At 33.0% G+C, this 72,089-nt stretch overlaps 6 protein-coding genes, 1 long non-coding RNA gene, 1 other non-coding gene and 1 pseudogene across 8 annotated transcripts; 5 read left to right on the top strand and 4 right to left on the bottom strand.

Moving 5' to 3' along the window:
* The window catches only part of LOC131851690 (venom serine carboxypeptidase-like), a 5,100-nt pseudogene extending 2,007 nt beyond the window's left edge, over positions 1-3,093 (bottom strand).
* A 4,088-nt stretch (positions 3,094-7,181) lies between these two features.
* Positions 7,182-10,128, top strand: LOC131851696 (venom serine carboxypeptidase-like). Its single transcript, XM_059202218.1, has 8 exons — positions 7,182-7,189; positions 7,331-7,620; positions 7,706-7,824; positions 7,921-8,088; positions 8,304-8,471; positions 8,580-8,839; positions 9,510-9,644; positions 10,002-10,128. The coding sequence occupies exons 1-8, from the start codon at positions 7,182-7,184 to the stop codon at positions 10,126-10,128; spliced, it is 1,275 nt and encodes a 424-aa protein (XP_059058201.1).
* Positions 10,129-10,809: 681 nt separating this feature from the next.
* Positions 10,810-20,544, bottom strand: LOC131851689 (venom serine carboxypeptidase-like). Its single transcript, XM_059202212.1, has 8 exons — positions 20,280-20,544; positions 15,793-16,118; positions 15,182-15,294; positions 14,856-15,029; positions 13,881-14,048; positions 13,176-13,435; positions 12,692-12,823; positions 10,810-11,676 (listed from the first exon to the last, which is right to left on the bottom strand). Exons 1-8 carry the CDS (start codon positions 20,315-20,317, stop codon positions 11,277-11,279), a joined length of 1,611 nt encoding a protein of 536 aa, XP_059058195.1. The 5' UTR covers positions 20,318-20,544; the 3' UTR covers positions 10,810-11,276.
* Positions 20,545-22,005: 1,461 nt separating this feature from the next.
* Positions 22,006-29,527, bottom strand: LOC131851695 (venom serine carboxypeptidase-like). The gene is made up of 8 exons (XM_059202216.1): positions 29,487-29,527; positions 28,652-29,151; positions 27,742-27,854; positions 26,216-26,386; positions 24,972-25,139; positions 24,214-24,473; positions 23,505-23,633; positions 22,006-23,054 (listed from the first exon to the last, which is right to left on the bottom strand). Exons 1-8 carry the CDS (start codon positions 29,525-29,527, stop codon positions 22,856-22,858), a joined length of 1,581 nt encoding a protein of 526 aa, XP_059058199.1. The 3' UTR covers positions 22,006-22,855.
* A 1,007-nt stretch (positions 29,528-30,534) lies between these two features.
* On the top strand, positions 30,535-30,606 carry Trnad-guc (transfer RNA aspartic acid (anticodon GUC)). The gene has a single exon. It is a non-coding gene; the product is annotated as a tRNA-Asp (tRNA).
* A 73-nt stretch (positions 30,607-30,679) lies between these two features.
* Positions 30,680-37,379, bottom strand: LOC131851691 (uncharacterized). The gene is made up of 6 exons (XM_059202213.1): positions 37,333-37,379; positions 36,108-36,307; positions 32,126-32,308; positions 31,725-31,791; positions 31,269-31,412; positions 30,680-30,846 (listed from the first exon to the last, which is right to left on the bottom strand). The coding sequence occupies exons 1-6, from the start codon at positions 37,343-37,345 to the stop codon at positions 30,680-30,682; spliced, it is 774 nt and encodes a 257-aa protein (XP_059058196.1). The 5' UTR covers positions 37,346-37,379.
* Positions 37,380-40,520: 3,141 nt separating this feature from the next.
* On the top strand, positions 40,521-55,133 carry LOC131851694 (cyclic nucleotide-gated cation channel beta-3-like). Its single transcript, XM_059202215.1, has 13 exons — positions 40,521-40,596; positions 45,577-45,683; positions 45,894-45,968; positions 46,253-46,393; positions 46,601-46,746; positions 48,210-48,469; positions 49,375-49,524; positions 50,602-50,907; positions 51,524-51,647; positions 52,419-52,501; positions 53,083-53,229; positions 54,729-54,841; positions 55,076-55,133. Exons 1-13 carry the CDS (start codon positions 40,570-40,572, stop codon positions 55,131-55,133), a joined length of 1,737 nt encoding a protein of 578 aa, XP_059058198.1. The 5' UTR covers positions 40,521-40,569.
* Positions 55,134-55,630: 497 nt separating this feature from the next.
* On the top strand, positions 55,631-56,806 carry LOC131851697 (uncharacterized). Its single transcript, XR_009357897.1, has 3 exons — positions 55,631-55,715; positions 56,348-56,375; positions 56,656-56,806. It is a non-coding gene; the product is annotated as an uncharacterized LOC131851697 (long non-coding RNA).
* A 7,505-nt stretch (positions 56,807-64,311) lies between these two features.
* LOC131851693 (uncharacterized) lies at positions 64,312-67,095 on the top strand. Its single transcript, XM_059202214.1, has 5 exons — positions 64,312-64,460; positions 64,782-64,920; positions 65,629-66,114; positions 66,192-66,452; positions 66,841-67,095. The coding sequence occupies exons 1-5, from the start codon at positions 64,312-64,314 to the stop codon at positions 67,093-67,095; spliced, it is 1,290 nt and encodes a 429-aa protein (XP_059058197.1).
* Positions 67,096-72,089: the final 4,994 nt, after the last annotated feature.

The raw sequence follows: 72,089 nt of genomic DNA, 5'->3' as shown, positions 1-72,089 counted from the left end.
ACAAAGATTTCTACCTACATAGACTACTTAACACAGAGATTCTCTATATATTTTGTATCTACCTATCTATTATACGAACCTGAAGATTTATGGGCTCATCTTCGTCCCTATGCCATAATATTTGTACTCCCAATGAGGGTATGTGTTTCCCTGCATAAGATTCGCCGGCTATTATCAGTGGCACTTTACGCAATTCCGGAAATATCGTCATGAACTGCTGCAATCCTGCGTAGAGGTTCTCGCCGACCTGATAATGAAATAATATTCGTTACAAAAAATTAAATTAAAATAATGTTGTAAAGATCTTGATAGTTTAACATGTAACTTCTAATGGTGACCTTGTTATTAAAAATATTTTATTGTACTAAATTTATCTAAAGTTTCATTGCAGGGTAGATGTTTTTGTAATATAATTAATATTAAATAGTGTCCTAAAAATGTAACGGTTTACTCTGGCGGGCTAAAAGTGGAGGATAATACGTATCATTTACTTATTATCCTTATATCATGTTACTTTGGTTTTCAAAGTAAACCGCATGCAGACCTGATATGAGTCAGTACATGCTGGTTAGACTGGAACTCGACATTTGGAGTCAAGAGTCTCTTTGTATTATGCGTATTTACTAACTTACTACTACTTTAGCGAAGATGAAATTTGCAACGCTTAAACTTTACGTAGGTATATATATTAAATTAACCCTTACCTATGTAATATAAAAGAATTGGACATTAGTAATTACCGTAGTTTGATTAGTGGCGTATCCGCGGTCGTCGTCTGTAAAACTAAATCCGGTACCCACCGGGTTGTCAATAAACAAAAGCGAATGGTTCTTGCCCCAGGAATATTTGATTTCTGAAAACAAAACAAATTCATATATTTCACAACAATTTCAGAATTATTTTTCCCGACACGTAAACCTCACGTGGTCCCATATCTAAGAACTGATTTTCTAAGGTAGTGATCGTTAATACTTTCTATTATAGATGTATCGTAAGCTTGTTTCTCGTACAATTACATTAAAAAAATATAAAAACAATATATTCTTGCTACCTTCTAAATTGTGATCATCAGTCACTACAAAAGGTCCTATTTCTGTGAATAGTCCGTATAATGAGGACGCGCCAGGACCACCCTGTAGCCATAGGATCAGCGGAGTTTCTTCTACTGGATTGTCCGACACTGGGAAGTACCAGAACCAGAGGTTTGCATTGTACTCCTTATTGACCTGTAATTTTATCCATCGTTAATTGCACCCCTTGTGTACTTACATATTCGAATCCTATTTCTATTTACAGATATCATTGTACTGAACTGTAAGCTTCCTATTTCTATTAAAAATACTGAAGAATGTTTGTTTGTCCGTTGACCGTTGTAAACATTGACTTACTATCTATTTGCAATTGTCAAATCATTGAAATATAAATTTCAATCTGTTTAAATTACAAAAATACCTGTGATCTCATTTCGGAATTAAGCCCCTATTTCAGTGTAGCGGAACGGAAATTGTATTACTATTGTATTGTACATTTGTCTGTTGAAGTCACATAATAGTGAAGGTATAATTTTTGTAAACAGAAATAAATTACTGTGAAATAAAATATTAATTTTATTGGTTATTAATAAACCAGTTTATTTTGGTCAACTTGTTTATCGTTCAAAGTTTCATAAAAAGTAATTTAAATTAATAGCGGCCTCGGTGATCTCACGGTTTAGCACACAGTTTACTTACCAATGGTCGCAGGTTTTATTGCTCGCACGGTGCAAATTTTGGTATTCTTGACTATGATTGTTTGTATCGGTCTGGATGTTATCAATGTATATTATGTATTTACAAAAAAATATCTAAGTATTTACATCAGCTGTTGAGTACCCATAACACATGCTCTGCTTATTGTGGGACTACGTGGCTTTGTGTTAATTGTCCAGAGTTCGAAAAAACATAATAGCTTACCGTCAAGTATCCAGCATAGCTGTCCATATCAGGGAGTAAGTAGTCGGGATCAACATAAGCTGCTTCTCTGGCTTCTTTCAGTTTCTTCTCCTCAATGAAGGGCGTGAGAAGTAATGGCGACCCGGCTTCGAAGGCAGCTCTAGCTCTACCAGTCGTGTATGTCCGTTCCATAAAAGAAAGAACTGGGTCTGGAGCCTCATCATATGGCAGCTCTGGTGGGGCACTTTTGCCAGTTCCCGACACTAAATGGACGCATCTGTTTGAAGCAAAATATTATATCATTCATCAGATTTAAAGATTAACGCCACTAAAGAAATTATTTTATTTAAAGATTAAATTAAAACTAGTTACTGCATCAATTTAATCAAGCACAATCTCATTTAAAATTAAAATCCAGCGCCTTATCAATTAAGAAAAGTTATTCTAAATGTATTAATGTTATTATACATATAATCTGATTTGTAATAACATAATTAACAGATTCACACCATTTACAGAACTGTTTATGTTTTACTCAACATTATAATATAGTAAAAGATTGTTTTCATCACGATGGGTGATAATATTTTTGATATCGAATGACAAGGATTGTTCAAAATAATGCTTTTAAGGTAAGTTAAAACTATTTTTCTTTTATATTTAATAAAACTAATGGAAGTCGAATGGTCGCAATTAGATCACACCTAATTCATTTAAATTAAATAGGAAAATAAATTTAAATGAATTATTTGTGTGTCAAACGTGTGGTAGTGTGTATATTATTTTTTTATACAGTATTAATTTTCTGCACTCCTTCTGTATATAAACTTTAACTGTTTAAATAAGCGGAAATAATATAAAATAATCGGAGCAATATGTTATAATTCGCTGTCATATCGCTTATTTTTTAAATAATATAGATAGATTTTTTTTGTAAACTTATTAATAAACAGATAATTTTCCTTATAGGTATTATTACATTTGAATAAATATATAGTTACAAATGAAAAACAACTTACATGAGCAGCATCCACCACAGTAACATCTTGTGACGCGACTTGCGAAACTAGTTGGCCAACCTGTTCTCCTGGACCCCTAAGACGGAATGATGCCGAGGTCCTAGCCAGGAACCTTCTATACTACGTCGGCTCTCGTTTGCACTTGCGCCTTGAACTTGAATTTATCTCGATCTTATATACAGGCTGTTCTTAAAACTTCACTGCTTTCTGTTTTGATATTATGTAAATATCCCATATATATAATCCCGTATATGTTTGTCAAGTTAGATGTGATATAAAGCCGCCAAAATGACATGCTGTTGATAACAATTAAGCAAAGTCTAGCATTTTTGTCGTATTATCAACTCGATGATTTTTGTTGAAAAAATAAAATAACCGGTACATAAAATATTACATAGTAGATAATAAATAAAATATTACTTCTGCATTCAGTAACTGCTATGGACTAAAATTACGTGTCATACATTGAACATATTATAATTACATAATATACAACAATGGAGCGATTTTTACGGTGTCATAAGCATAGTTCCGTCGTTTAATAGCAAGTTGCAATAGTTGAGATATTATAGAAATAAACTGCATTAGAGATCAGCCTGTATATACGCAGCGAACAGGTATGGGGTACCAATGACCTGTTTAACATAATCCTGCTCCCACGCTCCGACATTCACGATAGATTCTTGCACGCTCTCAAATGTGATTTGCTCTATATTTAGGATATTTGTTGTAGGTAAACATCAATGCGATACAGTTGGTACGTGAAAGAGTTAACCAAGCAGCTATCGAAGGACTCACGTGAATCAAATGACATCAAAATTTCCCACGGTTCAATTCGGATGGGTTTATCCCGTGATCTTATATTTTTAATACCTCCTAGAAAAAAATAATTTAATTCAGCAAATTACTAACGAGCTATTTTGACATCACGTAAAAATACCTATTCAGCAAATTTTACTAAAAAGCTACAGGCTAAGTTATGAAACTGAAATATTTTCTCCAAAAGTTAAATATTTCGAAAAAATAGAAAGGTTTTGGAACAATATTTATTAATTTAATCACGTACTGTAGATAATAGTGACTATAGAGTCAATGGGTCGTAGAGTCCTCGTACCTACCATGAACAACGATTTCAGTAGCACCTAGCTGATTTTTTAAGATTGACTTTATATGTCATATTCTAATAATATTATTATTGGTATTTCCACTGGAGAGTTAACTATAGAAATATTCTATTTTTTTTTGTTTTGGTTTTGGGCATATTTACCTGTCTGTCTCCACTATTTCAGCCGCCAAACAGATTTCATTATAAATTGTGAGATGTTATAAAAGTAAAATTATACTCTAAAGATATTTCCTTATATACGACACGTCAGTACTCCGGAATGGCAACTCACGATGTTTGACTACTAGGCCATGATGCTATCTTGGGGGCTTGTTTACAAAAAAAGAATATATTGTGTTTCGTGCAAAGCGGCAATTTGCTATATATTTGATCAATTGAAAAATATATGACCATTTGCCAAATTCGGTGGCAGTTGATAAGTGTGACTTAGGTATTCCACAGCAGAGTTCAACACCCTTGGATTAATTAAATACATTTTCTATAATATCTATTTAAATTGAACGAGTTCCATGACATTTGCATATTAATAAGTATTTTATTATTTTTTGTACTTTAAAATTACTTTATATCCTATATTTGATGATCAGATTAATTTATGGCCTGTTGTAACGAGTGCATCTAAACAGGTGTCCACGTGAAGTATTTCAATAACGGGTTTACCGTTTTATGTTGGAAATGTTAGAAAGTTTCCGGAAACCGACAAATAATTATGGAAACGTTTCACAAATACACTTTTAATTTATTTCTGAATTGTATAGTGTCAACACAATAATATTATATTTATGAGTACTATTGTCTATCCTCTTCTGCTGGCAAAATTCTTGCTTTGTAAGATACGTTTCAGTTGAAGGTTGATGTTCAGCATTCAAATTACAGGTTACGGAGGCATGATCGATATGGCAACGCATGAGAAATGTATGAGGGTCACATGCTCATACATGTTCATGTATGCATTATACCACCATGAAATAAAAAAAGAAAACAGGCTCAAGTTGTTTATCACAGTTAGACTGTAAACCTACCTCAATCTTGCCTATTTCAGAAGCGAAGTAACTTACTTTCTAACGTGTACATCGGTTCACAATTCAAGCTCAAACTTAGAATTATGTCTCTGGAATGGTAACGCGTGGCTGGTATCACGGTTGTCATATGCTAACATGTTGTAATTTATTATCTTTAAAAAACACATAATACTACAATGACCATATGTATATACTATGAAGTTTACGTGAAATGATATTCTCTGTATATCAGTGAATCTTTCCGCTCTAATTTAAATTTGACGCGGTGGATTTTGTTTTAAAAACTAGTTTAGTGTGTATTGCGCATACGACAACATAGAATTCCGTCTCTCAATTTCTCCTTTTTTTTAACAAACATAAAGAAAATTGCTACTGACGTTTTAGTTTTTTTTATATATATAACACGAGACAAGAGAAACAAGCATGCGGCTCACCTGATGGTAACTGATTACCGCCGCCCATGAGCAACACCAGGGGAATTGCAAGTACGTTGACGGCCTTTTTAAAAGCAATAAGCTCTTTTCTTGAAGGGTTCCATATCGTATCGGTTCGGATATACCATTGCTGGAAGGTTATTCCACAATGTGGTTGTGCATGGCAAAAAGTTTCTAGAAAACCGCACTGTGAAGGACCGTCATTCATCCAGATGATCAGGATGGTATTTTAGTTTCTGGCGGGTGGTACGATGGTGAAACTCAGCAGCTGGTTTTAATCCGAACAATTCCTCAGAACACTCCCCGTGATATAGGTACCCCTACCGTATGGTAGGAAATGTACAGAGATGCAATATCTCGCCGCAAAGCCGAGTCGAGTCTGTCACATGACGTTGATTACCAATGATTTTGGCTGCTCGGTTCTGCCAGTCGGTTGTCAGGTCGACTTCTAAGCATTAACACAGCCTTCCGTCTTGTAAAACTATTTTGCTTATTACGTTTAATTAGGTATATGATTCTACTTACTAATAAAATAATATACTCCACCTTTATTTGAATTGTATTTCTCGATGGAACTTGTATATTTAAGTTCAATAAGGATATTTTCCCAATCCTGTTCTTAGTCAATAAATTATAATAATATTAACTATTTAGGATTATTTGCTTTAAACTATAATAAACTGCAAGTATACGCAGATCACTATCGAAATTATTATTGTAATTTGTTATTATAGTTATAGTTCAGAACAAATTATGACAATGTTTCAAATAGATTGACACATTGTTTAACTAGGATTTCCTATTTAACAATGTACATTTAAGATGACCTTGTATATATACATATGTACTTACATAGATATATAATATATATACAGAAATGCGGGATATAATTTGAGTCAGATTTCAAAATTACCTATCGCATAAAGTTAAAAAGGTTTTCAAAATTACGTAACGCCAGAATTATGTAGTGTTAAATGATTTACCTATTCGAACACCAATTAGGTTACGCGTTATAAATGCATTTGTACTTACTGTTCTGTTGTACATTTGTTAACACTTTTGTATAGATACATATAGTGTATCTGCTAACTTAGGAAACCATGTTGAAACTGTTCGAACTCATATTTTTTTATTTATGGTCAGTGTTTTTATCTACAGAGTAAATATGAATGTATAAAAGACTCCTATTTCCGCATTTAGACCGTTATGCGTATAGAACGGAGACTAATGTAGCTCCTCTCAGAAGTGCGGAAGCTTGCTGGTTTTCGCAGATTTCTCGAAGTATAATCATGTGCGACCAGTGAATTTGTATACGTTCGGAGACCAGACTACTATGTGCTTCAAGATTGGGAAGTGGATAATAAAACGGCTTCGAAGCTGACTGAAAAATCGAGACTGAATGATGCTCCAGTAATACAAGACTCAGCGGCATACGTCGTTGCCACGTTTTTAAGATTCTGTCACGTTATATTTAAACTCAACGCAATGTGGATAGACTCATGGATTGTTAGTAATGTGGACTTATATAACCCCATTGCTAGCGATTTACCATGTCAGGTTGATCTCCACGCCAATGCCCCCTGGTAACCATCATAATACGATAAATTCACCTTTTCATCCTCCACTGGTGCCCCGCCATAACATCCCATATGGGGAAGTCAGTAGACTTGCCCCAAATGGGGATACCGATCGTGGGGGTCTATTATTACATTTTTTACGAATAATCTTTAAAATATATATTTTAAATTATTAATTTTTACAGTTTATCCCAATACAATATTATTGTAAATGCTGAAAGCACATGTGATAATTGTCTCATATTAACGGCTCTAATAAAGAACGGCAGTGTCGAGCTGGCTAGAAATTTATCGCAAGTGAACTCTGACAATTTTAAAGGAGTCGTAAGTTATTCAGGATTCATTACCGTAAAAGAACAGTACAATTCGAACATGTTTTTCTGGTATTTTCCTCATCCTGAACAATCGAAAGAAACACCATGGATCATTTGGCTACAAGGAGGTCCTGGTTACTCATCTTTATTCGGACTTTTTATTCTTATTGGTCCTATACACTTAAAACATGACAAAGGTACTCCACTTGTAAAGTTTGATTGAATGAAACATCAATATCCAACAAAATTATATTAATTTAAAGAATTTCATAAACATTGCAGTTCAGTTGAGAAATATAACTTGGGCAAATGACTACTCTTTATTATTTATCGATAACCCAGTTGGAGCCGGCTTCAGTTTTACTACTGACTATCGTGGTTATATCTCCGATGAAGATGCTGTGAGTACTTTACATTTTACACTACTTAACTGAATTTTTCTATAAATGTTTAATAATATATAATAATTTAATATTAAAATTATATAATAATTTTAGATTGGGGAGCAACTTTACGAGTTTCTCCAACAGTTTGTCCAAGTATTCCCTGAGCTTCACGATGCACCACTGTTTATTGCGGGAGAATCGTATGCAGGAAAGTACATTCCAGCATTAGGAATACAAATTCACAGACACCGTGAAAAAAACCATCACATTAATTTAAGGGTAATTATAAGTATTTTTTTTTATTAAGTACCAATCATTTGTATACTAAAATAAGTAAATTTCAACTATATGGATAGTTGTTATTTTCTAACGCACGCAGACCGCATTACCTCTCCGAATTGCTATATATACTTATAATGTATTTATGCTATGCATATAGAAATCTATTTCTTTTGTGAATTATGCTTCTAGTAACTAACGCAACTATATTTTAGGGTATGGCTGTTGGTAATGGTTTAATAGATCCACGGAGTATGATGCATTACAGTGACTTATGCAAAGCATTAGGTATCCTAGATACAGTACAACTCAATAAAGTAAAAGAATTGGAAACAAGTATAGTAAAGTTGATAGATGAAAATAAAATTGTTAATGCTTCTAATGTAAGTATGTAAACTTTATTATGTCTTTATATGGCAAAACTTTTTTAACTACTAATCTATCTAATTCATAGTCGAAATGACTATTCATAACTTTTCCATACTTTACAGAAATTTAACGAAACTATAGAATACATCAAGAAACAGAGTGCTGTAAATATATACAACTTTCATAAAGAGCCTGATGTAAACACTACACAATTTGAGAGATTCGTTAATAGGGCTGACGTTAGGAATTGGATTCATGTTGGAAACGCCACGTATAATCTAAATAATGAAATAGTCTACCAAAAGATGTTACCTGATATTATGAATAGCACTAAACCATTCGTGGAAGAATTGTTGGAACACTATGGATTCCTGTGTTACAGGTGAAACTTGTTATATTTTTCTTGTATTGAAGTACTGTCAACAGTTTATTGAATCTAAGTTTTTTAACGCATTAACATGCATCTGTAGCGAAGCGGAATGACAAACCACGCTGTATATCTTCAGACCATTATAGCAAAAGTTACGTTTTTGTTTATAAGACTATGTAATATTATGTCACATGTGATAATATTAATTAACGTGCTTATATAAATTTATTCTTAGGAAACTAACTCAATTGGACATTGAGTGAGTTAGAGTTAGTTAGATATACAGCGTGGTTTGTCATTCCGCTTCGCTGTGCTGTGGATTAAGTACTAATTTTGGGTACATGAATTACATGAATACGAAATGGTGCACCCAATGGTGATAATGTGATGGCTTCCAGGGTTGACCGCGTGGAGGTCCTGTCATGATGCATGGTACAAGCCGCCACTATTTTCCATTACTAATTCATTCCCACCTGTTGAGAAGTATTAAAGTTTGTACCAAGAGTGTACGTAAACTGTTAATTAACGATATACGCTCTACCTTCTACTGCGAAGGCAAGGCGAATTGTCTCGTTTGTAGAACATTTAGATTTGATGTTCCCAGATAAAATTTATTTAAACAGATATACCTAGAGTTATATATATATAAAGTTTTATTGTACAGAATACTTTTCTTTAACAGTGGTCAGCTCGACTTGCTTTTGCCGTACAGCTTGTCTAAATATACGTATCAAGAGCTGAGCTGGTCTCGCCAAAAAGAATACAGGAGTGCACCAAGGAAGCGACTTCGCCAATACCCGAGTCAAGCACTCGTGGGGTAAATATGATAGGAAAACTGTTTAACTCATTTTTACTAACTTTGAATAATAACAAAATACAGTTTTGAGGAATCTTTCCCTAAACTTCGTCAGATCTACCGTATTTTGTTATTACTATTTTTTAATTACTTTACATGAAGATACCACTTCGCCAATTCTGAAATGCTTTTTTATTAATAGAGAATATTTCTATTTATATTATTCTATACTCTGTTGGAACTGCATATTAATTTAACATTATGATTTATTATATCATTAAAATTCTGATTATTGAAGTTGTTTTTTGCAGTTGGGGAAACAATATTATGAATGTAATTTTACAACTACATTTATTTCAAATTGATACATTGTTTTAGGTTTAAAAAGTACGGTGGAAATTTTATGGAAATACTAATACGGGGAGCCGGCCACATGGTGCCTCTTGAACAACCGGATGTTCTGAAATTCATCATGGACAGTTTCATTAGTCAATTCACATCTTAATTGTTGCATTTTAATTGAATGAAAATTTTACATTAAAATAAAATTTTACATTAAATAAAATTTTTATCATATTTTTCTACGTTATACAAATATAGAGAATAACGGTGGAGGTATTGCTTTTTTTATGAAACTTGAATAGCTATCATACTGATATCCCACCTGATGGAAAGTGGTAACCTTATAAAGCACACTGTAATATGAACGTCACAAAAAAAATTGTGACGCCCGAAGTACCGTTTGCATTGCCATTCTCAGAGATTAAAGTGTTCTATCTGCGAAATCTGATATTTCACTGTCATATCCTTAAACCAGAACAAGCTGATTGGGAGTGTTAATAGATAGGTCAGCTCTTCTGTATGCAAACAATGAAAAAAAAAACAAAATACCTAATTATTTTTTTTTATTAAAAAACATTTATGATTTACAAAGACACCTGTATTTTTGTTATACACTTAGTTTCTATTGTAAGCCTCGAATTTTTATATAGTTATAAAAAATACAAGCTAATTTTATCACAATTTATATCATCAATTTTTATTTAATTATTATGAGATTTGCGTTTAATTTAGAATACGTTGATTTTCAGCAACCCAAACTTCGAAAATCTTCATTGACATCTTTAGAAGTCATACAACAATTTAATATTTCAAATATTTTTTGTTCGGAGCTAGAGAGATTCAATTCAATTACAAAAAAAAATATTTATAAAAATTACTTACTTCTTACTTTATTTTTGATTTAAATTAGGAAGTAATGGATTTTGATGTCCAATGACTAGTTTGTGCAGTAACTCTATTATGGTTTGTACTTACATACCATCTAATGGTTGTTGCCTATAATATTGATTTATTCCAAATTCTTCAGTTTCAAAACTAGTTAAAAAGCAGAGCACGAAACACGTTACACACAATATTATATTTCGAAAATACTATATTTCTGATATCTACTATATTTCAGAGTGACTATAAGTTCTACTTAATTTGGAAATAGACGGCGCTATGTGATATGTCCACAGTTATGTATTATTATCTCTCTTTCTATCCTTAAAACACTAACTGGGATTGTACTTATTAAAAGATTATTTGGTATATGCACCTATTTAAATTAGTCTACCAATATTTTTCTCCATGTATGATTCGTAGTAAATACTATGTCATTGTTAGTACGCCATCAGAAATAGAGGAATTATCATCTACAACCTCATAAAAATATGATGTACTTCGTCTTTTGAATCGCAAAATGTATATCACACCACCAGCAATTATCAACATTAATATGGCATTAATTATAACACTGACTATCAAGGCCGCGTTTCCATATGTAACTGTTTCATTTGTTTTTATGTCTGATACGTTACTTATTACTTCACCAGATTGTAATTTTGTAGATGTACTATTATAAACATTGTAATTTTGTGGTATAGGCAAATTGAAATTTCTAACAAAGTAGGAAATCAATTTCTGGGTTTGTTCAGGTTTATCAATTGGTACAAGGTGTCCTGCGCCGCGCACCAACACTTCAGTTAAGCCTCCACCACTCTTGACGTAACTATAAAAACAAAATAAGTTGTAAATTATTATACATACATTTTCGATTATATCTATCTATCAAAATAAATAGCACAACATAATATAAAAGAATTTTTCTAAAGTAGGGCGATTAAGCATGCAGTCCTGATTGTAAATGTTTGTCACAATAAGTTACGGCACCTGCTACAACCAAAATATTGCAGGTATTGTCTATATTTTAGGAACATTTGAGCTCTCTTCTTGAAGGTTTCAATAATATTGTAATATCGCATTTTATTCTATGAGCCCAATAGACTTAAAAACAATGTAATAAAAGAAATATACATTTATATATCCCAATCAATTGTATATATTTTAATTATAAATTATAGAAGGGATAACAGTTATTATCTTACATTGTTACTCTGTTCCCTTATTATTAAGTAGCGTGATAGGTCCCTCACCGCTATAGCGTAAACAATATTACAAGTTCATGTAGGCACAACTATTATAGCAGCGAAATTCTACCTTCATTACTGTCTTGGAATATGTTTAAAAGTATTATATTATATAAGTAGAATTTACCTCTATTATTGTTAAGCTATACTCTACTCTAAAGCTCTGTAAGATCATTATTAGATAAATACAACAACCCACTGTCGTCCCGCTACTGGGCACGTTCACTTGGCACTATTTCGCGTTTTTGATGCTAAGTGCGTTTCTGGTCTCTTACAACAAGTAGATGGAAAAGAATTGGAGATGAAAAGGACTGTGTGTCATTTGAAGTGATATTTGATATATTGGTTTGTTCGGAAAATAACACATTTTTATTTCGGAAATGAATGTCAAAATATTTATTATAAATGAATAAACCAGGCCTTTCAAGTGATCATAAACAATTGAATTCGATAAATTTAACCTCTTACCGATCTTACATGTTGTAATTCGGCGATTTGCTTTAACTATTGCCTTTATCCTGTCTTTTTCTTATATTACGATGGTACTTTATATGCTTCTAGCATACGATTAAAGATCGTGAATGTCATATATCTTACCCAGCCACACTGTCGTTATACAACACCGGCGTTCTCGGTGCATTCATGAATTTGTCGCGCTGACTCCAAGCCCATGAGCGACGGCGTCCTTCAGCATTCAGAACACAAGGGGCAACAGCATCCAACTGACCACTGCAATTATGTATGTGGGTTTGTGTTATACTCGTAATATAGCGTGACTGCTCATATTAGACTATTTTATATAAGTATATTTATTTCAGTTGTTTAGTCCCTACTCCTCTGTTTGATACTGACTCTATATTTGTATGTGATATATTTATGACTGTTCATTCAAAAAGTAATATTTCATGTTATTACCCCATAAATAAATTGCAAAGGGCTTAAAATACTTTGACTTAAATACTTTATTTATTGCACGTCCGCTGCTACTTCAGACCCGTCACTCTTCAGGTTATATCGGTCGCTTTCAGATTCTACCCAGGCCTCCTATTACTAGTTTATATTATTAAAAACTTCAACATACCAGTATATTAAAATCCTGTAATTCTCCAATAGAGTTTCCATTTCTAACGTATTATTGCTTAGGAAATCGGATATTAATTTTTCAAACACAGTTTCATTTGAAAATGCAAATTTAATGGCGCCGACATGTATGGCTTGTTTTATTTCGTTTCGGTCGACAAAAGATATAAATTGATCCACATTTATTGCATCTTTCAAAATATTGTAACTTTGTTTTTGCAAAGTTATATTTTCCAATTCGTTCAACAACTGCTCACGTAACTGAAATTAATACATAGATAGTAAATATATATATTACATACATAAATTAAAATATTTTCTTATATGTTATCAAAGTTACTTCATTATAATAATTAAACTTCGTTAATAATAATAGTATAAACACTGAAGTAAACTAGTGCCAACAGCCACATATTTTTCTTATGTACATAAACCTTGTAGACATTTTGCTACCATATCGGACTGGAGTACAAAAAAAACTCGATTAGTGACTTTTTTGCACTCCTCATACGCTAACTTCTCCTTCAGACGCTAACAACTATGTATTACTTTTGTAATAATTTGTCACATTAATTTAAAGGTATTGTAGTCTATTGTGTTGTGTGTTGAGTTCTATTTCCACATAGACTATAGTCTATGAGTACATTATTTCGTAAATTTACCCTTCATAAGATTGTATGACTAAAAATAATACTATAATACTTACACTGCTTGCTAATTTATAATTGTTGTCTGTTATAGCTTTCAAATAAGCATCTTGTAAAGGTTTAACAATTTGAACACCGTTTGAATCAATCAAACCCCATTCATAATATACTTTGGTGTAATCGGCTATGTCTTTATGATTGAACACTGGGTTCCCCAACATCAGACCCTGAAATTTATAAAATTTATATCAACCACCTTGCCATATTCAACATTGCAGTCGTCGCAGATATAGGTGCATATCAATACAAGCATATCTTAACTGTGATACTGGTAAGTCAATTTGAAATAATACTTATATAAGTATTTTTATATCATGTGTAATAAATATGAATAAAATATTGGTATGACTTATGGATACTGTATCTCTCTTAAATAAATCACTACTTACATACGTTTTAATGAATAAATACAATTATAATGTAATAATTTCAGTATACCCTTTTTTTTTTATAAAATATCTGTATTATATCGATCAGTCGATCGAAACATTATTTTTGAGGTGAAGTGGTTTGTAGTAAGTAGTAAGAGTAAGTAAGAGTAACTTCTCTAATGACCCAAATCTACTTGAGATTTATTTTATATATATTAGGTTTCTTATCAAGACCTGGATCGGAGTATAGATGTGAACCTGTAAGACGTGGACATTGACTCAAAAGGAAACGGGCAAACTGGAATTTTAAATGTAGTATTAGAGAAGGATGGTAAGAATTTCTTGGATATTAAAATTATTGATAATAGGCGGAGAAAAATGTTGGAGCACTCGTTACCGCATGACGAACTTATGAATAGTAGAAGGAAAGAGAGGAAGGGGAAAATCAAGACACAGCATCAAGCAGATCAAGGAAAAGTTGGAGTCGTGTAATTTCGACTACTAAAGAGATTGATGGAAAATCGTGTCTCTTAAATTATGAATGAAAGTTCTTTCCCTACTTAAATCTCATTGTATACGAGTATATACTTTTTTCATAGATACCTGTAAATTAACAGGTTCGTCCCGCTGCAAGTTGTTAGTCTGTAATATTTTGTAGGCGAACGCGGGCGCATATCGGCCGGCGTAAGATTCTCCTGCAATATATAGTGGCGCCTTGCGTAACTCCGGAAATACAGTCAAAAATTGTTGTAAAAGACTGTACAAATCCTCTGCGCACTGCAAGAAAAAGTATAAAATAATAAGTCAAAACTTTACTTTAAAATTATTCGTGTTACGACTGATAAATCATATTTAGAATTAATGTTTTGAGTTGCTGTTTTTTATATATGAAAAAAATATATTAATTAAATTAAAAGCCATTTGTTTACCTTATTCATATCTCTGATGAAACCGTCATCACTATTGGTAAAACTGAACCCAGTTCCAACCGGATTATCGATGAATAGAAGAGAATTGCCTTTCCCCCACGACGCGTCACGCACTGAAATTATATACCTGTATGGATATTCGATTATATTTTTATTTTATTGTTTTTCTACTGCCTTAAAAAAGGAGACAGTCTCTCAATGAAGTCCCTAAGTCCGAAACAAATAATACACAACATCGTAGTTTCACATATTTTTTTATTAAAAGAAAATAAGGTTGTGCACTATAAGTATACTATATAGGTATGCATATAAACTTTATTATGCATATGAATGCATACATGCATATAAATTTTATTAATATTAAAGAACCGTGGATAAAATAATATACTTACTCTGAGAGTATACAGATATCGTCATGGCATTTGTATTATAAGTAGCCATTTATTAGTCATACTATTTCCATAATCATAGTCTATATATTTTTGGATACTTACATAGAACATACTTAATCATATAAGTAAGTTCGGAACAACCAAGAAAGCTGGAGCCGATCATTAATTTAATAATCAACAAAAATATATAATTAATTTCTAATAAAATATGGTACTTACATTTCAATTCTTTATTGTATTCAAACGGCCCGATCTCGTCAAATACACCAGCCAGGCTGGTGGCCCCAGGTCCACCTTGAAGCCATATTATCCAAGGACTTTCAGTTACATTTCCTTCTGCTACAGGAAAGTACCAGAAAAACATGTTGGAGTTATACCGCTCGTCTACCGTTACAAAGCCTGAATAACTGGACACGTTCAGAAATAGACTCTTATCAACTTCTGACAAATTTCTAGCTTTTTCTGTTTCGTTTCTCTTGATGTAAGGAGTAAGTATTAATGCAGGAGATTCAGCGGCGATTACAATCACTGTATTTACTGCTACGCTGAAAGTACAAATTTAATATTGTATAATAATATGAATTGATATTATTAAAGTGAATCTTACAATGTTTCCTGCTTAATATTTGTTATTTTTTCAATAATTTATGCGTTTTAACCGTTTATGATTAACTAGCTGTGCTCTCAATTTCACCAACATGAAATATGTAGCCTATGTGTTATATATATATATATAAACTATATTACTGTAAAGTTTTATCAAAATCTATAGTGTAAAAACTATAGTATCTTGAGTATATCTACTCTATAAAAAAAAATATCTACATTTTCTAGGTAGATAGATAATCTTTTTATTACAGACAACATTAATGGTACAACCAATTATTTATAAAAATGTTATAAAATTTATCCACGTAAAATGAAAACAATAAATATAAAAAAATATTATTTTATATTTATTTTCTGACAGGAGTAGGTAAACTTGAATATTGATTGCATTGAATGATCCAGAATTGACAAGGAAATCACGTTACTCATGTATTTAATAAAATAATACATAGACACAGTCGTAATGAGAACTATACCGTGTTTATTGATATTCCACAAGTTTATCAACTAGAATGCAATAAGTAGGTACCTATCCCATTATAATGCATAAACCATCTCGAAATAGAATAATGCCAGATTGATAAGGCCGTAAGTTTACTCATGTAAACTTGCGGCCGTATCAATCTGGCGTTACTGATAACCTATACACAAGTAAATGGCGAATTTCCTCATTATTATACAGTTCATATCTCATTATTTCGCTAAGAATTCAGAACAGTTTGCATTCTAGTAATTTTAATTATATAATTATTTTTGTGGTGTAGATTTAATGGTTTGTCTAGTCTTTCTATAATCACGGGTTCAATCCCCGCACAACAAGTACAAAGATTAGTGTTCATCAGCAATTCATTTAGTGAAATTACGAGACTGGTCATCATCCTGTAACAACAATCTAATCCAACAACAACAAAGTCCAACATCTATCCTGTATAAATTATATCTATCCTATATTATTCTCAAATTTTAATAATGATTAATATTCCTTATTTTTTATTATAATTTCATATCCGTTGACAAAGCTGAGAATTACATCCAGGTACTTTTATTTTACACAAAACGAAAAAAAATAATTGACATTATTGGCCATATTGAATATTTGCAATTAATTTGGATAAACAGCTGATCTTATTCATCATCTGATTTGTTTCTGCTTTTCTTAAATTTTTTTAGTCTTATGTTGTATTATCATAAAAGTTGAAAGTTAATATGAGTCCTAACTATCAATGTGTGTGTGTGTGTAAAGTTGTATTATATATTCTATTCTTTTACGAAACTAAAAGGCAAAGTAACTGGTAAGCGTCGCCTATATTCATGGACAATACCACGGACATCATGTTATGATATAATTCCCGATGCTTGGTTTCAGAAATAAGAAAGACAGAAGTACCTATGCTTTTTATAAAGTCGATCTCGCTTTAAAGAAGTCGTCAGTACCTACTCTATTGCTCAAACTTGTGTGCATTAGCGACGGGAAAGGGAGAATTTGAGCCACTGAAAATCTTTACGGCCATTTCAGGTAAAAAAATACAATATGTTTTTCGTTCTTCAGCGAAACTTAATCAAATTTAAAAAATATGAGCTGCTTGTACAATTTTTATTGCTTTAATAGTTATCTAAGTTACACAGCGTCACGTGCATTTTAAGGTATTATATACAAAAATAGGCATATAACTAGGTACTTAGCATTCGTTAGATAAAGATTTAAATGTGTAATATTCCCTTATCTGTAAATTAAGGATATCGTTACATCAACGGAGCCATTGTGAATTTATAGGCATGGTGTCAGATTCTACATAATGATTAGATAACAAACTCCTGAGTACATAATTTTGCTCCTTTAGAGCACCGTAAGCGTTTTTTTTTAATATTGAACTGATGCCCGCTATTTCGTGTGCTTAGGATTAGTAATTGCAGTAGTCATTTTAATTTTTACGTGACTTTTATATCATTACTTTGATAATTAATTGATTCCTCTTTCCTTAACTTTGAATTCACCCTTTCCAGATCCTCGTTATACAATATCTCTTCAAATCCATTAAGACGTTCAGCTATTTAGTCGTGATAAGGTAACAGACAGGGGCATTTTGTCACTTTTAATATTAACCGTTACCATCGACTTCATCTTACTTTATTCAGATAAAAGATAGGCTATGTTCGTCCTCATAATATAATTTACCTTTAGCTCTTTAATTAGGTTTTATCTATTCAGCGGTTTAGTCAAGAATTAGAATTAAAATAAACATAAGAAACACAGTAGAACTATAGTATATATTAGCACAGACGTATAATATTAGCACAGATAACATAATATTAGATTTGTGATTCGCAACGTGCCATGAAATATTTATTTCACAGCCAAATATAATTCAATGATTTTCAGAGATGCATAATACTTAATTAGTGCAAAGACAACTAGTTAACGTGCCGTTCATATATCTGCAAATATTCATGAGGTTCCTGTTTACATCAGTTTCTATTTGTGCATATCGAAGCATTATGAGAATTATAAGCGACAGCGAATTACAAGCGGAGGGCGGGAGGAGTGTGATTGTGAAATTTGCATGCATCAAATTGTCCATTGTACTCATTATATTAATTAATTTTCAGATTAAATATTGAAATGATAACTCAAGTACTTTTAAGTGGATCATTGGCTTGTGTAATAGAACACACAAGTATATATAAAATATTGGCTGCCCCGCGAACTTCGTTCCGCCTCAGAATTGAATAATATTCTTTGACTAAATGGCATGGCAAAATAAAATAATTCTTTTTACTACTTTCCATACAATTTCTTAATATTTTCTCACCACGTAAACCTTCGTTGGAGTTCTACAAATATTTCAAATCCAAAATTAACCAGTACGGACCGGCCGTTCTCGAGTTTTAGCAAGATTAACAAACGTCATTTAATTTTTATAAAAAAGAGAAGACTATCTAGCGTGATCGACTGATGTGATTATAGCATCTATTGATATATTAGTATTGTATTAAATTCCTTTTACTATACACCATGTATTAGTAGTGTGGAAGGTATTATTTGTATTAGGAAATTTGACCCAATTGCTACTCCAGGATTTCCCCTCAAATTGCCTTACCGTGATAAGGAAACTTTGGGTGAACAAAGGTGTGCGGGGCTGTGTAAAAAACATTAGGCAGTTAAAGGTAGTGTAAGGTACTTTTACAAACTCTAAAAATATGAACGTAAAAGCCTTTTCTTGGTTAAAACACCATTTTTCTCAAACTCCTATAAATTAAATAGAACTGCTGCAAATTAAGCGGCCTAAAAAGTGGGTCGTCAAAGTATAGATATCTTAAAAAAGAAATATTCCAATAAGAATGAATTTTCCACAAAACCTGAAGTTTTAGGGGTATTTTGGCAGATATATATATTTGGACAATACCAGGCAGTTATCTGGTAACACAACCATATTAGGTCGATCTCCACATGGTTCTAAAAGTGCTCATATCTAGTTTATTTGAATTATTATTAATTTTATTGTATCCTTTTTTACTTAAAGGCCTATACCTAAAGAAAAACAGTAACGTGTTAAACCGCTATAAAACCAAGGTCGCTAAACAGGTAAATAAGTTTGAATCTAGTACTTTTTATAGCGTAACTATTGAACATATTTTGATTTTCTCTATTTTCTTAAGTATAGATAAGTATGAATATTATTTTGTACCTACATCTTAATACATAACAATATTTGTACTACTAATATACGATTCAAACTAGGTATACTTACCGAGCGAACATATGTTGTGTTCAATATAACTTTAACAATTGACAATGCCTCTGATTATTCCATCTCGAATAACAGTCGTGACGTTATGTTATGTTGTTATACTTATTAGCGAGATATAGGAAAATAAGAATTTTCCTATTTCTATATAGCTATATTATAATAGTATGTGTTGGTAAGTAAGTGTTATGCTTTATCGTTTTAGGTATAGTTGTTACATGTAGGTAGGTATTTTTTATATGCAATATTGCACATAAAAAAATAACCTATGATATTTTCATATCAGCAAAAATCTGTTTATGTTATGTTCTGTTACGGAATTAACTGTTCAATAACATATGGCATACGTACCTAAACCATAGGAAAAATGTGGCTCCAAATATATCCATTTTCTTTGAATTGAAATCGCCGGTGCAGTAACATAAACAACTTTATAACTACGTACTTTCTATGTATAAATTACAACCTGGTCACTTCACAACGATGCGGATAAAGTTCCTGACCAACGACGCTGTTTATAGAAAGTTAGCTTGTAGATTCATTGTCAATATTGTTGGAGTATTTAAAAGTACAAGTGTTGTAAACACGACCACGCGCCGTCTGGGGTCGTGTTCGCACAGCGTACTAAAGTGAATTGCGTTGGAATGCACGATCATGGCAACCCGTCGCCACCTCTGACTCAGTTCACTGGTTACGTCATAGCATTTGTATGTAACTTATCCTTATAACCTATGCTTTAGCCTATCAAAAATATGACAAGAACATGTCCATTCTCTTAAAGTTATATTTGAGTAGACAATTGCCCGTCTGAACACCCACAATTTGAAGACCACTAAACTACAGAGACTTAATCCACTTTCTCACATTCTGAAGGTCGCAGGTTCGATTGGCGCTCAACACGGCGTACAAATCATTAGTTCTCAGAAATGGCAATACATCGGACATTACAGTACAACTATTTTGTAGTATCCCATGTCGCTCCACATGAAATTTACCGTCACTTGGACGTTAGCTAGGACAGAAAGGAGTGATCACCCACCCACTCACCCATCACTACCTATCTAAGACTAAATTAGTTTTCAACAAGAACTGAAAAAAATTTGTTTAATTTCATAACTATTTAATTCAGTTTTAAAACCAGTATATTTCACACATAAATTTTCATTTCAACATTTCAAATTTAACAAACGACAAGATTTTGTTAAATTTAAAACGTATCTGTAACAAACAACAAACAGATTGTCAATTTAAATTAGAGTTGTAAATATGATATTGCTTATTTAAATTAAATAGATACTTATATATTTTTATGGGTTCACGTAGTCTTCATGTGAGTAGTCCTGTGCAGATATGAAATTATTATTCATGATAACGATTGTTTTAATGAAAGCTTCTCAATAATTGAGCATAGATCCATGAACATCTCGATTGGTCAACCGATGAATAAGTTCTCAGAAGATATTAGTCCACGTAAGCAATCATACTGCAAACGGCGACTTGTGAGGGCTTAAAATGTCTGTGCCTAAAATTGATTGATTGACATCCGCTTTTACAGTAGTCCACGTCATTTTTAATTATGCAGTAATAACTGCTTCTAATTTTACTTTTAAAGTAGGTCATTGAACTTGATCTGTATATCACCCATTAAAAAATCACTACTAGAAAGGGAAGACGAGAACAATAGTGATGAAGCCCAATTTGCTGACAAAATACTTTGTCACGTCATTACCTGTTTCGAAATAAAAAGGAAGGAAGATCCTATAAAATAAAATATAACAGAGTTTGTATTTATATATTTACTTAATGTTATTCATAAATTAATTAAATCAAACAAAATTTATTTGTATTAATTTTAATACTACATTATAACCTACATTTACAATACTCTTACATAATATTACAAATAAAAGAAAACAGTCGTAGTAAGATTATTTAAAAATATTTTTATAAACGATTAAGCCCAATACAATAGTGTATCCTATATTATACATTTTTATGTAATCCATTCCATTTAAGCGTCGAAAAGACAAATCATCAGACAAATACATGTAGATATGGTTAGATATACACACCACTACGGACATACGTAGCTCTGACCCGGGTGAAGGGTGCGAATAATATATATTTTTTTAAGCCAAAAGTAGGTTTTTGCAAAATTAAAATATACTTACTATACTACGCATAATGCATTGCAGTGTACACGTTTACATTTTCTGTGCACCTTCGAGAGAAACCTGACATTCATATTCAGTCTACTAGGAACAGAATGCAGTCTAGTGTATTTGAAATCTTTGTTTCACTCTACAACCCATAAATTATAGTTATAAGCTCTCTATAAAATTTAATGACGTTGTATTTTTCGCTCTTGTACAATTCGCTCATGGCATGGTCGAGCAAAGAAGTTTACACAAGCGTAATATATGATATCCAAAATAGCACAAGATAAATACACACACCGCAGTTCAACCCCACGATGAGCAGTTTGACTGTTTCTCATAAAGTCTCACCGTGTTACTTACACGTTGCAAATTACTTTCGCGAAAGGTGTGAGTTAATACGCAGAACTTCATTTGATATTAGAAGTATATTTATACGGTATATTTGTTTAGTTGTCGTCGTGCTAAATTATTAAATTCTGTAAGTAACTAATGAGGATTTGCTTAGTAACGGAAACAACGGGCGAGGCAACAAAGGAAAGAAAACGATAAGAGAAAACAATGAAAAAAATCCGGTGAATCCAGTTACTAAACGGCAAAAACCTGAGTTTGTCTATGAGCAGATTACTCAAGCATAGAAGAACTACCCCATCCTTATTTACACCCAAGACCTAGTGTCGGGAAGTCTCGTTATAAACCGTAATTAAACATTCAAGGAACGGAGTTACGAGGGAGATATTGAACCTAAGCATTATACGTCATAAATGTGTGTCAAAGATAATGTGCAATTGAATAGTTCTTCACAAATTCGCGGGCAATGAAGTCACTGTAGTCCTCGAAGGAGTGTGTGAGGTTGTGGTGAATCCAGTGCGCCACTAGATACTGCGCGGGCGCCGGCGTATCCAACGGGACCATGTGACCGGCACCACGGATCGTCGCCTCCGTTAGCCCTCCGCCACTTTTGTAGTAACTGTGGTGCAGATACAAGATGTATTTGTTTACAACACTTAATTATTTTTTATCTAATTATCCGCCGCATACAAAATCAATATAAACAATCACATTCATGAATACAAATGTTTGTAGCATGCGAGGAATCGATCCCGCAACCATTGGAAGTATCTAAAGCAATGTACTAAATCGATAGACCACCGAAACCGCCATTTACATGAACGTCGTCATATGACGCCAGTGGTAGGCTAAAGTGTATCCATGTCTTAGTAGCTTTCTTAGTGTTAATAGCATATACCCCGAATTTTTCTTCTCCTTGTGATACCTCCCTCCAGTCGATCTCGTTTCTACACACTAGTAGAATAAACAAAAAAATACGTTTAGGGATACAAATGTTTGTATTGTACTGGATCACATCCGAGGCTATGAGCAGGTACAAGTACTTAACAATTTAATTAATTTAACATACCCGGACAGCTTATTGTTAAATATGTAAGCACTTCTAGTGGCGTTGAGAAATTCCTCTGCATGTTTCCATTTCCACGTGCGATATGTCTCAGATGCGAACACGCATGGCAACATCTGGTCCAACTGACCGCTAGAAATAATACCAAACGCATCTTAGTGTAGGTTTAATCTATTTAGAAGTCTATGTCATATTTGCATTATCTTATCGTTTATAGATCTAGAAGGAAGTGGTAACCGGCACTTATATTTATGGGCAACGGCATACAATGTTTATAGATGAGTGTAATTATTTCACTTTTCTAGGAATAACATTGCTTTGGCACGAGACGATATCCTATGTCGTATGTAACCGGCATAGGAAATAGTCTTATTGATATATATATTCATAATGCAGGATTACAAACAAAAATCGAGATCACAGAGTCCTAAATCCCGATCGCAGAGCCCAAACTCTTGCTCTTAGAGTCCCAAGTCCAGATCACGGACTTCAAGATCAACGTTCAAGAGCCCGAAATCACGTTCAGAAATTCCTAAATCGTAGAGTTTTAAAAGTCATTCGCTTTCTTTGTTAGCTAGCAGTAGACCCAAAAGTAAAAAATCTCGGTCTCATAATGGATCATCAAGGTACTAGAGTCCTGAGGCAAGACAAGATGTTTAGTTAACAGATCTAATTCCCCTCCTATATATATAAACAGAATTTATTGACTTACCAATATGCCAGAACTCTGTAATGATCGAGCAACGTCTCCAACATTGGCCTGGCGCTGCTCAGGAAGTCTGGCGCCATTTCAGTATTGACGGTGAAGTTCACGAAACTGAAATTTATGTCGCCGACGTGCAACGCTCGTTTCACTTCCGAACTGGCCAAGAAACTGACATATTCGCCGACAGGTAACTTGTCACGAAGAAAATTGTACGCTTGCTTTTGATGTGACATGTATAAGAGTATGGTCACTAGGCTGTTCCATTTCTAGAAAAATATCGTGCTTAAATAAATATTAGGGAGATAGCGAATCTAAACATTATAATATATAATGATAGAAGCCTCTTCATCGTAAGTCTTGATCAGACCGTTATTAAGTTTGATTGCCAAATTGCTTATGTAAGTGTTTTCAAATCGGTTAGGGAAAATTGTTCCGTACAATTGACACTGTTTATCATTTAATTTGGGACAGTACACTAATACATATAAATATGTAATTTTATTAAATACAACTCATTTTTTTAATTAATTTCATGAAAATATCAATCATCAATGTAAGTCATGAAACCACATTTTAAATTGGAATAGGTACCTATATTGTTTCTGTGTTTACATCATATAGGTAGGCTTTCACTTGGCATTCAGTTGATTGCTATATAGATTGAAAATGCTCACTGTGTTGGCATTATGTTATTTTCATCAATCTAAAACTAAACGTTTAGGATTTTTTATAAAACAATTAAAAAGGATTAAATCCATTCTCACTTGCTTAGCTTCGATGCTTCTGTTGGCTGCTATGTCTTGTTGAAATGCGTCGAAAAGTGGCTTCACAATTTCCAGCTGTTCATTCACCAACAGACCGAAATAATAAAACGGTCGTATCATCTGAGATATCATGGCTGGCTCCACATATGCGTTACCTATCATAATACCCTGCCATATAAGACAATAATCTTTCTTAAGCTAGCTATACAGTAAAAAAAAGGAAATATTTCATGCGACGATAAAACTACTAATAAGTAAAAATAAACAACTTGTGTAACGTGTAGAAATAATTAGGCATGACACGAGCGGTGGTAGAGTCGGTACCAGCACTGAGCACATAGAGGGCACGTGAGTATTTTAATATAGGTATACGAGTATATAAGATACTCAGAGAATATGAAGACACTGATAAAGTACTTGGTTTAACATAACTACATTTGTATAAGAATTTAATGAATGAGGAAGGTCGTGAAATAAGGAAACGTTACTGCGTTACATTTGTTTCCACTTTATTCGGATTTCTTCTTCAGCTTACCCTGAAGAATTGGATAAAACGACGAGTTCATTTCAGAGTTTTAAGTTTATTAAATTCCCGTACATAGTTATAAAATGTTAATGCAAAATGTACATAAGTTTTAAAAATAATAATACTATATAGTTTTAATGATACTTTCATATTACAAAAACTATTAGGTATAAATCACAACGCAATTTCTTTTATTCTTTTCACATCATTGTTATCTATCTATTGTAGGTATGTGCAAGGTTGAATATACTTGCAATACTAGTATACTTATAACGTCTTGTGATTTTTAATCCATAATAATATAAATGCGAAAGTGTGTCTGTTTGTCTGTTTTCAATCTTTTCACGACTAAACGACTTAACACTATTGCTGATGATTTTTATGTTTGTTTGTTTTTATACATAGACCTCGAGAGGAGGAATATACTGAAATAATATAAAATTTATTCAGCGAAATCTGTTCTAAACTATGTAGGTACTACAGATACCAGACAACATTAATGATGCGTGTTCTTCATTACATTTTTTTTTTGTAAATATATAAATAATAACCATAGAAGGTCCACAATTACAAACTCCCAGACTAATACTGACGGGATCGACACGCAACCATCAAAAGATAGCGTGCAAAATCACTAGACCGAGGTAGTCTATATTTAAAAATCTCCTTCTACGTGTAAGGTACAAAACCGCAAGCCAAGAAATATATAAAAATATACCTGAAGATTGATATCATTTCCAGGTGCGTCTTTGTGCTTGTGAATCTCCATTGCCAAAGACGGCACGTACTTTCCAGCATACGACTCGCCCGATATGTACAGTGGGGCTATACGCAGTTCTGGAAATATTTGCAGGAATTGTCGCACAGCTCTATACATGTGACTGGAGTACTGCGAACAAATTTTACTGCGAAATTATTTATATATTTTCACATTGCATGACTGTCTCACTCACGCAGACATAGATTTCTTCATTATATCATTACGCACATTATGTACTATATACAAAGTTAATTTTAATTCAATATATGTATTTAAAGATTTCAAGAAACAAAAGAAAAATCCCGTTCAGTTAGTTGCCAAGCATATGCATTTAAAGTATCAATTAGAGAAACTAGTGGAAAACAAATTTAAAGTTTATATACAGATAGATATATAGATTTAGCCAGCCAACTCATGTGTGATTAATAAATCCACCATTGGTAGGTATCTAATATACATTATTTTTATCAAATGACAGATAAATATAATTTAATAATAATTAACAGGAAGAAGTTCTACCTGGTGTAGAATTTAAAATTTTACCTAGGTAAAATTTTTACCAAGCGGTATAACCTTTGTTTCACATATTTTGGTCGCCAAGCAGCTTGCTTTGTGACATATGTATTGTGTTTTGATTGAAGAGTTATTGGATAAGACAGTAAAATTGTGGGCTCCGACGCGACGGCGTGACATCTTAGTCCTCCGAAATAGTAACGCATGGTTGGTGCGTTAATGCGAAGGTTATCAGTTAAGAACTATTAGATCGGGAGCTGTTTGCCATTCTAATTACATAAAAAAAGATGATTTACTTAGAAAACTTTTTTAAATACATATTTTCCTATATCGTCTATTGCCTCTCGAAAAGTCGTCTTTGAAAGCATTGGTGCGGTGAGCTTCTTCGTAATCTCTCCATTCTTTAATTCAGTTTATTTGACGAAAATGTTTCACATTCGGCATAAAATATAAAAAGGTCAAAATACACAACTATATTCAAACAATGACCTAACTACAATATGTTAGTTTTACATGAACTAAAATGGTATACTTAAACTTTGGATCACCTCAAACGTAAACATTAAATAATAATCTATAAATAAATCAAAGTCGTTGTTTTCGTCAATCTGTTTTCCCCGCTTACTTGCAAAACACATAACGGATTCTGATAAGAATTTCACTATAATTATATATAATTTCCATAATTTCTTTTGAATTATTTTATATATATTATTATATATATATACATATATTATTCATATGATTTCCATCACTATCACGATAGATAAAATAATATCTATCACATACCTACACTGTACACCCGTCCCAAGCCGAGGTGGGTCAATCATAATTACAAAACATCGAAGTAGGTACTCTACTCTTAATTGTACCTCGGATTAAACAGAGGACTTTAAGATAACCGAAGATAATAAAGCAAAAGTCAAGGTAGTGTTCTCTCACATGAATATAGAGTCACTCTAGAGTCTTACCGTAGGCATGTCTTTAGCGTATCCCTCTGCATGATCAGTGAAACTGTATCCTGTTCCAACTGGATTCTCGATGAAAACAAGCGAGTGGTTCTGCAGCCATGTGTATGGATTCTCTGGTATATATGGGTATTACTTTTTAATATAAGTCATTGAATAATAATAATCTAAGGACTCCCAGAGTAGTAGTTATAGATATTTTCGACTGTAGACTTTTTATGTACCTAATTGGAAAGGTATATCTGCATAATAACATGTACAGCACTACGGATATCATGTCATTATATGACACTTATTCGTTTCCATTCCAGAGGATAAGTAAGATGATCCAGTATGTCCAGTAACATCCAGTAATGTCACTGCCTAATCTTCAGCCTATAAACCTCGGTAAACTGATTTTCTGTTGTGATAAGTTTGGCGATTTAAATAGGCGAGACTGAGGTATCCACGCTGGGGTGCCTTTTTACAGTCTACCTCTATGATCAGCGCAACTCACTCTACTTCACTTTACATTTCATTGGGTAAGGTACCTATGTTTAAAACCAACATGTGTCATGTTGGTAGAGCGAGTGCATACCACTACCTATTGAATTAATTTGGTTTGTTATCAGTGTTGTTATCACCGGAGTGTTAATCAGAAATATATATTTATATATGTTGCCCAAATTCGAATTCACAACCTTTCAGTCTTACGTACTAAACAAAACTACTTGTGACACGCCGCTCCATACTTAATAATAATGTTTAATATTGTAAAGTATAATCATTCCGATTACTTTTCCGGATCTAATTAAGCAACAATTTATTATATACATTTTAATTATCTACTGTTAATTAATAAACAAAAGTAGATCCGCAAAATCTTATATTATTATATTAATTTTAACATTCAACTTTATCGCTAGTGACTTACGTTTCAAAGTCCCATCGACAAACTTAAAGGGCCCGATCTCGTCGAACAGTCCTGTCATGCTCGAAGCCCCGGGACCACCTTGCAACCAAATTATCCAAGGTGTCTCGTTTACGGGTTTGTTCTCCACAGGAAAATACCAAAAGAATAGATTCGAGTTGTAAGTCTTGTTCACAGTAAGGAAACCCGAATAACTCTTGATACCGAGGAACAGACTAGGATCCACCAAGCACATATTGCGAGCCTCCCGAATAAGGCCTTCTTCTATATAGGGCGTTAAAATTAACGCCGTTCCGTTATCAACTTTAGGAACAGGAGCACAGGGCTCACTATCATGCTCTATGTTGTTAGATATATCGATCGTATTTGATGTACAATTAATATTTGTATCATTCGCTGGCAAATCATAAACAGGTAGATCCACCAACAGTTTATCAATTTTCGTATCATTTAATGAAACGATATCATTTTTCTCGTCGTTCAATACGGTTCTTCCATATACACTGCATATAGAAAATTTAATTTGAGTATAAGGCTGTTTTAAGTAGTTTGAACACACAAATGCTAATTAATTTTATTTACAAACTGAATTCAGGATCTCCGCAAGGCGACAGTAAAAATTAGACATGTAAAAAAGGTTAAGTTGTTTATTCGTGTACAACAATACTACTATTAGTTTTAATAGAATATTTTGTAGCAAATCGTGCCCGGCCAAAAAAGATTTCCCAAAATAAAATACAACAACATTTTATATATTAATCTGATATAATTAATCAAATTTGATAATTCATGAGGCGAACACAATATTAAAATAAATTAAATAATATCATACACATACCTCGTTACAAATAACAACAATAAACACACTGCGTTAGACATTTTGAAGCTGTTTCACCTAAACAAATTATAATATTAAACATGAATAAAAAATAATACCGCGAGAAGAGAACTAAATAATTGGGAACATAAGTTCCCTATAGTAAAGCGTTTCGTTTAATGAATGGCAAGTAATCATATTTGTATCTGTACTTATTGCTATCAGTTGAACTGTGTGATCTCATACGTTGTCATAACATTGCGAGTTGGACTGTATGTGACACGGTCATACGAATTTGCTTTACGTATTTGTGAAAAATAATTTACTGTGACCAATACTATGTGTCAATTACGGAAATGTTATGTTTACTATATTTATACTACTACATTTAGTTATATATATTGTAAATATACATTTATATTTCCACATTCATAACATTTATTAGGACAAGGATATTGATAACCAATTTAATTAAGAGGTCAAGAGTAAACTTGGTTTCTGTGACCAACGCAATACAAAACACGCTCGTTTATGTTGGATTTAACAAATATCTCTAAATCTATTTTAATTAACATTTATATTTATTTAATTACTTCTGATTTTTAGGTCTCGAATACTATTTAATATATATTTTTTTATTAGTATATTTATTTACACGCATAAATATCAATAAAAGTTGGCTTATTAAATAGAGTTGTGAATTGTGCATAAGTACAACAATTCTTATCAATTTTAAACAAAGTCACTAGAATGAGAGACATTCTACACCTTACGATGCCCTCAATAAACTCTAAATATACTTTTTAAATTTTTTTTCAAATTTCAATGTGAATTTTAATTGAATTCAATATAATAGTCATATACAATATTGGTTAGCTCATTCAATAATCAAGGAACACAGAACTGTAGTTATTAGTATTTAATATTATTAAAATATGTCGAACGTATATTTAAATGTAAATGGATTGGAATTGGTTTCAAGAGTAGACCGATTATTTAGTTTCCATTAAAAATACTATGATTACAGTTGTTTGACAAGTGATTCATATTTTCACAAATACTTATGTAATCCTCGGTAGTATAGTGGTAAGTATCCCCGCCTGTCACGCGGGAGACCGGGGTTCGATTCCCCGCCGGGGAGGTTACTTTTTTTTTTAATTAAGTTATTTTTGTAATTATTTATAATTTATTTGTAACTAATAATAACCAAAATTTTATATAGTAATTCGATTATTTAGTATAACATCTCCAATATGACTCATGATGTCAGCCAGCCTAGTAATTTCGGAGGCTATTGTTTGTATCGAATCGCACATTTTTTTGCTATTTTCTAATTTTTCTCTTTCCAAACTTAAGAATTCTGAGGCTTCGTCATCGTTGTCTGTAACAAATGAAGATGAATAAAATAATGAAAAATTAATAACATGGATACTAAATAACCAAGCAAAAACCAAAACTTATATGAAATTGAGGTTGATAAATAAAAAAATATAATCTTAATTAATATTAATGAATGTGTAATGAATTTTATAATTATATATAGTAGTCAAAAAATAATTTTGGAGATGTTAAAATAATAGCGCCATCTACACGCTACTATAGTTATCATGTCCAACACATTAGTGATATAGAATGGTGTCAATAGATGGCGCTAAAAAGAAAACATTATAATAATGCCACCAATACACTATACCACAATATTAATCCTGATTTATAAGCAGTTGCCTGAATTTAGAATTTTAAAAATTTGTTAAGCTTGTGTAATAGCACATGTAATATTTTGTAATATTAACTATCTATTACCTGTATCCTCTGTATCACCATTTCTGACACCCACCCTGGCTTTCCGTGCTGGAGGGCTGCTTGGTCCAGCACCATCATCCAAATCTGATAGATCTCTGGACGAATACCGTCGTTTCTTCTTTTTATTATATACAGGTTCACTCACTGAAAATGCAATTGAATAGATTTTACATTGTTCTGCCATGGAAAGAAAGTCCCTTTTTCACCGAAATACCGATTGCAAACTGCACCTGGTGTCAGTCACAGATACCGTATCTCTATGTGTTGATAATACGCAGGCAGCTTCGTACATTGTCTACCTCTAATACATTTCGTGTATTTGTTATTTAGGGCTCTGTGAAGAAAATTTTAGTACTGATTTGGTACTTCAACTGGTATCTATGGTACTGGTATCTGGTGGTACTGGACGTATTTTAATATATATTTATAATTTAATAAAGTAATAATTATAAATACCTGTAAATTGATTGTCTGTGATGTCATCATTAATTTCTGTGTTATCTGGTTCATCTTCATCGGTATCCTAAAATTAAATAAAAACAAATTTGCTACACAGTTACAATGAAATGTAGCGGCCTGAGATATATTTTATTTTATGCCTTTTAGGTTGCACCCCAGTAGAATAGAAAGCGATATCTTTACTTACTTTTAATTTGCTAACTGATCTTTTAACATTCAAATGCAATCATGTACTTGCAAATGCTCATAACAATACATCTCACCAAAATAAATAGAAATTAATCTAGTTCTGGACAAATGTTAGAAATATGACATACATACATAATGCACACAGAAAACATCCAGACTAACACTTAAAAGTAATCAGGACTAACTTGAAATTATTTATTTATACTCACACCTTGAGCCAGAGGATCACTTTTAATGACAACATCATCAACAGCATTATCCCCGATTATACTTAATATGGATTCCTCAAGGTTTGATAATGGTGTGATGTCAGGAGCTGGCCGGTTGCTGTCCTTTGCTGCCTTTAACTCTAGGGCTCTTCTACGAACTCTATATTTCCAATCACACCAATACTGGAATTAATAAATATATATATATTAGAACAAAGAAAAGAGTTAAGATTATTTCTATTTTATTTTACTTAATATAAAAGTATTAAATTATAATAAAAATAAATTGCTACAAAACTACAGATTAAATAAGTCTTTTTATTTCAGGAAAATATATAATTTCATTGTATTATTTTACATTACAGATAAGACAACAGGGTCAAACTCTGTTATTAGCCACAATGGAATAATATGCGTACTTAGGATATAGTTTTGTTGTGTATTGTTTGCAATTTTATATTTTTTTTTCTTCGACTGGCAACACCGACGACAATTGTCATTTTCAGCTGGCCGTAATAATAAATAAATTTTAATTGTTTATCATACAAATATTATAATTTCAATATTGTTATTAGTGATCTAATAGTGTAATTAGTGTCGATTGTTGTTTGTGTACAGTTTAGTGGTGTATTACTTGCAAAAATCGACATTACAAATAGTGTACCGGCCATCTGTCAAACTGTTCGTGAACAACTAAGTTTTATTCAAAATTATTTTGCAATTGTTTCTTGGATTTATCCCAAGAAACTCATAATCATTGCAAGTTTTACATAAAATATTCATATTAAGTTAAATTAATAATAATTATAGTGAAGTTCGGTTGTTGCATACGTCGAAGGAAAAAAATACCCACTAATTTAATTGTAAGTCTTTTTATATTTTGTATTATTATAATTTAAAGGGAAAAAGCACAATTTATCTACATTTATTTCGTTATTCAGTTAAAACGTTTATTTAGATTATCAATTTATCAAATATAACTTGTATATAATATACCTAGGAGAATTTATTCACAATTTTAACACTTAAACTGTATAGTAAGGTTCAGCTGCTGTTCTCGTTGTAATACTTAGCTTCTTTTAGAAATAGCTCACTTCACTCTCCCTAGTAACTATTTATATTCTTAATAATGTCACTATCTACCCGTTCCACAACTGCGCGGCAGACAGAGATGAAGCTTAAAGTGGCCCTACAAGAACTTCAGGCATCCAAAGATCTCAGTGACAAGTTGATCAGGGAGAGAGAAGAGAGTGAAGATGAAATTTTAAAAATTATAAATAAAAATACACAATTAAAATCTGAATTGTCAGAACTTCATAATAGTCATCAGAAAGTTATTGAGCAGCGGGATCAGCTTCAAGAACTATTAAGTAGCTTTCACCAATGTAGTGATACACATGAGCAAGCCTTGAGGCGTATCACTGAGTTGGAGCTTGAGTTAAAGCAGGCATATCTTAAAATTAATGATCTTGACACAAAATTTGAATCTCAACAAAGTAATGAGATTAGTAATTTATATGATGAGCTTATTAGTGTCGACTGTATGCCTCCTTCTACTTCAGTTCCATGCAGCCTTCCAGTTGTGATTGACCTTACTAGTGACACATCACAGGGCAACTATAATAATAACATATGTATGTTGAGTCATAATAAATTAAAAAAATATTTAAAATTAAAAAAGTTTATAACTAATACTCGGAGTATATTATATAAACGTTCACAAAATGGTCAGTTGCTGAAAAAAACTAGTTTAAACAATTTAAAATTGCATGATTATATTAATAAGTATAATAATAAACTAGTGGAAAGCCAAAAGTTATATGACATGGATACAAGTTACCTAACTTCAAAAATAAAGAGTTTAGAATCATCGCTTCATGATTTAAATAACAAGTATACTATCTCACAAAAACAAATCCAGGAGCATATTTTGGCAATGGATGATTTGATTGATGTCAGTAAATACAATGCTGACCGTTTTGAGTCGTTAACTAAACATTGTACATGTGATCATTCAACTTTGCCAAATAATAATTCAGTTTCAACTGTGCAGATAAATGAAGTTCAGGGGATTTGTGTCAGTGACTATAATCCTAAAAGTAGCACAATGGTGTTTTCTGACAGAATAGGCTGTAATTTTGGGTCTATATTGAAGTATCATCTTAAGGGTGATGTATTAAATTACTGTATGCCAGGGGCATCATTTGCACAAATTATTAACAAAATTAAATCTACTAAAATAAATAAAATGACCACAGTTGTGTTATTTTTCGGTAATAGTATTAAATTAAATAGACAGGATATAATTAAAGGTATTCAATATTTGTTACAATTGAATGTATATAAGATTGTATTGTGCGCTCTTCCTTATACAAGTAGCCATTATCATAAAAAAATTAACAATAAGGTACATTACCTTAATAATTTATTGCATACATTGACATGTCGTCATAGTGACGTTTTTACATTTTTTGACACTAATAGTTTTATTAGTGATTTTTATTTGACAAAAGATACAATGTATCTTTCTAAATCTTCTAAGAATAAAATAGCCACTTTAGTGGCTTATAATATTGACTTCATGAACAGTTTACATGGTAAACTTCAATATAAAAATTGTGACATAACAAATGATTCTATTAATTTTTGTTTAAATAGTGATATAAGTAATTTGACTGCAGATTTAAACTGCTAACAAAGACAAAGGGAAAGCAATTAGAATTGGTAATTGTTCATCAGAACATACAAAGTTTTCCCGGCAGTGAATTAATTATACAATTATTTTTGGAAAAATACAATATTGACATTATCTGTTTCACTGAACATTGGCTTAAAGAAAGCAATATGATGTTCAGTTTAAATAATTATAATGTTGTCAGCTGCTTCAATAGAAAGTAAATAAATACTATATTTATTTTACAAAAGAGAGCCATACGTTCTATTTATGGTATGGGTTCTAGAGAGTCATTACGTCAATGCTTTAAACAATCAAATATCCTCACCGTTGCCTCACAGTACATTTATGAAAATATTATGTATACAAGGAAAAACTTAGATAGTTTCAAGAAACTTAAAGACTGTACAAGTAGAAACTTACGCAATAAAAATAAGCTAATTTTACCGAAATGCCGTCTACACAAAGTTAGTAATTCATTTTATGGTAATTGCGTAAGATTCTATAATAAACTGCCAGAGTCTACGCTAAATCTTACAGAGAGGCAATTCAAATCTTATATTAAACAAATGTTATGTAAAAAAGCCTATTATAAGATAGATGAATTTATAGATGATAGCAATATATAGCAAGAATAAGTTTATTTGCGGACAACATTATAATTTTAATTTTCATACTGCTTTCTTGATATATGATAGCGTAGCGGCTTTTGTATTGATTGCCGCATGCATCCTTATGTAAAGTGCGAATACTGTAACTACCATATAGTAATTTTTGTAGCTGTGACGTGGTCGTGTGGAATGAGTAGTCATGCTCACTAAAATGTCCAGACATGTGGCGGCGTGGTGGGCCGGGTCAATGGGCTCCCTAAAATATGGTCGAGCGCAGTGATGGCTGGCTCATCCGTCATACTCGTGAACGAGTGCTGCTTGTAGGGACTGGTCTGCTCTTATCACTACGACTGATTTAATCTTATTGCATGATTATATTTGACCCAAAAAATTAGTGCTTGTTGGTAGTTTGTATTCACACGTTTCGACTTGTAAATGTAAACTTACAAGGATTATTTAAAAGAGCAACACACAAGTTTCTTGCTCGTTCTTCTTGTGATGAGACAGCTTTCCGAACGAGTGGTAGATAAAAAACAAATTGTTATGACTATTCAAAAGTGCTTAAATTAAGTTTATTTGAATAAATGATTTTCTATTCTATTCTATTCTATTCTATTCTATAAGTTCCTGATATTTTGTTTGCCTATTTTTTGGTAATTAAATATTTTATGATTGAATAGTATGCAGTGTAATTAACCTTTGACCATCCTTTGCCATCTTTAACAGCTCCACCTTTGTGTCCATTCAGTTTCTTTGCACAAAGGTTCCACAACTTAAGTGTATGAAGCTTCCCTCGACGGCCTCTCATCAGACCCTTGGCTAGTTGTTGGTGCTCTTTCAAGAAATCTATCATTGCTTTCAGCTGATCATAGTTCACTTGTTTTCTAGTTTTATAGTCTGAAAAATTATAAGAGACAAGAATTTTTTTTTATTGAAATAAATTATTCATCAATACATTAAAAAAAACTGATGCATGTTATGGGTTTTTTGAAGATTGAACAGTGCTCATGTTTGAGCGATCGACATATACGCTGGCAAGTGAAAGATGATTAGTATGAGAATAAGGTCAATTCAGTTAGCCCATTGTGACAAATTCACCAGGAGTTGAATTGACCAGACAATGGTTTCCAGGGGGACCGCGTGAAGGTCCATCCAAAAGGGACATTACTAGTAATGTGACCACTGGGGGGAAGGGGATTGTTAGTAATGTGGACTCATCACTCAATTATTAGCAATGTACCATGTCAGGTTGACCTCCATGCAGTTCCCCCTGGAAACCAGTGATAAATTTTTGGTACACAATAGGCTAACTGGCCTGACCTCATGCTCATCTTATCCTCCACTGGTGCCCTGACAGTGTAAACCGTTAGCGCAGGCATTCCATTATCATACCTAAAAAAAAAGTAATGTGATCACTTGGACTATTTCTAGATAGTAGGCGATAGAAGTGACGTCACTGTAGGTGGTCCAGGCGGGTCCTGTAGGCAGGTTAGTCCTAGTGGAGACTTATACGGTGTACCCACATTGTGTTAAGTGAAAGGCATGATGGATCGGTAAATATTTCTATTTTGAATCAATATGCTCATTTTACTCTAGATGAAATTATATAATAATTATTATTATATGGTAATTTAATTAACATATTCTAGTGCCCTATTTTAGTAGACCTACCTAATCGCGTCAAAAAAAGCTATCATATTTATTACAGAAATAAAGCCGCGAAAAGTTAATACCCCAAAATATATAAATACAACTACTGAAAATAGAACTTAAAATCATAAACTCAATGTTCATTTTACATTACGATTACGGTCTCTTAAGTCTTTTAAATCTATAGTTTCGAACGATAATGGATCGATAATGTTCTATGTCGACAAACGATTCAAAGCCCAGTTATTTTACAATAATAATAAATTACTAACCTCCTGAATCCATTTTATATGAATTTTTGAAAAAGATGTTTACATATATTAATTTTCTTTTAATTGTTAATACACTTTAATAATATTAATTAATTAAATCAATAATATCGTATCCATCTCGGATTTGGATCGAATTAATTTCGTTTCGGTCAGAATTGACACTACTTAATATGCCTATCGACGTAAGTACCTATGTAGGAAAAAATATTTTATACTGATGTACAATGGAATAAAATGACTGACAGTTGATTGACAACTTACAAAACAGTCCCGTTTGACAGAACTTCGAAGATAACACAATCAATTCGATTCAACTTCCAAAGTCGTTACTTTAATTTAATTAAATTTAATCGTATTAAATCAATAAGATAAATGATGAAAATCAATTTGATAAAATTAAAAAAAAACAATTAACTGTTTTATGATTCACTTACGTAGTATTCACTACGTAGATTACTAAAATCTGTTGTACTGCATAGGATTGAAAAACATTAGTCATTGCATTGAATAAATATTATTTTTCAGTGGTAAATTAATTACTATCTATTATGTATATTTAATTATTCAATATCTATATTGATCACCCATAAATCAGAGAAAATTACATTCAAACATCTCTGTATTCCATGTCGTGATTATTTGCAAACTTTTCAATGTACCTAGAGCTTATAGGTAGGTACTAAGTAAAGGGGGAAACGAAAACAAACCCAGACTGCGCGCGCAGCATCCAATCAATTTAAATTTTGTACTCATTCAGCTTTACAGCGCTTCAGTTTTTATCTATTGGATTTATTTTTATGTCTACACTACAGAAATTTTAATTATTAAATGTTTTATTTAAGTCCTCTCCGAAAAAATATATTTTATATTGCCCTTTTTAAAAATATAAATATATTATTAATAAAATACATACCTATTTTATTATCTACTACTATCTAAAATCATAGATAAAAATAAATCTTGAAGTCGAATTATCTTCTATAAATATATGTAGATATATTAAGAAAAGAAGTAGGTAGGTATAGAAAGTATTTACATTTTGCTTTTGAATATGTTTACAACAATGAAATTTTAAATATTAGTAATATACTTATTTGTTAGAATATCTATATAGTTTGCTCCTATTATACCCCTAAAGACAAATTACAAAAGTAACTACTATACCTATGGATATATATACCTACCTAGTCTAAAATCAAATATATAGATACTAACATTTATTCTAAATAGACAACGATAGTGATAGATAGTTTAGATCTTTGGTTTGCTTACTTTAGGATAGCTATTGCGGAACTTTGTTGTCAGACAGTAATTCCTATGAGATTGTCGCTGAAATAACTGTCCGCATAAAGCTACAAAGTATAAAGCGCTACAAAGGCTGCTCCGATAACTTTGGTGCATGCGTGATGTCGTCACAGCAAATATTTACTTTCCTCCTACTAAATGGTTAAACGACTAAATTAAGTGGTACTTCGTGTACCTTGTACCACTAAATCGATACGAGGTATTTTACATTTGGTCGCATGTAAATCTTTCACCATTTCATTGACAGGTTGATAGGCTGCTGAGGTTTCAGATATCTGATTTTAATGATATTGTGAAATTATGTCTTTATATTAGAAATTCTCATTTGTGAAATATTAACTAGGTAGTGTGAATACATTAACACCATGTTTCTGGAGAGCTTTAAACTGATAAAGAGGGTGAGTGCTACACGTATCTCTATGATTTTATTCCTTATTACTTTGTTTTCCAATTCAATAGCATTTCTGTCTTGCCTAGATATCAATACGATTTCTTTTGTTTTATTCGGTCAGCAGTATTTACTATTTTAGATGTTTAAATTACCACTAGATTAAATAGGTACTGAATTAAAAATAATATATTTAATAAATATCTAGAAGGTTAACTATTAATATATTGATTCGATACTGTTCATAAAATATTTCCACATAAATAGTAGATAATATGTAATGGCTGCGCCACCCGCCCGCCCAGAAAAGTGAAGTGTCCTGTTCTGTCCTTGCTACGTGCGCAGGTAGTTATCGTATAGTGAAAGACGAAAATTGTTTATATAGGTAGGAGGTACTGCGTATTAATGTTATATTTTTCAAACTAAATACCTAATACGTATGTACCTTCATATATGTATAAAACTTTACACAGGTATATTGGGTTAAATTGGGTTAGGTGCGTAACCTACGTATATACTTATTGATGAGGTGTTACGTAGAAAATACAATCATATGGCCATATTTTCCACCGCACTCGTGAACTTAGCCTCTGAGAATTTTTTTTACGTGATTAGAATGGGAAACTAGCCACAAGGTCTACATTGATAGAAAGTGGGGACCGTTGTTCATACACATGAATTGCATCATGGATGATACATCGTTATCTGACCTTGGTATCATGCGTTGCCATTCCTGAGACGAGAAGTTGTTATTCCTCTATAATCTGTAATTCAACGATAAATATGAACACTTGTTGCCGTCAGCTGGCGCCATAATAAAATAAAACATATTTTCTATAGTACTATGGTAGACATAGACGTAGTTGCATTTGGTATTTCATTATTTATTCATTGCTAACTAGCAATGCCGTAACAGCCTGAGACTGCTGGTTACGAAAATCGACTCCGTAAGCACAAGAAGAATTAAAAATTATATAATTGTGTAAAAAAATGTATGTAATCTATATACACGAAACTTTTTACGATCAAACGACGCCGATGAAGCCTCTAGTGTTAATTAATAAGCTACTGAGTATTTTTCCATAATTTTCAGCTGTGTATTTTCTTCCATAATATTGTTCTTATTAACACGAACGAAATTAATCCATTAAAACGAATTAACCGAACGCAATACTCTATAGTACCTACATCTAATCATCTAATGGTACCTTAAAAGGTTTCAATTTCAGCTCCATTTCCACTCAACTGCCAATTCCGTTAAATTGACAGTTTTCCGTTTCTAATTACCCACCTCTGCCTGTTTCTTAGTGAAATTTATTTTTTAATTTTCTCATGACACGAAACCGGCCGGCTGCCTGCGCATTGATTCCATGCCTTTTCTATAGGCCCTCTATACAATGAACAGTGGATTGAGTACTCTTGCCTTGATAACATCGCTCGTACAGGCAACGTTATTTTCTTTTTATTTTTTCGTTCGTTGTTTTTCCCGCGTAAATTTTATTTAAAAAGTTTTGTTTGGGTGTCTTTACACATTTATTTTTCAAATGCAAATGGAAATACAAGTTGATGTGGTAAGTAAAGTGTACGTAATAATTTGTGGCAGAATTATACAAATTAATTTTTTTTTGTGGAACAAATTTTTGGAATTAATGTAAATTATATTTTTAAGTAATTCAAATGTTACATATAAAGTGTTAAATAGAAGTAATTCAAAATACATGTGTCTTAATTATCATTAAGTACATATTACAAAATTCTGTAAATATATAGATTTGGTCTGTGAAGAATATTTTAATAACACTTTTTTAAGCCCTAGGCGTGTATATCTTTGATTTTATGACCAACATCATATGATGAAGTAATGTGATTGACTACTTAGGTACATCACGTGCTGTTGTCAAAATTACATAGAGCCATATAAGATAGGTTCATATTACGGGGTGTAGCGGACATTAACAATTTATGGTTAGTGACTGGCAATTGGTTTTGGTGGACATTTACTTTAGTTAATTAATAGTCCGTTGTTGATACTGTAAACAATTCGTGTCGTATTAGTATTTACATATTTTCATAATTCAGAGGTCTATATAAAAATAGACGGTAGAATACCTTCTATTTTTATATTTATGTAGACAAATTCTTACATATTATTAAATTATTTCATTTGATTTCGCTTGTGTACCTAATGTTAAAAAAATAATGTTATGTGGAAGATTAAAGCTATAATAATATCTAATAATGTACCTAACGAAAATTTAAAATAAAAAAATGCAAGAAAAGGCCGAATAATTTAATTACGGTCGACTTGCAGCTGTATAAATATATTCGCTCTTTGTACTAAACTATTACTATTACCTATTTACTAATTATTATAATACTCATACGAATATATATGTTTTTTAATTCATATGGTGCTTATTTTGATAGGTATATATATGTATATATAGGATTTCTTTGCTTTCTCCACTGAGGACTCACTGAAATATTATGTACTAAGTTAATATATAAGTATCAGAATCGGCTGCTTTCATACAAAACTGAATTGACGAATCTTTTTTGTTGGTCCCACTCGAACTATCGAAATCATTGTTTGGAGATCGGTCACCATTTGTAGCACTTTATTTATATGCTCTTTATTGCACTAGATAAATTACAGAATTAAAATTAACAGGGTACAAAAGTCGGACTTATCGCTTATACACTATGTTTAGAATTAAATACAATTTCGCGTGTACAAACATCTAGCCAGTCATTTACTATAGATACAATTACACTCAATCTCTAAACGCAAAATGTAGAACTTAAACTGATCTTCGCATGTCAATTTGGCACACTACTGCTAGGGTCAATATGTCGAATCCTGAACGATAGACTCCTTTATTTGGATTGTTGTTCCGACTCGAGATCACAATTAGCCATAACATTACACATTGTTTTGATTGTAACTAATTTCATTTAGGTCCCTCTAATTTAGTCTCTATACTTAATTAGAGGCAAAAGAAAATGAGTGACTGGATAATTATGTGTTGAATTTTATTGAATTTAGTTGACTGAATTAGTCTAGAAAGACTAATCAATTTTTAAGTTTTATGGTCCTATTTGTTGTCAATAAAATTCAACACGTAATTACCCGGTCACGAGTCTAAAAGTTTTATTGTTACGGACGCAATAGGAAAGCACTTAATGACACTTTGGTATTCAAAACACAGAGAGAAGCGTGGAGGCTAATGGCGGGCTGGCCTTGCTGCATCGTCACGGTCCTTCGCCATTAAGCTATTCAATCGATTCGTACTTAATTAGATGTACACTATACATTCGTAAATGAATTACAACAAAGCGTTTAATTTAATTTATTTATCCTAAAGTTTCTATTAATTAGACGGTATAAAGATTTATCATGGTTTATTTTCGATTAACTAAATCAAACACTATAGTACTCGTCAAACTTAATTAATTTAAATGAACGTAATAGCGAGTTATATTCCTTCTAAATCACTAGTAATAATGGTATTATACCTACTTAGTTATAGCACAGATAAGATAATATATATTCATATGTGATGAATTGTACAAAAGCGCAGATAGTAAAGTAAAAATCTCTGCCTCTGACCACTATTTTTCTCGCCAAGTAACTTACATATTTTTCAAGTTAAAATCAGATACGGTGCGATACGGAGGCGTAATATCATAGTCCTCAGAAATAGTAATACCACAAATAACATAATATTACATAGTAATACATAATATATTTTTTTACGTCTCTCCGCTTTTAATCTACTTATTTGATTGCCATCCCCTTAAGAAACTAGCATAGTATAGAATAGAAGATCCTTTATTCAAATAAACTTAATTGAAGCACTTTTGAATAGTCCCAGTTAAAATTTAGTGTTTGTTTTATTCTAAACGTTACATGGGTTCGTAGTCGCAGGCCCGGTTAATTAACTTTGTAAAAATGACATCTTCGTCCGTGTAGCGAACTCCTTGATAGGTTTTTATACTATTTTTAAATTTTATAATAATATTCTTTGACATATTCTTTATTGTTACTTTCTATTATATATCGCTGTCATACTAGTCGCATTTTATTTAATCTCCGTATTTTCCTCATTAAAACCCTCAGCACCTCTCACTCATCAGACACATTTGATACCTCCGCTTCAGTCCGTATATCTCAGTCTCACATGTTTCAATCGCCAACCAGCCTTCTTTGTATATTATTTTCTATGTGAAATTACAGAGACATCGCGTCACATATACGTGCCCGCGGTTTCACCCGCGTTAATTTTCAATTTGAATTATATGTTTATTCTGATGCATAAACTTTATTACTGTAATGTTTCATTAGAATCTGTCCAGTAGCTGTTACGTGTAAGAGTAACAAACATCCAGATTTACAAATTTTCGCGTTTATTATATTAATAATAATAACATAGGCGGAGTAACGTGCACCATCAGCTTATTTAAAAAAAAGTAGTTAATAATTAATTAAGCACTAACAATACCCCCGCCCTGTGCCGACCCATCTTCGATTAGGTGGGATAGATGTCCCACTAATTACAGAAGGGCGCGCCAAATTACCTACTTGTAGTTATTTATCAGTGTCAGTCATGTTGGGTTGGGTCACCGTAGAAACATAACTATAAACCTATGGTCTTACACCAGCGTTTCCCAAAGTAGGGCCCACGCCACACAGGGCAATTTAAATGTTAAGGGGAGCAATTCTAAAATCCACTCTGTAATAAAATTGTATGAAATGTGAATTTCAATACTGTTTCATTAATAATTTCCTCGTGATTTCTTCCTGGGTGTGGGGTGGCATAAGAAATTTAGAAAGGCTAAGGTGGGGCATGACTCTGTAAAGGTTGGAAAATACTGTCTGATATTGTGGTAGCGGGTAAGAACTAGATACAGCATATAGAAGTAATGTGATTATGATTATTAATATTGTATATTACATAGTAAATTTATATATGAAAAAGTTGTTATATTAGTTCATATTTATCAAAACTTCGGGCACATGAATGGTCGAACTAATAATAAATTCTAGCGACGAAAATGAGAAAAATTCTTCTCTTATACCAAACATAAAACAAACATCATGCAATTCTGTTGATTTTTCGAACATATTTTTTATAAATCGCATTAGGTACTTGTGCCATTAGATATTTATATTAGGTACCATGTACAGTGTGAATGTGTTACTACCGATACAGAAAATAATGTGTTACTAGCGATACTTAAATTAAATGACAATCCCTTTGATTATAAGTGATTATACTTTTCAATTACAACAACTTTACCTAAATAAAATATTGTTATTTTTGCTAACAATTTAATTGCCTATTAACTATAATAGATACATCTTATATATAAAATTCTCGTGTCACAGTTGAAACGGCTTGACCGATTCTCATGAAATTTTGTGAGCGTATTGTATTGAGTTGGTCTGAGAATCGGCCAACATCTATTTTTCATCCCCCTAAATGTTAGGAGTAGTCCACCCCTAATTTTTCATTTTTATTTTAAGGCAAAACAACGTTTGCCGGGACAGCTAGTATTATATACATTAATATCATAGGAAAGCTGGAGTAGATGTCATTCGTGTTTTTACGAGTTCAATAAAATAAAGCGTAAAACTCCGTCATCATGTCCGGCTATTGTAGTTTCTAGCTAGATATTATGACAAATAAAATGATATACGATATGTAGGGCTGTGCGCTTTAAAGGACCTTCAAAACTGAACAAATAAAACGTATTAAGTATCAAGTATAATAATAAGAAAAAAACATAAAAGACATAAACATAAGAAAAAAACGATCTATAAAGTTTTAATTATTAATTGACTAATTATTAGTTAATTAATACTTTTGTTTTAACTATTAATTATTAATTTTGATCGTAATAACATAAGGAAAGAAGTTCAAAATAAGAAACCACAGTACAAACGAGTCGTTTTTCGTTTTACGTTACATTTTTGACATTGCAACCTTTCATGTTCTTGTCCAGTCAAAGTATCTCAGTGATATACATTTTTTAAGAAAATTTGTATTATATAAGTAACTAGCTATTGTCCGGGACTTTGTGTACAAATAAAAAATAGTCCATGCTGCTCCTCGGAAGGCATCTATCATCCATCTTTACGCTAAATTTCATTATAATCTGTTCAGCCCATTAATAATGAAAAGGTATTACATAAACAGACACAGTGGCACAATCACGTATTTATAACATTGTTTATTTTTAATGGATGATAAAGGAATAATGCCCCCGTCTACACCGTTACTTTGCGCTAGTGCAGGCGGGGTACCAGTGGAGAATAATGTGATGAGCATGAGATTAGGTTAGTTAGCTCATTGGGAATTTATCGCAATGGTTTCCATAAAGAACAGCGTGGTGATTCTATTCCTAGCCATGGAATCATTAGTCCACATTACAATATAATATTATCTTATCTGTGTTACTACTTACAATTCCCTTTCAACCATTTTTATATATATATGGATAGAAATTGAGTATACTAAATCATTCATTCAAAAATATCTTGTCTATAGCATACGGTTCACCCGTCATCCTCAACAGCAGATCAGCTGACCAAAGATGCTGCGAAGAAAGCTTACGGGTCGTGGTGTACTCCTGACACAAGCCCCACACACACTGCGTGAGTATACATGTGTCTTAAAACACGCTATTAAAGTTTTGTAGCGTTGTAACTTATATACACGTTAAGACAGATACTACTACTTTTCTTATGTTTAAGAGACACAGTTGCTAGGTGCCATCACATTTCAATTCAGCTTGTTAGCCTAGTTATTTTAAAGTAATTTCTAGTTATTTCAAAAGAAACCTAAAAAGCTACCTATTATTTCAGATTGACTAAAACTAACTCTAATGTTGAGAAGAAACCTCACATTCAAGATGAGGCACAGCAGAATACCTCGAAAGGGTAAGCATATTGGTTCTATGTCCTCAAAAGAATACAGGAATAAAATACATATAATAAAAACAAGTGTTCCGTCCCGATATCGCACTGGTGCTTTCCAAATTATTGAATTTCTTAACTTTTCTGTACTATAATATGCATGTGTATAGAGGAAGGTTTATGTGTACTATAGTACATATAACTGTCCTCTATCGAGTTTTTCAATAGGAAGGTACAATAGATATAATGTTATAATCCGTTGTAAATTAAACAATTTTTCTAATATATGTATGTGCTTATTGTTATAGATTAGTTTTCCAGTTGCATAAAGTACGCCTGTTCCCACCCAGTCCGTCATCTTCGTGCAAAGCACTAAGTAAAATTAAAGAAATAGACACAGAACTTCAAGATCTTAAAGAAACAAAGTCGAGGGAATTCTCTATTAGGAGGTTTGTGATAATTTACAAAACTTTTTTTTGTGTTTCCTATGTGTCCTATCGCTATAATCTAGACTAGTAGGTACACACCTAGAAAACTACGCTGTCAAATAATCAATAATTTAATAGCGTCAAAAGACGTAATAAATCGCAGTTGTCTCAGAACTACAAGAGTTATACTGATGCTACCTTGCTGAACATTATAATTCTACATTTCAGATCAACCCCTATTAAAGAGAAGAAATTACCAGAGATAGAAACACCACAGAGTCCTGTACCGTCGTCTCCATGTAGAGAAAAAAAATGCAAGTGCTACTTTCATCTGCCCGCTTTCTGTGACCCATTCACTCCCGTCGATCCACAAGGTAGGTAACATACATATACATACATATGTCATTAATTGAATATAGGAACTTTTAAAATAAAATATTGGAATTCAGCCTTAATATAAAAATACATATTATAAAAACTTGCCAACCCCCGCAACTTCGTGTTCTTCTAATTTCCCTGTTCTTGGAATATTTTTCATTACAGTTCCATTCCTATTAGTCCTAGCGTGGTATTATACAGCCTACAACCTTAATTCATAAATAGGTTTTTCACACTAAAAGAATTTCAATTATGATTTTATGCGCGAGAACATTTTATATAAAAAAGTAGACAATAAATAGGTTTCACGTACATACTAATATTAGAAAGAGACAAATAACAATAACATTTATTCGTATATACTTATTTTAATAGTTATATTTTCCACCACTCATTTAAAACGCAGTCTCATCACAGATCGAATGAACAAGAAAGTTGGCGTGATAGAGTGACAGCATAACTTAGTATATCAAACAATAATTATATGGGGAATTATATTTTGATTATACAAATTTAATGGGATTCTACCATGTAAGATCTTTCATGTTCTAATGTACTTTAATCAACTTAATCTGAACGTTCTCTGAAGTCCTTTCATATAATAAAAAATCTCAGCATGTTACTGAAAATGTTACAAGAATGTCTTTTTTACCTCTGAGTTTAGATATGACCTGTTAATATTAAAAAAAACATATAGCCTCCGCTGGGCGCCAATTAACAAATTAACTTGTCTCGAGATGATCGATACATTCGTGTCATATTGGAACTTCTGAGGATAATTAGTATTAATAGCCTATTGTGTACTCTGTTTGTTATTCTACGTAATCTATGTAATGTTATAATCTCTATGGTTATACTTACCACACACTTAAAATTATATGTGGATGTCAATTCGGTCATATAATATGTATGATATATTTGTTTAATTATAATTGTAATAAAATTATAATTTGGAATTAATAGTTTCTAGAAATAATTTATTCGGTAGTAAACAAAGTTATTAAATAGATATACCTTCAGGACTGTTATGCCAGATGAGGTAGTCTTGACGGCAATACTTGACATGTCCACATTTTACTCACAAGAGTATCATCCATCCATTCCATCACCGGAAGGTCGGTCAGATGTATAATTTTGCACGAATTAATAAACCTAGTGTCTAAAAACAAATAACTAGAAAAAACAAAAAACTAGAATACTAAACAAATATTACACATGTACAGCTCCAAATGACTACCTACACGTTTAACGAAATACGTTCATATAACTACTATATCAAATTCAAAAATCATTTATTCATGTAGGACATTTTAGACGCTTATGTACGTCAAATTTTTTACATTATAATTTTGTTTTTATCCCAACCGACCAGTTCAGTATATAGAACCAATTGAGAATTGAATTACTTCTTTTTTTTCTATCTAAGATTTGAATTGCTATCTAGCTCTGATGTTTTCAGGACGCGGCTACATAAGCTGGCTACTCCTAGTCACGTTTTGCTACAGCTACAATGCATGGTGTATTGTACTCCGTGCTACATTCCCATACCAAACCCCAAAGAATACTCCATATTGGATGGTCGCTGACTACTTGTGCGATCTTGTATACCTACTAGATGTGGCATTGGTGAAACCAAGACTCATGTTCTTACACGAGGGCTTCTGGGTAAACGATTCAGGCGAGACGAGAAGGAATTACAGGAAGAAGCTGCAATACAAAGTAATTACTTGCAATTTCTTCTATATATTTATATTTATAAGTAATGAAATGGTTGTTTGACCCTTAAATAATTTAACATTCACAATAATAATTTAACATAACAAATAATATTAACGACAAACATTATTAATCTATTCTGAATATGACCACAGACTTTAACAATTAACTCATCATCATTGCCTTGACTTTATCCCATTATTTGTGTCATTATTCTGTCGTCATCATTGTTATATTACTAGTAGGTATTATTCCTATGCGTGTTACTTGCCGCTTGCATTATTTTATGTTGTGTTGTATCTATTTATTGCATGTTGTTATGTATGTATGTAATATGTTATATTATTCATTATTATTAATTTGTCATTATTATTATTATGTTTTCTTTTCTCTTCTATTCTAGTGCCACCTCCCACCTTTTGTCTTTTCTCCTCTACCCAAAGGTTGCCTGGAAGAGATTGCATAAGCGATAAGGCCGCCTTTTGTACTCTTTAATTTTAATTACTCTATGAATGTAATTTTCCTGGTGCAATAAAGAGTATATAAATAAATAAATTATTTGGGGTCATTTCTGAGCATACTCTCCTTTTATTCATATCATCTTTCACACAATCCATCCATCTTTTTATAGGGCATCTCTGATTACAATTAACTATAGTTAGTATATATGCATGTGCGTGTCTAATACAAAGTTGTAACGTTATTTTTTTCATAAAACATACATTAAATGTTTTATGAAAAAAAAATATTAGCATTCATACCATTCATAGTCGTGATTAATATTTTTATTTGTACACTTGTTCGTTAAAATTTAACGGTTTCGACAAATACAATTGGAATTTTCTAATCCGCAAAATTTTCGCGTTCGTAGGTATAATCTATAATGTATTACGTTTACATATTTCCAGTTCGATGTGGTGTCTCTCCTTCCACTAGATTTATTGTACATCTACTTCGGAACACATAAGGTTATCCTTCGATTCCCAAGGATGTTGAAGCTACAAACGTTCTGGGAGTTCCACCAAGCTATGGACAGAGTGCTTTCTTCTCCTTACGTGGTAAGTGTAAATATATTTTTCTATATATTTCTTATTTGTCTCATTACTCAACAACATGATAAAATTTGTTCCTAATTTGACCTTGATAATAACTTACTATAATTAATATCGCTTTGTACACTGAATATTGAAGAACCTCTTCCAAAATGATCTTTTTCCTACACTTGAAATATTTCTGTCAACACTTGGCACCCTTCCATTTGTTTACTCTTTTTTACTTTGTTTACTCGGCACCTTTCCATTTGTTTGATAAAGAGTCTGCATTAGGACTTCGCATTGAGTGTACGCGTACTAATAGACCATGTAGCTCTCTATCATATAAACTTACCAATGTAGTACAATAATTCCATCTGTATACTCACTACCAACATACTACAGGAAACATTAATTAAGTAGCGACACCTCATCACATCATGCAAAACGCCAAAATGGTTAAGTTAGGAGTAAATAAATAACGCGTTACATTCTCAGTAACTTCTCCAGTCCAAAATAAATCGGGCTTAGCATTGCTACTATTTTTTTTATGGATGATAATGGAATATTACACCCGCTTCGCTAATGGTGTCCGCTGACGGGGGATCAGTGGAGGTTGATAAGATGAGCATGAGGTCAGGTCAGTTAGCCCATAGTGACAAATTCACCAAAATTTGTCACGATGGTTTTCAGGGGAAATCGTGTGGAAGTCAACCTGACATAGTACATTGCTAGCAATAAAATCCACATTACTAACAATCCCCTGCATTACTACTTTTATTTTTTTATGGATGATAATGGTATGGAGCACCCGCCTGCGCTAACGGTTTACGCTGGCGGGGCGCCAGTGGTGGATGATAAGATGAACATCAGGCCAGGTCAGTTAACCCATCGTGACAAATTCACCAGGTAATTATCACGATGGTTTCCAGGGGGAACGGCGTGCAAGTCAGCCTGATATAATACATTGCTAGCAATGAAATCCAATTTACTAACAATCCCTATCCCCTTACTATTTCTATTTATCTAGTTCAAAACAAATCAGATGTAGAGTTAGTAAAATATATAGATTTTATTTCTAATATTATTTTATTTCTATCCCAGGTTAGGATCGGTAAGACGTTGTTCTACATCTTCTATCTGATCCATCTGAACGCCTGTGCTTATTACGCGATGAGTGACTATATAGGACTGGGATCTAATGGATGGGTTTACGATGATGATGGCAACGCGTATATCCGCTGCTTTTACTTCGCGACCAAAACAGCCACGTCTATAGGCAAGAACCCTAAACCTGAGAACACTATTGAATATCTCTTTATGACCGCAGCCTGGCTAATGGGTGTGTTTGTGTTCGCGTTGCTGATTGGACAAATAAGGGACATTATTGCTACGGCCACTAGAGCTAGGGTAAGTACCACCATATTTAAAAAGAAAATAATTAAAAATAATAACCTAGGGCAATTTAAACAACCACGCAGTCAGGGTAGAATGCAGTGGGAAACACCTCGCTACGACATAGGCACTAGTAGGTACACCGTGTGGTTTTTAGTAGGTAAACATCCTCCACACCGCCTCGTCCTCCTTCCGGCATAGTGATGACCTTTTGAAGATATTTCACACGTTAAAAAAAATAAAGGCAATTTATACAGCAGCGTCTAGTTCTAAGAGTTTGTGTTATGGGTACTAAACAACATATAAATACTTTTTTTTAAAACACAAAATATGCATAGAAAACAACTAGACCAAACAAAACAACTAAAGACTCATAAATACAAATGTTTGATAAAATAAATTGAAACGGGACCATCAGTAAACAACCCACCCCTCGGATTAATTATTAGTTTTGTTAACTAGTATTTTCCTTCAAAGGACAGTCAGTCAAAAATATAAATAGACACATTTTTTTGGTCCCAGCCAGATTTGAAAGTTCAATATCAAAGACCTTCAATTTGCAAGTCGGGATAGTAAACCACTAGGTCATACTAACTCAGAAAATACTATAGGCACACATTAAACTTTTCAGGCTGAATATCGTAAGTCAGTGGACGGATGTGTTCGGTATCTACGAAGACTCAACATGCCGGCCCCGTTGCAGCGACGGGTGACCTGCTGGTTCAACTACACATGGAGTCAGCAGAGGTGTTTCGGTTAGTTTGAAAGATAATAATAATATCTGGCGTATCGTGCATATATGTCTACATGAAGATACGGGAAACAATTAAAGATATTAGAATTAAATACTTGTCCAGTATGACCAAGAAGTGAGATTAAATAAAAATAAAGAAACGATTCGAATGATATGAGAATTAAAAAAAAAATACCCCTGGGCAAATCACGCAACGCTATCTAATCCCAAAGGTAAGTAGAACTTGTGTTATGGTAGACTAGACAAGTGATATAAATACTTAGTTTTTTATTTTTCTAAAAACATGCATAATGTACATAGAAAACATCCAGGCCGATACAAACAATCATACTGAAGATATGTTACAAATATTTGAATAGAACCCCCAACCGTCGGAAGTAAGGCGGTGTGCTAAACTGCTTGACAACCAAGGTCAAATACGATTGAATTAAATAACATTGAAATATTTACATAATATTTTAAATTTAGAGTGTGATTTGGACAAGGGAAATATATAATATAGTATACATAATAAAAACCTTTAAATATTTATTTTTATTAAAAAATGTAACACTTTTCTTTACACAATAGCATATCAATAGTGTCAATTTTTTATATCAATTTTAATTATTCAAAATAATAAATTAAAAAAATATATATAAATAAATTAAAAAATAACTTATTATGTCATAATTTTACATTGGAATTTATATATTAAGTTATAAAAAATACGTTGTTTCAAATATGATTGAATATGACATTACCTGTGTACTTATTGCTGAACTTTTCACAGATGAGTCCAGGATATTGAACTCGCTCCCCTACAATATGAAACGAGACGTGGCACTAGCTGTGCACATGTCGACATTGAGTAAGGTTTGTAACTAACTATGTAAACAATAACTGCATTCGCATACATATTATATTCAAGTGTATTAAAAGATAATATGTATATTTTATAAATTCATTATTTTTAAAATTATAACTACACCTGTTTTGTTAAAGTAAAGAATTTTATATATTTTGAAAGCATGTACCTATATGCTGTGCGGTGGATGATGATATAATAAAAATATTTCAGGATAAAGTTTTTGCGTATTAACATATAGATAACCCAGACCAATTCACACAGGGCGATGTAGTCCCAAGCTAAGCAGTACAGTGTATGTAGCACGTAATCAGTATAGTTATTAATCTCTTACCTACATATTTTTTGTATGTACGTAAATAAATACATACATACATAAGCTAAGCAGCTCCGTGTTATAGTTACTAATCTGACCTACATTTTTTTTTGTAAATACAAAATATATATACGTATATACATAGAAAAACACCCAAAAGTAAAAATAACCATGATACTAAAAAATACAAGCGAGAAATCGAATGCGGCTACCGAGGCCGTCAATGTCCACTAGTCATTGCTAACTATCCCCTTGTTCCCATCATGCGTGTAGGTGCAGCTGTTCCGCGACTGCTCGTCGTCTCTGCTGCGAGACCTGGTGCTGCAGCTGAGACCGGTGTCGTTCCTCCCAGCAGACGTGGTGGTCCGCCGCGGTGACGTGGGGCACCACATGTACATCATCAAGTCCGGCGAATGCTTCGTATGTATTATAACACCTATTATTATTGTTATCTAATAATATAGAAACATGGCAAAGGAGTTGTAGTAATGAGGACTGATAAACCCATTACTAGCAATGGATTACAGCGAATGTCAAGTCGAAGTCGAACTCATAGAGTTGAGATGTGTCAACTCTAGTTAACTTGAGTTGATTTCTCCCAACTCGAGTTGGGAGAATTAAACTTGTATATTTATAAAGGGGCCAATGTTTAGGACATTTTCGAACCGCCAGTGAATAGACGTGTAAGGTGTCAAAAATGCTCGAATTTATTTTAAATATGTAGGAAATACGAACTCTTTAATTAATCATTCAAAAAAACTCAATAGGAGTAGTTGACCTGCAGCCATGCATGCGCTCCATAAGTCCTTACGCGGGTTTGGAGTACCATTTCCACTCGCCCCCCATGGTTTGGTGAAGCTGTGACAGCCAGCTGCGCCCAAAATTGTTACAATAGTTCGTATCGTAAAAATAATAAAAATAATGTTTACTCCAGGTAACTCGAGTTAACTAGAGTTACCTGAATTTCAACTCGAGATAACTCTAGTCATGTTTGGTACGAGTTAGCTCATCTCTATCATAGAGCTTGAAGATTTTAGCTAACAAAAAGTCTTGTCCTATTGATCACTTAAGTAAATATAGGGACTGGCCTGGCCATGGAGACGCTTCTCCAAGCGACTATTCTGTTAAAGGGTCAAACTCCGCTGTTGTGTAATGTGGAATGATGATCTCATTGCTAGAAATACCATGTCAGGTTGACCTCCACGCGGTTCCCCCTGGAAACCAACGTGATAAATTCTTCGTGAATTTGTCACGATGCTAACTGACCTGACCTTATACTCATCTTATCATCGTCCACTGGTGCCCCGCCAGCGTAAACCGTTAGCGCAGGCGGGTGCACCATTCCATAATCACCCATTAAAAAAAACTCCGCTGTTGTCGATATAGTACCAGGTTGATCGCCACGCGGACTACGTGACGATCAACCTGGTACTATATCGACAACCATCGTGAATAAATTCCTGGTAATTTGCACCGAAGGGCTAACTGACCTGACTTCATGTTTATCCTATCATCATTCACTGTTGCTCCAGTAGTGTAAACCGCTAAACCCAAAACGACGATCGCACCGTTTTTTAAAAATTAAATATGGGTTAACTTAATTACCCTATTAGAATAACTTAATTATTCTACAGACTTGAGAGTTATCTACGCAATAAATTTACGATGTACGTATTAGTTTTATCTTCCCCATTATTCGTTTTATCTCTATTCAGAGACCTTGCATCTCCCCTCACCCAAGCGCGATAGCAATACTTTCAATAAGAATTTTGTTGTATATACATATTTACTTTCTGTTCTATAAAGCTTACTTATAGTACAGAAACATAACAGGTATTTTTATTTTTAGTTTCTTTAAAAATGTATTTTATTGTATGACGATTTTGGAATTTATACTTATATTTAGAGAAATGGTACAGGTAATGTCTGTAGATGAAAGCGAAGTCCTGGCTACTCTGAGGGAGGGATCGGTCTTCGGCGAGATCAGTTTACTTGGCATCGATGGACTGCGACGAAGAACCGCTACTGTCAGGTTAATTCTTCTATAATTTTATCATATATTTGTTTTCCAAAAACACATTTAAGATTTCTAAATTATCAATAACTTTATAATAATGTTTGTGGTCCATAGTCAAATGTCCGCTATTTAGCGGACATTTGACTATGGACCTATGGATGGATATCTTTGACTATGGATGGATATCCATGATATTTAATGGTTATCAAAAGGCGATAAAGCACGCACGATTAAAGACGTAAATAACAGATCCCGCGGCTACTCAAACCTGTTCGCGCTATCCCGTAACGACCAGTATCAGAATTAGGTGGTTCAGGTGCAGTAGTTACAGTATCAACGTCCGTTAACTCAAATTAAAAAATAAAAGATCCTGCGGCTATTCAAACCTGTTCGCGCTATCCCGTAACGACCAGTACCACAATTAGGTGCCTCAGGTGCTGTAGTTACAGTATCAGCATCCGTTAATTCCAATTAAAAAATTACAGATCCCGCGGCTATTAAAACCTGTTCGGGCTATCCCGTAACGACTAGTACCACAATTAGGTGGCTCTGGTACTGTAGTTACAGTATCAGCATCCGTTAATACAAATTAAAAAATAACAGATCCCGCGGCTACTCAAACCTGTTCGCGCTATCCCGGAACGACCTGAACGCGGCACTGCGTCACCACAAGGAGGCGGCACAAGTGCTGCGGCTGCGTGCAGACCAGATAATCAGGGAGAACGCGGCGCGGCAGACCAAGCAGCGGCTGGCGGCGGCGGCGGCGCGGCGGCGCTCGGGCGGCGGCCGCTCCGAGGGCCGGCGCCGCCCGTCCGCCGCCAGCGACCGCAGCCGCCGCCCGCGCTCCGCCGCGCCCCACAGACGACTCTCCGCGGTCTCCGAGGACAAGGTATGGCTAAAACGACATTTCCAGGGCCGTATAAATAATTATAAAAAAAGGACTAGCTATATTTTTGTATTGGTTCAAAAATAAAAAATAAAAAAAATAATTGCATCTGCATAATTGCCACTTGCATTTTTTTTTCTTTTGTGATGTGAATACATGCAATACCGGAATTGAAAGTGCATTGCCGGTCTTTTAAGAGATAAGTTCTTTCAAATTGTTAGCTACTTTTCAGCTTTAGCGCTCCGCCTCAGCGCTAAAAAGGAATAATTGTTTGACACCTTTAAGCGTTTTAGATAAGTATCTGTACCTCACCCATTGTTGACTACAGACAGAATCATACACAGATGACTTTGTACAGTCTTATTCTGGTAAATGTTTATAGGCGACAATTATAATTACTTTGGCAAAAATCTTCCTACCATCCGAAATACAGCAACTACTATCATGACAGAAGAAATCTGTAAAATATAGAATAAAATAGCATTTATTAAAGTAAATTAGTTAAATTAGTAATTTATTTAAATACGTTAGTTAATTAGTAAGTCCATATTTTTTGTGCCCTATATCAATAAATAAATAATTAATCTTGCGATATAACCTTTATGGACGCTACGTGTTACATCGCATTCCAAGAGGAGGACATCCGAAGCATCTAAGAAAGAGGTAACATTGACAGAGAAATAGAGATAGAGGAACAAAGAACAGATTTTGTTAAAAAAGCTTACATTATTTTAGTGAAATAGGTTATTATTTTGTTAATATTTACAAACCTCACAAAGTTATGATGTCGTTTTCGGTTAAAACACGTGTGTTGAATAAAATAAATATAGGTCTTAACTAATGAATATTTATCCGATCAGAAAAAATATATTAATATTAGTAAACTTGTTCACTTATTAATTGTAATTTAATTTGAAAATATATATTTTTTTTATTTCTGCAGGCGCATACGGGACGTGGCTCACTAGTATCGGGATGTGGCGTTGTTCGCGCGCCCATACCGACCATCGTATTATCTCCGACTATTAGATAAATGCATTATATTTAATAAATACTTACTCGTCAATGTTAGATTATTAATTATGTATACGAAAACATATGAATATTATGTCTATACTAGCCAAATACATGTGATTGTAGCTCTCATGATTGTTAATAGTATTCTTTATGTACCTGCTGTGAATAAAAATTTTATTACTCAGTGCTTGTTTTAGTGACCCTTTAATTTAAGTATAATATTTTATATATTATAATTCTCGTATCACAATTAGTTACCATACTCCTTCGAAACGGCTTGACCGATTTTTATAAAAATTTATATGCATATTATAGGTTTGAGAATCTTCTAACTATTTTCCATACTTCTAAGTTATAAGGGTGTACCTTTAGCATTTATTTTTTGGACAAAATTTTATTTTTTTATAATGTGGCATTAAAAAAGACATATAACCCTGTTTTTTATTTTTATAACACAGGGAACAAACGAGCATGCGGCTCACCTGATGGTAAGTGATTACCGCCGCCCATGAGCACCCGCAACACCAGGGGAATTGCAAGTACGTTGTCGGCCTTTTAAAAAGGAATAAGCTCTTTTCTTGAAGGTTTCAATATTGTATCGGTTCGGAAATACCATTGCTGGAAGGTGATTCCACAATGTGGTTGTGCGAGGCAAAAAGTTTCTAGAAAACCGCACTGTGGAAGACCGCCATTCATCCAGATGATCAGGATGGTATTTCAGTTTCTGGCGGGTGGTACGGTGGTGAAACTCAGCAGCTGGTATTAATCCGAACAATTCCACAGAACACTCCCCGTGATATATGCGGTAGAAAATGCACAGAGATGCAATATCTCGCCGCAAAGCCAATGGGTCGAGTCTGTCACATAGACGTTGATTACTAATGATTCTGGCTGCTCGGTTCTGAATGCTGTCAAATGGAAGTAGCTGGTATTGTGGTGCACCCGCCCAGAGATGAGATCAGTATTTTATTAAATTTTCACTCTTCTATCACAAATCCTTATTTTTAATAGTGATAGAATATACTAAAACTTTTTAAACGTATATTCTCATTATGGCGCCCAACGTGGGACCACAAAACGCTTCTTTGTTTTATAAGCTTCTAGGTAAATCAGATATATATATATATCTGAAATAACTGCACATTAAATTATCTAGTTGCAAAATTTCAATTATAATCTCGGTTCTAGTCTACCTAAAAACGTCCCGAAAGAAAGATCTCAAGTCTTCGTACCACGTAATTTCACTGCCCTTTCTCACCCTTTGACCAAAACACAGCATACGAAGCAAATTGCTTTGCAGCAGAAATTTATTAAACATTTAGATTAGGGCCCTTGGATAACTCCTGGGTCTTCACTATCACAGATTATACAGCAGCACCAGTTTGTTTAGGAATTATAAAATCAAAATAAATGAGATGATAACTGACGAATGAATTATGTCATTAAAGAGCAGAGCTACATTAGGTCCGCCCCGAATAGGTTAATCCACGAACATCAGTAGAATAGAATGGTAAATCATTTATTCAAATAAACTTAATTTAAGTACTTTTGAATGACTTTGCATAAAGTCTAGGTACTTTATTAAAATCCACCGTGTGGGTACACACAAAAAATAGGTGTTAAATATGGGCAGTTGGATTATTTTATTTTCGACTATTCCGATTCTTTATTCTCATTGCCGTTGTTTTGTAATATTTAATCATTGTTTATTTCCCCTTTCCACGAGTAATACATTAATTATTATTATGTCGACATTGCGTGCATCCATATCGGGGACAATAACTAGATTTCAAATACTTTTAAAAACAAATAAAACGAAACCTTATGGCGAATGTAACAAAGCTCTATATAGTAAGAGAGAGGCTTTATGGTAACTACTGTTTACGCAGCTACGGTAAATAAGAAACTACAAAGAAAGACGGCAATAAAATAATCTACTGACAAAGGAATTGTTAACAAAGACATGGGACATCAAAGTACTGCAGAGGTAAGTAAAAACATGTATAATGTCAAAGTCTTATAAAATTCCACTAGATATAGATACTCAATATCATCTCTACAATTTAGAAATATGTTAGAAGCACAGAACAGAAGAGGAAGTAAATTGAATTTACCTAGAAGGCTACTCGATATATAAAACAATGAACACATGAAAACAATGCATTATAATTGGCTACATGGGAAATAATATATTACCATGCAATAAAAAATAATTCTTGGATTGATATAATAGATTTGTAATTCGGCTTCTTCTTTTTTTTGGCCTTTACAGCTTCACCGGACATTAGGAGGCGAGTGCAGTTGGCACTCCAAACCCGCGGAAGGACTTATGGAGCGGCTAAAGGCCAACGCGACGTACAGTAGGTGGAAGTTATTCCGCTCAAAAATCAAGTCTTACGACATTCTAGACACTAGTGTCAATCATAAATAATCATAGTAAGGGATATTTAATGTAGGTTCACAAGGACACGTTATTAACAAATATTTAATTTTACTTCCTGTTCTGTAGAAGATTGATAAAGGTAACGTTGGAGGATACTGATTTTTTAAGTTTCTAGTGAGATATAATTTAGTATTGAACGCCTGGCCTAACGCCACACGTGAATAAACACGTGAGTGAACTCTTCGCTCTTCTTCCTTTGGCAACTATATATACTGCAAAAGAAACATCAACATTGACACATATTGTTATTTTACACTCATGACATACTCGTACCTACTATCCCTCTCTACCTCAAGAAATGCAAGTTTAGAACCAATTTGTTTGAAGTCGGTTGAAAATACAGATAGATATCAGAAAATTGTTTAGTTTAACGTGTCACGCTAATATAAAATTAAAAGTTTAGTAATTTATAAGCATCGTTACGCTGTTGTGTATTCTGAATGCCATTGGGGACGCAACGAAGCAATCCAATAACCGATTACGAAGGTTCGTCAGTGTCTTTGCGTGACGTTAATCATTTCGTAGCCAGGGGTAATGTAATGCGAAACCCTAGATAACGTCTAATATAACAAAAAAAGCACCTTGATAAACTTTCCATGAATAATGTACTTTTTCTTTACTTTGTCCTATAACTAAATTTTAGTAGTACAATACCTAATAAAACTTGGGCTACTGTCTGCTTACTTTATAAACAAATAAATATTATTTTGCTAACAAATAAAAAGTTCAACCATAAGCCAATTAATAGGACAATCAAGAAAAATAATCAGCAGAATCGGTACAGTGTAACGTTCAAATTATCAGCGATTGAAAATCTACACTACACGAAACAACAGCTGATCCGTAGGTAAAACCGCCTCCAACAACTAGTTATTAAACAAAGTTCAAATTCTGTAAGGATATATATATATTTTAAACAAATATAGTGCTTTAATTAATAAAATATAATTTAAAAGCTACCTACATCACTCTAGATATATGGACTACATACTGAGTATGTGTATTATTTTCAGCTCAAGCGAAAATAAAATGGGCAGTATGAAAGTAGTTGTACTAGAAATAAAAAAATTATTGTCATCTACGCCAAACGCTCCACTTATGCTTCCGCTCTCAAAGGGCTGTAGCTTTCTGTTACAGTCTACCTATTAGCATTTTTGCTCATAACTCACTGTTAAACTTTTTACAATGTACGATTTTGTTTTATAATTGTCTTCATCTAAATAAGCCACCGTCGTTGGAGGGAGTGGATTACTAGTAATGAGAACAAGTCGACGCGATACGCAAAACTTCGTAGTTAAATGTTAGTGAATTCGCCACGATTGTCTCCCTGATTTCATCTTCATCAGTACATCCTCTACTGATTGCCTAGTAACTGATTAGTGCATGCAAGTGCATGGTACAGACCATGTCACCTACTCAATCTGTAAATAATGGGCGCCATCCTCTTTTTTAAAAAAAGAGATCTGTATCTAATGGTTTACCTAATGGATCAATATGATGGATTAATTTCAAGTCTCCCTTTTCTTAAAACCGATATATTAATGTTCACCTACATATGGGCTTACCCGATTGAAATATAAATGGGTAGTGTATACCAAATTTCTTACTCTATCATCACACGCGCAATATCATCCTTTAAGTCAGCAAATCAATTTTCATTATGGTAAACACCTTTGTCAACCAAATATCGTATAACATATCTCTAATAAGAATTCTTCAGTTTAATTTATAAAACATTTAATCAAATCGAACGTTGTAAATAACCCTTTCATTAGGGTAAGTCGAAACTGCGATCAACAGTTACTCAGTTCGAATGCTAGCCCGGCCACGAGCGGTGCTAGCTGAGACAATTTTAATTCTATTGTTAATAATTTAATTTAATGTAGTTTATTATATATATATGTATATTAATCAATAAATATAAATATGTAATATGTCTCAATTATTATGGATGCATTAAGTGATGTGTTTAGTTAATTCTTAATAAGGTAGGTATGTGTACAGTAAAAGTATTATTATACTTAAGCAGATTTATTTATTATAGCACCATATAAAATTGTATCTAAATATTATTTATCCAGTTTCGTTATTTCACCTAATAGACGTAATTTATATTTATTCGAGCGGATTTCGAGTCTATGTTACCTACAACAAAATATTGTGCAGGTAAGTAAATAGAAATATATATATATATATCTATAGCAGTTTTAATCAAAGAAAGTACCGTATCATCTTTGTAAGTTTATCGTTTTATTTCGCAGAGATATATTGTAATTGTATATTTAGAAATCTTGTGAATTCCATAAGAGTAGCAATTATTTTTACATATTACTATAACACCAACTAGAATCGTATATCATCATATATCGTGATATCATACGCTTCCCATGTTCTCAGGGCACTCTAATCTCATCATATCGGAATTGACCATATATTTTTAAAAGTTTTATGAACTAAAATATGTATTTTGGTGATTTTTGTTATTAAACATACATAGGTTGATGTAAATTCATTCACTAATTTCATTAGTTTTGTGGTCGTAAAGTCACGATATTGTGTGTTCGCGTGCTGAACTTGAAACATGTAAACCGACATAGATATCAATCACTGGTATCCGATGTATTCAATTAGGTACTTGGTACAAATATAATATTCGTTTAAAGCAAAAAAGCTACTTGATGCAGATATTTAAATTAGTCTATAATAAAAATATTTCAGGACAATTCACACAGCGCATTGTAGTTCCTAGCTAAGCAGAGCTTTTTTTATGGCTACTAGACAACTAATATAAATACTTAAATATTTTTTATGTAAATACTGATAAAAAAATGTTTGTGTCGTGCGATGAATCAAATCTGCGACCATCAGCAGTAAGGCGGTATGTTAAACCGCTGGACAGGTGGTCCAGCGGTTTAACAGCTGGCATAAATTTCAGTCATATACCGTCACTACAGTTAAACCAGATGAGGTATTGTCAACTGTGGTGAATTGCAACTCTTGACTGATTCAAGTGGAAGGTTTATTTATATGTAGAGTATACGTACCTATTATATATCGAAATATTTCATAAAACAGTGTTATGTATATTTAGTATTTATCAGGGATCAGAGCATTAAAATTATCGTGCATTACAATGAAAACCATATCGTGATGTTCGGTCGGGGCTAGCATGTATAATTTGCATGATAATAAGCCCCGTAACCGATGCCAAAGTTACGACTGCTTGCTTTTCTTGCGGTTTTACAAAATGATCAATTAAATGGAACTGGCAAAGGCAAACGTAGTAAGTTTTTTTTATTAGAATGGTATACCAACTGATGTTCCACCTGATAGTAAGTGACAACTATCACCTTTGTATATACTTAAATAAAGAGCGCCATACATTGTGCAGTACTAATTTATTTTTTCAAAGCTAATTTATATTCCTGATTATATTTCAATCTAAATGAAAGATTTTACCTTAACGAGAAGATAGAATGTATCCTATAAAAGTATAAACGACTATTAACTAAAAAATAATGTTGTTTTTGTCGTTATGTTAAACATTTTGTAAATAATGTAACATTTTTTTCATCTTCAGATGTTGTAAAAAATAGTTTTAGAACTTTGCTTCTATTCTACTTCACTTAATTATTTTTCTGTGTCCTTGTCATTCAAGGCATATTTCAAGGTAACATAACCAATAGATAATTCGGTAATAGAATACCAATAAGGTCATTATAAAATAAAAAATGAAGCTCTCGCTTTATAATATAAAAGTTCTATATAATAAAAAAGTTCTTCAGATTTCAAAGTGAATTGGGTATACTGATGTCCCTACAATATAAAATTACCACTTGATGACACAGATAAGGTGATAAGCCAATAGACTAACAGTTCTTGCTCACGAAAGCCGTTTGTTCTACAGAGAGGCATTAAAATTATCTGATCCTAGGAAGTAGATAGTCATAATAAACTCGGAAAATCTACGTTATGATAGTTTCTCTGGTACACATCAATCATAGTGCAAATAATACAAAACACGAAGCCACTAGCATATTACAGCAGTAGCATTTTTTTTATTTGTCTTAATTGATGTATGCAACATGCATGAATTAAGATAAATATTAAAAAAATATCATTGCTCGGCCACCTCCGCCATCTTCCCACCAGTTCTGTAGTTTATACCTAGCATGTTGTATTACAAATCAGAAAGTGTTTATTTATTAACTTCTCACGATTAAACGACTGAATCGATCTTAATAAAAGACGTAAAGATAGATTGTACCTCGAGGACCGATTTGGGCTATCTTTTATATCAAATAAGCAAATGAATTGACTAATTCCAAAGATATAATCAGAAACGAAGTAATTCCCCAGAAAACTAAGGTCATAAGCTCTACGAATTTGCAAGTTGACATAACAGGGGGTCTGACATATCTGTCACAGAAGCAATGGTCGCTGGAGTTGACGTGTTCGAGAGGGAAGACCGCGAATTAGTAAACGTATCGCATGACCCAAGTGGAGCGACGACATACAAAGTGTTGCAGGTCATGAGCAGACGTGTCACTTGGAAGAGGCTTATGTCCAGCATTGGACTACAGTGGTCTGAAGATGATAGACACAATACACCTACTGTTTGAAAGAGTTTTAATATAAACTGCAAATTTGGAACCAGAAATACATACGAAAAATACACAGTTGCACAGTGCACTACAGAACCGCTGAACAAATTAACAGTTATAACACGTAGAAATTTATGTTTCATCCAATATTTATAGCTAAGTACACAATAAAGTACCAATCTATCAAATCTATGCATGGCAGCTAACATTGCTGCCCTACCTTTATATTTACGTAATCATTGAATAAAAATGTACCTATTCCTGTCCACGGAGGGCAAAGATTTATTGCCCTTGTCATTGCCCCGCTTCATCGTTTACTCGATCATTCATCATACCAGCTTGTTTTGGCAACGAAATATTACCAATCTGCAAATATGTACCCTGCTCTATCCATATTATTCCACGCTAAGTAATAAAGTCGTTCCATTGCATGTACGTATGTACTTAAAATTAATTTATTAGGCGATGAGATTGTTAGTAATAGCGCTGACCTAATTATTAGTAATGCATCGTGTTAGGACTCTCGCTAGAAACAATGTCTTTTGCCCACTGTGGGTTACAAGCTGGCGTCACTTCATTCTCATTCTTGTTCCATCATCTTCATATGGTGTCTCAACAACATTTACCGAGCACAAATGGGAGTATATCAACTTCCATAAAAAGTATGAATTCGCTGTTTTTAAAGTAAGTAGTATGTAAAAATATCTATTATAGATGGATTCTATTTACGTCACGAAAAACTAATACATAAATTTACGAAGATTAGGAAATCGCTTTCAAGAATGAAAATATCTACATCATTCATCACATCATCATCAACACCATCATTATAAATTAGAAGCCAAAAGCTAAAGCGAAACTGTCGCAAATAATTTTAAATTAACTTTATTAATTGTTGACAATATGAATATTTTTTAAAAAGAATCTCATTTATTTATTTCTGGATTATTCGTTAGATATGTACCAAGCAATTTTGTTTAGTTTTTTAAAATCATTTCCTTACAGAGACTGCTACAAAATGGGCCGCAATAAAGAACCTGAACAGCCGGTAAGCAATCCTGTAGAAGCAAAGAAACATCGAGACGAGTCTGTTGGACACTTCAAAAATGGTAACTATGACCGAGCTCTCAACTCACTAGATAAGGTAAATAAATTAATTGTTATTTATGAACTATCATAAGACTAATTGTGGATTCCTAAAACATTCATATTTTTTTAATCTGTTAACACAATTATAGCAGCCAGTCTATATTTAGAGATTATAAACTGTCTGATCAAAAACATAAACAATAAAACCCTGATTTACTCAACTTATTATGATATTACAACGCTAATGAGGAAAACTTTTATCATAACGATACAAAAGAAAGAGAATATTAAATTTGAAAGTTTTAAAGAAATGCAGGTACCTTAATAGTTGTTTTGTTTGTCCTAGTTATACCAAAAGGTACTAAAATTACGAAGTATTAAGAAATCACTTGTCTGTCAACTAGAAAACAAAGTATAATTAGTACTTCATTATCTTCAAACATTTTAATCCCATTCTATAGGTCAATTAAAACATAGTTTGACAAATAGTGAATTAAAATATTAAATTACCTAGGTATTAGCTATATAATTACGACTTAGTAAGTTAAAACGGCCAATTATTTCTAAAGATATCAATTCTTTAAAAAGAAAATACATGTGCCCTCTAAACATCCACACACAGAACTAACATGAGGCCAAGGCATGTGGTAAAACACTTCTAGTCACCATGACGACGACATCCGGGGCGTCAATACTAACACCTATGCAAACACTTCGAAAAATTACATAACTTACTCCATCTACACCCGAGCCCCAGTGAACTGTCGTGATGGAAAATGATGCCATTGCTCAAGCTAGATCTATCCTTGGTCCTACAAAGGACGCAGAATTCTTGCAAAGCTTCGTAAGAGTAGGAATAGGTGACGACGAAGATGAGGCACCGGTCCCCAAAGCCTCGATCAGTAAGCGCGTTCCAAATTCTGCGGAAAAAACTCAAACGCCAGAAGCAGAAGAAGAGAGGTCTTCAGCGAAAGAGAAAATAGTGACTATTAAACCACGAAAGAAGAAAGAAAAGAAGCACCGTGAGAGACGACGTCGTGAGGAGGAACTGTATACTGACAAGGATCGCGCCGCGGCTGTGGTGATGGGATCTAGAGACATAAAATTATCTTTGAACATGAAAGATAAAGCAGAAAGAAGTAGTGCTCTCCATTTACCTGAAGAAGCTGATGCAGGTACACTTTTGGCGTTGTCTCGAGCGGAGATAATGAGGGAAAGGTACCGCAACGCGGTGACATTTGTTGATAAGGTATCTTCGAAAGATTAGGCAACAAAATGTCGTTAGTATAAAATAAAGTTCTTTAAAAACTTTTTCTTCTATTTCAGGCTATAGAATTGGCGCCAGAAGAGAAAGCAGCGTATGTCGCTCGCAGCAAATGCTACCTGCTTCTGGGGGAACCACGATTGGCTCTAGCAGATGCTGAAACGGCTCTAAATTTGGATCCGAAACACGCAAAAGCATTGCTTCAGAAAGCTGAAGCACTGTACTATTGTGGAGAGTTTGAACTGAGTTTAGTGCACTTCCACAGAGGATTGCGAGCGAGGCCCGACTTAAGTGACTTTCGACTGGGAGTACAAAAGGCACAGGTATATAGGTCGACCCTACCTATAAACAATTGCATTTTCTTAGACTTGTAAAGCAAAAATATCAATGACATTGATTATGCATATACTACAAACCGAAAAATAATATAATAACCCAGGACATACCTCTATCCCATCCCAAAATAATCAAATTTTGTACTATCAGCACTAAATAATTGATAATAATATGTACTTACATATATTTTTTTGAGAGTACATTTGTATAGAAAATCAACTACGGTAATTGGTCTGTGTGTTTTCTCATACACACCAATGATTGTACCATATGTGGAAACGAATAGAGGACTATCGGAGATTCCAACGATATGCTCAACCGCTACATTACCTTGGCGTATAACAGATCTAAGTAATAATATATTTAAATTTTCAGGAAGCAATAGAAAATACTATTGGGTCCGTAAAACCGGTTTTCAATAAACCAGTCAAACGCACGAACTCTAAGCCACCACGGCCTGCATTAGGTCAACTGATGTCTGACAAGTTATATCTGGAGAACCTGCTCAAGAACCCAGACCTGGCTATTGCAGACAAAAAGAACGGCATTGTAATGAAACAAGCCGAAGAAGCTATTCGATTTTTGGAGAACAGAGAAGAATTTTGGAGACAGCAACAGACCACAACTTAAAAAAATAATACTTGGATTAAACAAAGAATCACGTCCTTACGTGGTACGGTTTTAATCAACTATAATTAGTAGGAACATCTAAAATCTTAACTACTAACTAAAAAAAATGTAATATAAAAATTAATAATTACTGAATTAATCTAATTTCTTAATACTGTGTTGTTGATGTTAGCTGTTTTCGAACATGATCATCTGCTCTAATAAGTACAAAATGCAATTTTCCCTATAATGAACTAATAATTGTATTGTTGTACTCAATAAAAAACAATAAAACACGAAGAATATCCGAAATAACGTTTTATTTGTTCCAACTCTTCGACGTTTCAACTTAACCAACCAGAACGGACACGCATATAGCCATTTCATCCAAGCCATGCTACGTGAAAATAAAAATATTCACTTTATCAACATGAAACACAATATTTTGTTAATGCACATTTTCTAATTTTATATACAATATTTACAAGTAATTCAAAATCACTTACTTACTCACCAAACACTTAGAAATACATTTTTATATAATGATGAAAGTTTAATCATTCCATTTACTGAGTTCCTTCACCACACAGTGGTGTGTAAATGTAAAATTAAACATGCATTATTAAATATTATACTTAGAATAAAATTTCATAAGCAGTTATACATACTAATCAGAGATAAAAACAATATTATAATGGGATACAATGTCATTCATGGGTGCTATTATGACGCCACATCTACACACTGATGGTATTAAAAATATAGATATGAAACAATGCTTTAGTGTGATGGCGTAATAAGCGGTGTAATCTTTGTATTTCGTATCAATAAAATAATGTTCGAGCAAATAACATACACTTTAATACACTTTTGATTGCAAATTTTTGTTTTTAGGTTTGTGGTAATTTCACATTTAATCGCACACAGGTAATAAATCTTTCATTTAATCGCAAACAGGTATAGACTTTCGACCCTGTCCGTGATAAGTACAGATTGAAATTTTATTAGTATTGACATGTTTTTAAAAAGTAAAGTAAATTATATAATAGTGACGAGATGAATCGATTAAAGTATTCTAAATCGTGACTTAAAACGTGATATAAACGATTAAGGAGAATTTCACGAAACTACATTACGAAAATTTCATCATTTTTACACAATTTTTGCGACTTTATCAGGAAATCATCATAATCATTTATTGCAGTTTATCCATATGTGGCTTCATATTTGGTCTATTTAAAGTTCATAATAATCTCGTTAACCGGTTATATATTTTATGTAGGAATATATTTAAAAATTAAAATAATAAAATTGTACAATAATTTATAGGAAACCTTAATGTTTCTAATACTGTGTGTAGTTTAAATTATAGCAGTTATATTCGAGTTCTCTGTTCAGTATATTAGTACTAAATACTGACGAGAGAAACATATCTTTAAACTACAAATTTTCCCATAATACATTTTTTCTAACAACTATGCTCAGAATCGTCACACTTGATTATTATTACTAAATAATCAGTGTACAATATCCAAATAATCATAAAAAAATCTTAGCTTTGAAATAAAATATTGTCTATGCATTCCTAGCCGGACTTCATTACCTTAAAATCCATAAGTCAACTAGAGATCATAATTTTATTAACATAATAAATACTCAGTGAAATGAAACGTAATTCTAAAGATAATATTCCGCCGATTTCGATTACCATAAAAATATTGTTAAAACTAATCGGGGGACAACGTAAACAGCTTGTTTAAAAATGTACGTTAACATCTAATATATACAATTAATTTTATAATTTTAATCCCGCAGCAGTACATTTATTAGACGAATTGTAATCACTACACAGCTATTGAAAAGATAAATTAAAAAGCATTGATTGGGTATAAAAATAAGATCCTGTCTACTAAATATACGCCGTTACACCTATGTATACAAATCTTATACGAGGTAAAATGATTTGTAGGTGTAGTCTCTGAATTACGAAAATAATTAAAATATTTTCACTACTAACGATAATAAAAGAATCCCCCAATAAATTCCTCAGGAAACAGTACATTCTCAAAGTACAGTCGATTTGTGTTGGCAACAATAATACAGCTTAGAAGTATCAAAAAAATAATGAGGGTAAGTGTATCCAATGTACGAAACAATAAATAGAAATTGGACACTAAATTTTTGTTGGATTTAAACTACTGATAATACTAATGATTATTTGCTATTTTACACACAAAAATTATCTGGTATTTTTAAGTTAAAAATATAGAACTATTTTGCACTCCCATTCTCTAAATGTATCTCCAAATTTATTTCTAATTTGATGATAATTCTATTAAATCACATTTCGATAGTAGTGTCATATGGTGTTACCATATCCTGAAATATCAATCTCTAAAATTAGTAAGTTATATTTATGTACCTTTAAATGAAAATAGATTTAAGTGTCCCAAAGTAAATAGACTCTAATTCCATTTAAATGCTTGCCTGTAACGGCAAATATCAGTCTACAATTGTTCAATATTACTACTTATATAATGACATCGGTGGCTTATCAAATTAATAGTTGTTAAAAATCATGTTCTAGCTAACATTATTATTTAATAATTAAGTGTATTCCATTATGCAATATTATAATGACAAAATATGCCTAATTTATACATAATCAGCAGTTCAGATTTATTAATTTAAAAGCAATGCATCCAACAAGTTTTTAAAAAACTCGTCCAACTCAAAAGGCTAGATTTGAGCATTGGAATTTGAAATCCATCATTTAAATACTACATAATTACTTAACTCTAAAGAATTTAGTATACAGTCCATTTTCATCTTTATATAATATTTACACACATCAGAAAGCTATTTACGACAGATTCAGAAAAGCTCATGAGAGACTGATTTTTTTCAATCAAAAGCTAACTTTATTATTATATTAACTATATACTATTATTATTATAGAATATTGTAATGTCAATTTTTTTTATGTAATTGAAATGGCAACAAGTTGACGGCCACCATATGGTAAACGGCAACCGTCGCCTATACACATGACCAATACTACAGACATCATGGGACGCCCGTGACACCGCTCATGCTTTACCATTTCGGAGGGCTAAGGTGCCATACCGCTTACCCTGTAATTTCACTGCGTAATCTCACCTTTCTACCCAAGAACAACTTATAGTAGGTACTGTTAGCGGCTGAAATAGGTAAGATAGAACTGCCCAGAATTTTTTTTTACAAAGTCTACCTCAGGCATGTCAAAAGTACCGAAAATTTCAAAACATAAATACTTGCGTACCCAAGTCTTTTCTAGAAGTGACATTTGCAGAGAATCACTATTATTTAATCTATAAAAGTTTAGAAGAAATAAAATTCTATTGTTTGACTGGTGTTTTGTATGACCCAGCTAGATCTAGTCCGTTAATGTCCATAGACAATGTGATTATGTTATGACTTGTCATAGATTATCATTGGCAGTGAAGCCGATTGTCTATGCCTAGTAATAAAAATACACGAAAATATGTGCCACGCGTCATCTCAGCACTCTGCCACACACACTTCATAAATATTGAAAAATACTGGGATTAAAATATTTCCTGTGGACTTCACATTAACTACTTCCAGATGTACACAGCCTTGTCAGTTTACATACACTGAATTGATGTCAATACAACATATTATTGTTGTTTTTTCAACCATTTGTTCAATAACAATATTTCCATTTGAATATATTTATCTAGTCATATGATGTGAAATAAGTGACTTTAATCAAATGAGCGACAGCCGAAGCCGTCGCATCTCCTGTTAATCCGCTTCCTCAGGCGGTCGCTTATAAACAGGCCCGAATTTCGCCATGTATTTCTTGACGAAAGTCTTCGCTTTGGTTCGAACAGAGTCGGTAACCACCAACTCTTCTACTGACTGACAATGTTTGAGCTCCTTCAACATTACGAAATGCGTGAGCTGAAAAGAAAATAAAGTATTTTAATTTGGGATAGCATTATGTTATTTAGTGCAAGTCTGGATGTATTAAATACTAAGTTTGAAACAGTTTTTTACATTTTTTCAGTAACATAATACCTCTAGAGGTAAATTACATCTTAATAATTGAAAACTCTTGCAATTCGGTTTTATAGATTAAAGCCGAAAGAGCGTCAATTCTCTTCTGCTGCAGTAGATTGAAACTTGGCACTTACCATCTAATAAGGTGGTTTGCGCATTATTCATAAGTATTCCTGCGAGATAGATTAAACATAAAGAATGAAATAGTAATTCACGTTAAGGGCAATAAATCTTATCTTTACAAGGACTGTGTGATGTACCCTTTTTTAAGGAACAGGCAGATCAATAGTTCTGCTTGTTGCTTTAAAGAACAGTCTATTATAGGCAGTCATTTAATGGAAATGGTAAAAATATAAATAAGGAATGGAAGGTATATTAGATTGATTGATAGGTTACGTACCTTCCTGGCGAGGTGTTTGAAGTCGGCAGTGCAGGTGATGCGTCCGAGTGGCGCGTCTGACCGCCGGTACGGGTTGAGATGCTGCACCATAACGCGCGCCATGCTGCTGCGGAACTGCTCCTTGCGTCGGCGCGCCATCTCCTCCGCCTCGGCCGGACTCGGGTTCGGGCTCGGGCTCTCCTCCGCTACCACTACCGCCTCCTCCACTGGCTCCTCCGCCGGCTTGTCCTCTTCGTCCGACAATAGGTCCGAGTCGGTGTCCGAGTCCGCCAGATCCACCATCTGATATGTGATATGATTGTTATAACATTGGGGATAAACGAGCTTGCAAATCACGATAGTAAGTGCTTACCGCCGCCCATGAGAGTGTTCACTAGGGCAATTGCAAGTGCGTTGCCGACATTTTAAGAAGGAATAAGCTCTTTTCTTGAAGGTTCAATATCGTATCGGTTCGGAAATACCATTGCTGAAAGGCGATTCTACTATTTATAAAACATACTTGAACAATCATTTGCTACACAGTTTCGTATATTGAAAATTAAGAGAGTAA

The sequence above is a fragment of the Achroia grisella genome, unplaced genomic scaffold (assembly GCF_030625045.1).
Source record: "Achroia grisella isolate CSIRO2021 unplaced genomic scaffold, CSIRO_AGI_Agris_v1 utg8015, whole genome shotgun sequence".
In the NCBI taxonomy this organism is placed as follows: domain Eukaryota; kingdom Metazoa; phylum Arthropoda; class Insecta; order Lepidoptera; family Pyralidae; genus Achroia; species Achroia grisella.
Note: the sequence above shows the minus strand (reverse complement) of the source record. Positions and strands in the feature narration are given on the sequence as shown.

Coding starts and splice junctions, on each gene's coding strand:
- LOC131851696 (XM_059202218.1), top strand. Junction 7,621..7,705: donor ACACTTAAAACATGACAAAG/GTACTCCACTTG, acceptor TAAACATTGCAG/TTCAGTTGAGAAATATAACT. Junction 7,825..7,920: donor ATATCTCCGATGAAGATGCT/GTGAGTACTTTA, acceptor TAATAATTTTAG/ATTGGGGAGCAACTTTACGA.
- LOC131851689 (XM_059202212.1), bottom strand. CDS start 20,317: ATGGATATATTTGGAGCCACATTTTTCCTATGGTTTAG. Junction 15,030..15,181: donor TCATCAGAGATATGAATAAG/GTAAACAAATGG, acceptor TTTTTCTTGCAG/TGCGCAGAGGATTTGTACAG. Junction 13,436..13,880: donor ATTATAAATTAGCAAGCAGT/GTAAGTATTATA, acceptor TATTAATTTCAG/TTACGTGAGCAGTTGTTGAA.
- LOC131851695 (XM_059202216.1), bottom strand. CDS start 29,527: ATGTCTAACGCAGTGTGTTTATTGTTGTTATTTGTAACGAG. Junction 29,152..29,486: donor TTGTTGTTATTTGTAACGAG/GTATGTGTATGA, acceptor TTCTATATGCAG/TGTATATGGAAGAACCGTAT. Junction 27,855..28,651: donor TGTCGATGGGACTTTGAAAC/GTAAGTCACTAG, acceptor CATATATACCAG/AGAATCCATACACATGGCTG.
- LOC131851691 (XM_059202213.1), bottom strand. Junction 32,309..36,107: donor ATGGCAAAGGATGGTCAAAG/GTTAATTACACT, acceptor TATTAATTCCAG/TATTGGTGTGATTGGAAATA. Junction 31,413..31,724: donor CACAGACAATCAATTTACAG/GTATTTATAATT, acceptor TTGCATTTTCAG/TGAGTGAACCTGTATATAAT.
- LOC131851694 (XM_059202215.1), top strand. CDS start 40,570: ATGCAAATGGAAATACAAGTTGATGTG. Junction 45,969..46,252: donor CAGCAGAATACCTCGAAAGG/GTAAGCATATTG, acceptor TTATTGTTATAG/ATTAGTTTTCCAGTTGCATA. Junction 46,394..46,600: donor AGGGAATTCTCTATTAGGAG/GTTTGTGATAAT, acceptor TCTACATTTCAG/ATCAACCCCTATTAAAGAGA.
- LOC131851693 (XM_059202214.1), top strand. CDS start 64,312: ATGTCTTTTGCCCACTGTGGGTTACAAGCTGGCGTCACTTCATTCTCA. Junction 66,115..66,191: donor CGGTGACATTTGTTGATAAG/GTATCTTCGAAA, acceptor CTTCTATTTCAG/GCTATAGAATTGGCGCCAGA. Junction 66,453..66,840: donor TGGGAGTACAAAAGGCACAG/GTATATAGGTCG, acceptor TTAAATTTTCAG/GAAGCAATAGAAAATACTAT.